The 72,089-nt window shown below is 34.2% G+C and overlaps 3 pseudogenes across 2 annotated transcripts; 1 reads left to right on the top strand and 2 right to left on the bottom strand.

Annotated features, from left to right (window-relative positions):
- Positions 1–27,127: 27,127 nt before the first annotated feature.
- LOC143565551 (phosphatidylcholine:diacylglycerol cholinephosphotransferase 1-like) lies at positions 27,128–32,224 on the bottom strand (annotated as a pseudogene). Its single transcript, XR_013141091.1, has 4 exons — positions 31,792–32,224; positions 30,922–31,058; positions 29,843–29,927; positions 27,128–27,480 (listed from the first exon to the last, which is right to left on the bottom strand). The product of XR_013141091.1 is annotated as a phosphatidylcholine:diacylglycerol cholinephosphotransferase 1-like (transcript).
- Positions 32,225–55,700: 23,476 nt separating this feature from the next.
- LOC143565550 (SNF1-related protein kinase regulatory subunit gamma-like PV42a) lies at positions 55,701–57,937 on the bottom strand (annotated as a pseudogene). The gene is made up of 3 exons (XR_013141090.1): positions 57,502–57,937; positions 56,648–56,998; positions 55,701–56,172 (listed from the first exon to the last, which is right to left on the bottom strand). The product of XR_013141090.1 is annotated as an SNF1-related protein kinase regulatory subunit gamma-like PV42a (transcript).
- A 1,298-nt stretch (positions 57,938–59,235) lies between these two features.
- Positions 59,236–61,229, top strand: LOC143565549 (PTI1-like tyrosine-protein kinase At3g15890; annotated as a pseudogene).
- Positions 61,230–72,089: the final 10,860 nt, after the last annotated feature.

The raw sequence follows: 72,089 nt of genomic DNA, 5'->3' as shown, positions 1-72,089 counted from the left end.
TACCTTACAGCGCGGAATTCAAAAGATAGCAAAGCAAACCCAGTTAATTTAATAGACTAAGCTGGCAATCAAATCTAGACGGACTCCTTACGAAGAACTAAATCTAGCAATCCCGACAAGCAAAGATCTATTAATAGTCTATCACTTTACAGCTTTTTAGACTAGCAGCTCACTTTTATTTGTTTAATTGATTTTATTTTTTCTATGATCTTAATCGATATCAATCATAAAGTAGTCAAGAACACACAGTAAATGACCTAACAAAACCATATCCTATGAAACAATCAACAAGGGCAATGTGAAACAATAAATTCAAGTAAACAAAACCAAGCAATCATACGCATTAACTAAATAAAACTCAACCGTTTACTTAGAACATAATATCCATAACGAAACGAAAATCTAAATAAAATCAAACCGAACTAAGGTTCATCACGACCTAGGCAGCCTATGAAATTTAGCCTAGCATATTAAAATCTAAATCAAACAAAACAAATAATAACGAAAACATGGTGAAAGTATAAGAAACGGGGAATCGAAGATGATAAAACCCGTAAACTCGAACGTGAACGTGTAGCTCTTCACCGGATGTTCTCTCGCCTTCAAAATAACCAACAAACGCGTAAAATAGCTCCAAGAACTCTCCAAAATCGGCCAAGGGTTTTCAGGTTATGTCAGGTTTAAGTTAAAGGTGTTTAAATAGCGAAAACAAGGCCCGACAATAACCAAAAACGAGAATAATCTAGCCCAGCTGTGCCTAGGCGCCGCGCCAAGGGCTTTTAGCCTTCTGCCTTCGCGCGGCGCGGCGTGCTCCTCCATGGGGGCCGGTCAGACCGGCCCGGTCTGACCGGTTCCTTCCTTTTGCGTTCCGGATCTCCGTTTCGGCTCGTTTTAGCTCGTTTTTCGCCCTTTTTCATCACGATCAAACCCCGAAACCTATGAAACATAAAAACGTTAGTAGTATACAAATCTCGACTAAAAACGAACAAAAACTATTAAAATATTAATTAAAATATACACGGGAAACATAAATATTTAGCATTATATCAACTCTTCGCTCATTGGTCTCAAGTTTAATGAGAATTCTATAATTTTGCTCGTGAAAAAATTTAACCTTTAAAATCCAATTATGAGCCAAATAAGAATATATTCAATAAAAACTGGCTCAAAATACTTGAAACTGTGGGAAAGATTTATATAATAACATGTATATTTTAAACCATATCAGCATGTAAGCATAAAACACCAAATCGAGCAATTATTCAAGTAAAGTATACAATCACGTTTATGGGTTTAAGATTCAAGTAAATAAAACATTTAGTTTGATAAGTATGAAATGTCACCCCAAAACGGAAGATGGAAAAAGGGGTATGAAAGTACTCACCTCGATTGATGAACCGAGAAATAAATAGATAAATAAATGAAGCTCGAACGGTAAACGAACATATCCGACTTGAAATGATAAACACCTTAGCTAAAATAAATAATGTAATATATATTAATGGACTTGAAACCAAAATGAAACTATATTGGAAACAATGAACGATGAGGTTCGGTTGTAAATCGGATTATAGGTTAATTTGTTAATGATTTGGTACTCGTAATTAATTGATAATTTAAAATAAAATATTATTATTTTATTGGGCTTTTAAATAACTAAACCAATATCAAAATAGAAACAAGAGGGGCTTAATTTAAGAGTTTGGTTTTATAAAAATAATAGATAATAAAGCTTATAATAATATTATTAAAGGTAAGATAGTAATGATAATAATGATTCTAAAAATATGTTATATATATATATATAAATGGATATATAAGACCATGTTGAGGGGTTTGGGTCAGTGGTGGTGTGTCGGGGAAAGGGAAGGCGTGCTCGTCGGAGGTCGGCGGGGGCTTGCAGGAAAATCGGGGTCGCCGGAAGTAACGATGGAAGGGAAAATGGGGGCTGTGGGTGGTGTTCGGAGAACAAGGGAAAGAGGGTAGTGATGTATGATTTACGGGGAGGGGAGATGGTGGCCAGAGGTGGTGGCTGGTGCTCGCCGGAGGTCCGATATCACCGGAAAATGGCAAGAAAGGAAGGGGGCGGCTATGTGTAATGATATTAGGATTAGGGTTTGTTTCTTTTATAGGTAGGTTATAAACGTTACATTTTTGGCCCATCAAGTTCTACATATTTTATAAAAGGGGTATTAAACTTAATAAATGTTAATATAGATTCAAAAATGGCAAGTATTACCCTTTACAATTTATAACTAATTTTTGTTAAATGAACAATGATTAATACACGCCTACATGACGGGTTCGAAGTATAACTTATTAAAATAAAGTGTGAAAAAAAAATCAAAATCCGAATTTGACGAATGTCACAGTATCCCCAACATTTTGGAAATTTCGTCCCGAAATTAAAATAAACTCAAAGAAAGGTAATTATGAATGAATATCGTCTTTCATAAGATAATTGCATGAACAATTTTTTTTTTTTTTTGCAAAAGAATAACGTCAATTCCTTGGATGACTCGAAAAATGCTACAAATGACCAACATAATAAAGGCACTTATATATAGGATGTACCGGCAGCGTATCAACCATGTCTTTATCACAATTTGCATTTCCATCGTTTTTCTGCCACCATCCTCGGGTCTGAGTCACCGCACACAACCATACTTACCATGACTTCCATACGGGGATTTCGATAATTAAGTGTGCACCCATAATTATTTCGATCGTCGTATAGTCCACATGATTCATTCCATTGCGTGGTTTAAGAGACATATTTATTTTGAAATCTTTAATTAATAAGTGTGTAAATAATTTGTTGAATTTTACCAACATTGGTAAAACAGTACTAGCGGTTGAAAATTTTCGAGATTGACTTTTTTAATAAGTAGGAAGATGGGATACATAAATGAAACAACAAAAATCTTAAAGTATAACCAAGGTGAAAATAACTATTTTGGTTTAAATAAGGAAAGACGATTAAATAAATAAAATTCAGGGTAAACCATTATGAAAACGGGATTTAAAGATAAATGTCATCAAAGTGAAAAGAATAAACAAATCCTTAAGCTCCATGGTTGTACGTAGGGTCACTAAAATTTAATATAAAATTCGATGAGTGAAAAATAAGAAAAATCCAATAAGTGAAACGAGGATCCAAATAGTGAAAATGAGAAACCCGAAAGATGAGTACATGAGGTAGGGGTAAACAACGTTACAATTAACAATAATGCCGTACAATGAGTTTCATACGTGTACAAACTTGGGGTTATAAATAATTTAGAATACGATTGCGTGAAATCACGAGAATGAGGTGAGTTTCTTTGGGGTGACGCATACGTGTATTAATATAATTAAAATAGTATTGAGTTAACAACCAAAACTATCGATGAAATGTGATAAAACATGAATACGGCCACTATTGTGAAACCATTTATATAATCGTCATTATAATAACGGCTTCTAATAGCGCCAAAACTTGTAGACAGCACACATAGGCCGTTAATAGATTAGATGAAATGATATAGAATAATGCATAGAATCGTGTTTAAAAAAATGCTCAAATATAAATAACATAGTCATGATAATATCGTTTAAAAGATAAACGAGATTTTGCGAAGTTAAGGCTTTGAAAGTATTACACAAATTGTTATTGAATAGTTTGCATTCGGTCATGAAAATCAAAACACAAAAAATGAAATCTCATGCGCATAATATTATCATCGAAACATCTCATCAAATGAAAATAAAATTGCAATAATTGTGATACTCGAATTTAATGTCGAAATATGTAAATCGCGTAACGTATAATAGACTAAACTGAAAATGAGGTCTTAAGTAAAGCCGTTTTATTGTTTCTAAGAAATGTGCATAATAACAAAGCATCGCGGTAACGCATTGCTAGGGAAAAATATTTAAATCATTATTGAATGTAATCTTGTAACCCAAATTGTTAAAGGAGTTTGTATACATAAAGTTATTGTAATGAAAATAAATTATATAAGGTGATGATGCTTGCGATAATAAGAGGTAATAGTTTGCGTAAATCGTTATTGAGCAAAAATTTGTGTAACAATATAAAATATTTATAAATGCGTCCCAAAAGATTTGCAAAGCCATGGTCATTGTGTTTATGCAATAGTTGTAATTTGTTATTGAATAAAACTTACATTCAACATTCAGAATGAAACCTCGTATTTATAAAGTTATTAAGAGGTTTATCACCTTAGGTGACAATATTTAAAGTCTTGAAATCATACATATATTCGTTTAATAATCTTTGAATACCAATCCTCATAATAAAATTTTGTTGTCACGACAATATTACATTTTACAAAGATAATTTATAAAATACGGAGATAACATGTAAACCGTTAATCTTGAAAGAGTTTATAATCTATAAGTGATTATTTGAACACATGAGGTTGTTATAAATACACTAGTTGTATGTAGGTATACATATATATATATATATATATATATATATATATATATATATATATATATATATATATATATATAATTTAAGGGTAAAGCGAAGCTTGCGTGTGTATGGAGAGGTTTTAGGCTTCGGATGGTGAATGGTTTGGAAATTTTGGTGAAGAGTGAGTATGTTTCGGTTGGCTTGCGTAGTTGGGTTTTCTTGAGTTGGATTTATGAGGTTTGTTGAGTTTAAGTCATTTGAGGGGTTTAGGCTTGGATGCTTGTGTGAGTAGTGGTTGGGCTAATAGGTGAGGTTTGGCTTATTTGAGCTTGGGCTAAGTTGATGGGTTGGATAATTTGATCTTAGCTAGTTTGGGTTAAGATTTGGTTTATACATGTATTTTGTAAGGAGTGTTTGGGTTACTATTTTAACATTGACTCTATGGTTGGATGGAAACGGTGTGGCGATATGGTTTGGTGAATTGACATAGCATGGGTCGAAGGATTTGAGCCATAGTTGGGTAAACTTTGGTTTGTATATGTTCAAGGCATTTGTGGGTGTGTTTGTCAGTGTCTTCGAAGTATCGGGAAAATGAGTTTGATGGGTTTTCATGGTGTAAAAGTGTAAGTATTTAAGGCTTTTTGTTGGGTTAATGTTGTACATCTTGGATCCTGCATGGGGTTTGAGTTGGTGAGACTTATGGATGTTTAGGTTTCGTTCATATTGAGGAAAGATTTGAGTGCTCGGGAAACTTTTCAAATGGAAGTGTGATTTGATTTAAGGTGGTAGTTTGAGATGGGATACGGGTGTTTGGGAACTTGTGGTTGCGTATAGGGAGATTTTTTTTTTGACGAGTAATAAGTATTAATTTTGAAAATATCATAATTTATAATTAATGTTTGAAACGTCCACGAAAATCTTGATAATTAAAAATTACATGTTAACATATATATTATATAAACAGAATTTTTGAGGTCCGAGCGTGTGAATCACACAAATTTTTTTTATAAAGATTACAATAATTTTTTTTTTACTTATGAAGAATTTAAAATACGTAAATTGAATGTTAAAATTTGCTATGAGGTTTCAATATTAAATGATGAATGTCGTTTTTGGGAAAACAAAGTTCCGTAATGAAAATCTTTTACCAAGTTCGTTACCTAATGTCTTGTGACGAAAATATTATAGTAAGTTAGAATGACCGGCATTGTAAATCGAGAAATCACAAGTAAACGATTTTCGTCTTTTAAGTAAAATTTCTATGAAGTTTTGTATGAGAACTTCAAGAAGATTACAAGCTATAAGTCTGTGACTTTCTTGAAAGATCATGGCAAAACTATCATAAGAATTTTAAAACGCGGAAAATCGTATGATGTAAATTTTTATTTGCGAAAATTTATAACGAACCAAATATTGCATGATGAAAGTTGTTATGAAAATAAATTTGGGTAGTGAAGATTTTACCACGTGTATTATATAATATAGTATAATTAAAAATGTAGTGAGAAGTTTAAATAATTAAAATTTTGAAGTGATCATCCAAAATAAACGGAATAATTATAAAAATATATTTTTTATAAACTTTTTGTACAAGGACTTTAAAGACAATTTAAAGTTTACACAAAAGAAAATTTACTTGAAAAGTTGATGTGAGATTTATTATACAACCTTCTTAATATGATGAAATTTATATAATAAGATTTGTGTTTGTAAATAGTCTTAATGAAAATAAATGGCATAAAAATTCATTATGAATAGATCAAACTATAAATATACATATATTTATTTATTTATTTTCCTTTTTATAACGAAGAGATTTTAATGAACGAAATTGCAATATAAATTCTTGTGAAATCAAAATGAGAAAAATTGGTGTAAAACTTTACCATATAAAATTGAGATATAAGAGAATTATTAACAATAAGAAAAATTATAACATTTATAAATGAAGACTCGTGATAATAATTTATAACAAAATGAAGAAAAAATGGTTTAATTTCTTGAAACGTAATAATAATGTTTTAAGATTTAAGGGCGGATAAATCGTGCATGAACCACCATGACTTGATATTCCGACACTAAAACCTTTAATACAAAAATACCATGTTGAAGTCTAAACATGTGCACGTATCACCGCGTCTTTTTCATGTCTTCGACTCAAATAACGATTGTAACAAAAACAATAAATCAGAATACAACGTCATGTCAAAACGCTAGTCCACGAAATCACCGTAGTTCTATTGTTTTAACACCGAAAATTTGGATGGCGGGCGGAACGCTCGCATTCGACTACTTAAAGTGGTTATCTCATATGAGACAATCTTTAAGGAGATTTGAAACAACGGGATCCAATTTAAGCTCGTGATCCATAAAACACAATAATAACTAATGTTTTTGCGTTTTAAGGTAAGGATACCTTGGAATACTATGAAAGTGTGTGTATGTGTATATTTATGATTTGATAAAATAAATAAGTATATAAATAAACAAGTGCGTCGAACAATCAAGTAGGGTAAACACGTATAGGCAACACGTATAAGGACCCTAAAGTACAGACTATACTAGGTCGTTACGTCTAACCACCTATCCTATAGTCTTGTGGCTCTGATACCAATCTGTCACACCCCGACCAAAGGCGGCGGAACATGCCGGGGTGCAACGTGATTGGACAAATACACAAGACACTATTTAAAGTGACAATATTTAATCAACTCGTTTACTTCATAAATCAATAAACAAACACATCTCGTTCATAATAAACACATTTGGAAACAAGTAGTAATCATATTGTTCGTTTTACTAATACCCTAATTGTCTTGGTAACGTTTTTCATCAAGTCCTCGAGTCAACAAAAGTCAAACCTGTAACATTTCATAAAATAAAGTTTGTCAACACAAAGGTTGGTGAGCAATTCATAAGTTTGAGCATATAAGTATATAGTAATAAAAAGCCACAAAACTTGTATACAAATGTCACACCCGGCCCTGAGCGGCGGAAACAGCCGGGCGCGCGCGAGTGGGGATTGATAATTAAGCACGGGCCATTGCAAACATTCAAAGATTTTCATTGCGCATGTAATGTTTAATACAAATACATTACATTGTTTAAAAATTTCATAAAAACATCCAAGTATAAAAACTGTTGAAGATTTCCTCGCCATATCCCCTTGCGCGGCGGGAACAACCACGCGCATCGAAGGGATAGAACTAAAATCTTCCAAAAAGCTAGTTTTAGATGTTCAGCGTGAGGTGCTCTAAGTGTGACTCCATGCGCTACCTAGTTATCTCCTGAAAGACACGTAAAAACATTTGAATCAGTATAAACTGAGTGAGTTCACAAGTTTTAGTAACTTGATAAATCGTATTGCATCATAATCTTGATACAAATCATTCTGAAACATAATTCTGATAGCGTCATTAAAACACATGCATGGTAAAACATAGTTCTATCAACATATTCTGATAAAATCGTTCCGCGGGTTACGCGCGAACATTTCTGGGAACTGTGCTCGTCTATGCAAAGTGGCGCTGCCACTACGAGCTAAAATAAGTAATACCGTCCCGCGGGTTACGCGCGAACGTTTCAGGAAAATGTGCTCGTCCATGCAAAGTGGCGCTGCCACTACGAGCTAATCAATAATTCCGTCCCGCGGGTTACGCGCGGACGTTGTGCCGGAAAACAAGGCGCTCGTCCATGCAAAGAGGCGCGACCCCTACGAGCGGGCTCAAACCCATAGTACTGCCCCATGACCATACTAGGCACTCGTCCATGCAAAGAGGTGCGACCCCTACGAGTGGGTGGATCAAACCAGCGTCCCTACCCTTAGAGTTCCAATGGTAAAGTGATCACTTACTCGAATCTGGTGCACTAACATCGAAAAACCATAGATAACCGTTCGCATTGCTCATCATGAAACATAACTTAAACACATAATCGCTTGCATAGCTTGTAAGTATACCATGATAAAACATTATTTAAGTACGTGTCCCTCGCCCCGAAAACAGTTTAAAAATAGTGAAAACAGTGAAAATAGGGGCTGTGAGACTCACCTGTGGTTCTTGTTAAGGGATTAATCGAGATTCGGGTTTTCTTGGTGTTGGCCTTTGAATTGAAGGTCTAGAATACGATTAAATAACAAGAAGTATATATATTAAGATCAAGAATTAGGAGAATATAAGGGTTGGAAAGCAGATCTCAAGGCTATATTCTTGGCTTACCTGGTAACAGGATCGGAAACGAAAACAACGGATGCTTGGGAGATGATTAGTGCAAGTTGCAGTTCTTAAGAGAGAAGTTTGAAGTGTGTTTTGGGTGATAATTTAGGTTACATATTTATAGGCAAACTCAAGGGAACACAATCCCTTGCTTTAGGGGATTGTAATCTTTTCATATCTAGGTGTAATGATGATAAGGTATGGAAATTATTATTATTTATTTAAAAGTGGAGTAGTGGATAAAAGATTTGATTTGATTTGGTCAGGACATGCAGGTCTGGGGTTGGTGAGAATAGGGTGGCTGACAGTTGACTTTTCATGTTACAGTGTGCTTTTTCAGGTACTTTTGTCAGTGTGCAGTAAAAAAAATGGAAAATCTCTGAAACACGCTACTGTTTCCTTTTGGGCGGGAGTAATCTCCTTACGTCTGGAGAATAGACTAAGTGTTCCGTGCGTATCACTTTGTGCGCATAGCTTTCTGCGTGAAGGACATTTCTTTGCTGCGGGTAGGTGCGTAACCTTCTCGCAGTTAGGGACATTGAGTTTCATTTGTAGATTCTCCAGGTGGTCTTGGTATTTCAACATAGTGATCAGTCATGTTGAAGTCAATTCCATCTTGGAGCTTCAGACAAACTAGCTCTCAATGTTCCCGCCATGCGGGGAGGTTAGTTCCCTTCCGCACGCGCATAAACGATTTAGGGTGCATCCGCCTTAGCATCATGCGTGACGGTCAACCCATTAAACAACATAACGTTAAGGTACATGAAAACATAAAGCCAAAACATTCGCGCATGGCGCATATAACATATGCCCACGCTGGTTCTTAACATGGCGCGCTCGCGCAGGGCGCACATAATATGCCCGCGCTGACTAACATGGCGCGCTCGCGCAGGGCGCACATAACAAATGCACGCGCTGACTAACATGGCGCGCTCGCGCAGGGCGCACATAACATAATTACCTAATATTTAGGTTGATTACTTGGTTTAAGGGATTGGGAATTTACCGGGTGTCACATTCTCCCCCTGTTAAGCGAATTTCGTCCCGAAATTTAGGAGACGTTGCTGGCAGAAGCCATGCTCTGAAAGAGGTGTGGGTATTTCATGCGCATCTGGTCTTCTCTTTCCCAAGTGAATTCAGGCCCACGCCTCGAGTTCCATTGAACCTTTACTAACTTGATTCTGCTTCTGCGTAACTTTTGTTCTTTCCAATCGGTTACGGCTATAGGCTCTTCTACGAAGTGCAGTTGTTTGTCGATGTGAACCTCTTCCAACGGTAAAATCAACGTTTCATCAGATAAACACTTTTTGAGGTTGGACACATGAAACGTATCATGAACTCCACTGAGTTCGGCGGGTAAACGGAGTTTATAAGCAACCGGACCGATCCTTTCCAGGATCTCAAATGGTCCGATGAAGCGCGGATTCAACTTTCCTCGCTTGCCGAAACGGGGGACTCCTTTCCATGGAGAGACTTTCAAAAGTACTTTATCCCCTACTTGAAATTCCAATGGTTTCCTTCGCACATCTGCGTAGCTCTTCTGTCTATTGCGCGCTGTCTTAAGGCGATCCCTTATCTGAAAAATCTTGTCTGTTGTTTCTTGGATCAATTCTGGACCAGTCATTTGCTTGTCACCCACTTCAGCCCAGCACAGTGGGGATCTACACTTGCGCCCATACAAAGCTTCGAACGGCGCAGCCTTGATGCTTGTGTGATAACTGTTATTGTAAGAAAATTCAACCAATGGGAGATGAGTATCCCAGCTACCACCGAAATCGATTGCGCACGCGCGCAGCATATCTTCCAATGTCTGGATTGTTCGCTCGCTTTGTCCATCTGTTTGGGGATGATATGCCGTACTCATGTCAAGACGAGTACCTAAAGCCCCTTGTAACGATCTCCAAAATCTTGAGGTGAACCGACTATCTCTATCAGAAATGATGGACACTGGGACTCCATGTTTTGAAACTACTTCTCGAATATACAATCGGGCTAACTTTTCCATCTTATCGGTTTCCTTGATCGGCAGGAAGTGCGCTGACTTAGTTAGCCGATCCACAATAACCCAGATCGTGTCGTAACCCCCAGGTGTCCTTGGCAGTTTGGTGATGAAGTCCATAGAGATTTGTTCCCACTTCCACATGGGAATTTCTGGCTGTTGAAGCAACCCTGATGGTTTCTGGTATTCAGCCTTCACCTTCGAACACGTCAGGCATTTACTGACATACGTCGCGATGGCGCCTTTAAGATTGGGCCACCAATACAGCGTTTTAACATCTTGGTACATCTTGTCTGCGCCAGGATGTACGGAATACCGCGTCTTGTGAGCTTCGTTTAGTACTTGCTCGCGCAATCCTCCCCTGAGAGGGACCCATATGCGGTTAGCGAAATATAGATTGCCGTTCTCTTTAAGTTCCAAACTCTTAATCATACCCCCAAGGGATTCGTTTTTAACAAACTCTGGTTTCAAGGCTTCTTGCTGAGCGTCTCGGATGCGGGTAGAGAGATCTGCGTGAATGGTCAACCTTAGAGCCTTGACTCGTAGCGTTTTTATTCGCTCCTTCCTACTTAGCGCGTCTGCTACCACATTCGCCTTTCCAGGGTGGTACTTAATTTCACAATCATAATCATTCAACAACTCCACCCATCTTCGTTGCCTCATGTTTAAATCCTTTTGATCAAATATATGTTGAAGGCTCTTGTGATCCGTAAAGATTACACACTTTGTACCATAGAGGTAATGGCGCCAAATCTTTAGCGCGAAGACAACCGCTCCAAGTTCCAGATCATGCGTTGTGTAGTTCTTTTCATTGGTCTTGAGTTGGCGCGAGGCATACGCTATGACTTTGTCTCGCTGCATAAGGACACATCCAAGTCCCTGATGTGAAGCGTCGCAGTAAACAACGATGTCATCCGTCCCCTCGGGCAAAGACAAAATTGGCGCACTACATAACTTCTGTTTCAACATTTGAAACGCTGCTTCCTGACTTTCGCCCCAAACAAACTTCTTGTCTTTCTGAGTTAGCGCGGTCAGAGGTAGAGCTATCTTGGAGAAGTTCTCAATGAAGCGTCGATAGTAGCCAGCTAGTCCTAGGAATTGCCTCACCTCAGTTGGGGTTTTTGGCGCTTCCCAGTTTTCGATGGCTTTGACTTTAGAAGGATCAACGTGTATTCCTTTCTCGTTTACAACGTGACCGAGAAAGTGAACTTCTCTAAGCCAAAACTCGCACTTGGAAAACTTCGCATACAACTTTTCTTTCCTCAACAATTCCAAAATCAAACTCAGGTGTTGCTCATGTTCGGCCTTGGTCCGAGAGTAAATCAGAATATCATCTATAAACACAATCACAAACTTGTCCAAGTATGGTTTGCACACGCGGTTCATCAGATCCATGAATACAGCCGGCGTATTAGTTAGCCCGAAAGGCATCACTAAGAACTCATAATGGCCGTATCTAGTTCGGAAGGCTGTTTTCGGCACATCTTCCTCATGGACCCCAAGTTGGTGGTATCCGGACCGTAGATCTATCTTCGAATAATAACTGGATCCTTGCAACTGGTCAAATAAGTCGTCAATCCTCGGTAAGGGGTACCGATTCTTGACTGTCAGCTTGTTCAGCTCCCTATAGTCAATACACATCCGGAACGAACCATCCTTCTTCTTAACAAACAGTACTGGAGCTCCCCAAGGTGAAAAGCTTGGGCGTATGAAACCCTTATCCAATAGTTCCTGTAACTGATTGGATAGCTCTTGCATCTCAGATGGAGCTAGTCGATAAGGCGCTCGAGCTACTGGCGCAGCTCCTGGGACCAAATCAATACGAAACTCGACTTGTCGCGGCGGCGGTAATCCGGGCAAATCTTCAGGAAAAACTTCTAGAAATTCGCGCACTACTGGTAAGTCTTCAATTCTTCGCTCATCTCCTTTCTTCTCTACGACATGCGCCAGGAAGGCGTAGCACCCTTTCCTTAGGCACTTACGCGCCTTTAGGCACGAAATCAGTTTCGTCGCAACTCCCCTTCTTTCCCCTTGAATTACCAAGGCTTCTCCGTTCAACAGTGGGATCCGAACCTGCTTCTCATGGCAAATAACTTCCGCGCGGTTCTCGACTAACCAATCCATACCTACCACAATGTCAAAACTTCCCAAGTCTATTGGCAACAAATTAATATTGAACCCGTGACCTCCCATGACTATTACACATTGTTCAGTTCTTTCGTTCGCGCATAACTGCCTACCATTGGCTAGTTCTATAGTATAAGGCGTGTCTAGCCTACTGGTTGCTAGGCCTAGGGAGTCTTTAAACTCAGCGGATATAAAACTTAGGTCAGCGCCAGTATCAAATAAGACAGATGCAAAATGTCCGTTAAGCAAAAACGTACCGGTTACCACATTCGGTTCTTCTTTAGCTTCGCCTGCGCCGATCACAAAAGCTCTCCCGCGAGCTTGGTTTCCCTTTTGCGGGCAATCCCGACTAAAATGCCCTGGCTTTCCGCATGCGTAGCAGTTGTCGCTTGCTCCAGCTTCTCTGACACGGCAATTCATCGTCTTGTGCCCTGGTCTGCCACATTTGGCGCATTCGATTCTTGCGCATTCACCCTCGTGGTGATACTTGCATTTGTTGCACCATGGGCGAGGCCCGTTGTATCCTTTCCTTGATGGCTCTGCGGCTTGGATCGCGTAAGCCCTTACGCTCTCCTGCTTCTTGAACGGTGGCTGTTTGGAGTCGGACCCTCGGTGGTGAGAGTTCCATTTCCTCTTGGAGTCAGAGGTTCGCTGCTCATTTCCGCGCGTAGTCAACATACCCGCACGGACCGTATCCCTTGTAAGGGTGATGGCCCGCGCTACCCGCCTCATCAAAGGTTGGAGGCGCTGCGGCGTTGAGCGGAACCCTAACAACATGAGGTAACCCAAAAATATACCTCTCGATCTTCTTTTCCTCCGTGTTTGCCATGTCTGGCACCAACTGGCAAAGCTCGTTGAACCGGTTGTTGTAGGCGTCGATATCCGTTCCTACCATGGTGTGGTTCCAGAATTCCTGTTGTAGACTCTGGATTTCTGCGCGAGAGCAGAACTTTCTCATCATCATTTCCTTCAGTTCCTCCCAGGTCTTGTGGAGAGCAACTTCTCGCCCCAATGTTTTCGTTTGAAGCTTCCACCAAGACGAAGCTGCCTCTTGGAACATGCAGGTCGCGTAAAGGACCTTCTGGTTCTCACTACATCCGCTAATGGAGAGAACTGTCTCCATCTTGTCAATCCAGTTGTAGAGCCCAATGGCCCCTTCGGTACCCTTGAATGGCCAAGGCTTACAGGCCATGAATGTCTTGTAGGAGCATCCTTTGTCCAAGGCTCCTGATTCGGGTTCTGGGGTCTCATTCTGACGACCCTGACTTGATTCGGCCTTGCTGGCCTCATGTGTTGCGATTGCTTGCGCGATTATTTCCGCGAGTTCCTCGGGTGTCATGGTAATTCCTTTGGCTTTAGTTGGAGGCATTCTCGCTTTAAAAGAGAATGAAAATATATCAAACTTAGCGCATGTACTCTGAGCACATAATGTTTTTCTTTATTTACTACACTGTGTGACCCGTGTTCCTAAGTGTGTGTATAGTTTCTTTTGAAAATATTTTCTTTGAAAAATATTTCATGCGATTCCCCAACGGTTATAGTCTAGGTTAAAACTTCTTTTCCTAGTTCGCTATAACCAGTGCTCTGATACCAATCTGTCACACCCGGCCCTGAGCGGCGGAAACAGCCGGGCGCGCGCGAGTGGGGATTGATAATTAAGCACGGGCCATTGCAAACATTCAAAGATTTTCATTGCGCATGTAATGTTTAATACAAATACATTACATTGTTTAAAAATTTCATAAAAACATCCAAGTATAAAAACTGTTGAAGATTTCCACGCCATATCCCCTTGCGCGGCGGGAACAACCACGCGCATCGAAGGGATAGAACTAAAATCTTCCAAAAAGCTAGTTTTAGATGTTCAGCGTGAGGTGCTCTAAGTGTGACTCCATGCGCTACCTAGTTATCTCCTGAAAGACACGTAAAAACATTTGAATCAGTATAAACTGAGTGAGTTCACAAGTTTTAGTAACTTGATAAATCGTATTGCATCATAATCTTGATACAAATCATTCTGAAACATAATTCTGATAGCGTCATTAAAACACATGCTTGGTAAAACATAGTTCTATCAACATATTCTGATAAAATCGTTCCGCGGGTTACGCGCGAACATTTCTGGGAACTGTGCTCGTCTATGCAAAGTGGCGCTGCCACTACGAGCTAAAATAAGTAATACCGTCCCGCGGGTTACGCGCGAACGTTTCAGGAAAATGTGCTCGTCCATGCAAAGTGGCGCTGCCACTACGAGCTAATCAATAATTCCGTCCCGCGGGTTACGCGCGGACGTTGTGCCGGAAAACAAGGCGCTCGTCCATGCAAAGAGGCGCGACCCCTACGAGCGGGCTCAAACCCATAGTACTGCCCCATGACCATACTAGGCACTCGTCCATGCAAAGAGGTGCGACCCCTACGAGTGGGTGGATCAAACCAGCAGTCCCTACCCTTAGAGTTCCAATGGTAAAGTGATCACTTACTCGAATCTGGTGCACTAACATCGAAAAACCATAGATAACCGTTCGCATTGCTCATCATGAAACATAACTTAAACACATAATCGCTTGCATAGCTTGTAAGTATACCATGATAAAACATTATTTAAGTACGTGTCCCTCGCCCCGAAAACAGTTTAAAAATAGTGAAAACAGTGAAAATAGGGGCTGTGAGACTCACCTGTGGTTCTTGTTAAGGGATTAATCGAGATTCGGGTTTTCTTGGTGTTGGCCTTTGAATTGAAGGTCTAGAATACGATTAAATAACAAGAAGTATATATATTAAGATCAAGAATTAGGAGAATATAAGGGTTGGAAAGCAGATCTCAAGGCTATATTCTTGGCTTACCTGGTAACAGGATCGGAAACGAAAACAACGGATGCTTGGGAGATGATTAGTGCAAGTTGCAGTTCTTAAGAGAGAAGTTTGAAGTGTGTTTTGGGTGATAATTTAGGTTACATATTTATAGGCAAACTCAAGGGAACACAATCCCTTGCTTTAGGGGATTGTAATCTTTTCATATCTAGGTGTAATGATGATAAGGTATGGAAATTATTATTATTTATTTAAAAGTGGAGTAGTGGATAAAAGATTTGATTTGATTTGGTCAGGACATGCAGGTCTGGGGTTGGTGAGAATAGGGTGGCTGACAGTTGACTTTTCATGTTACAGTGTGCTTTTTCAGGTACTTTTGTCAGTGTGCAGTAAAAAAAATGGAAAATCTCTGAAACACGCTACTGTTTCCTTTTGGGCGGGAGTAATCTCCTTACGTCTGGAGAATAGACTAAGTGTTCCGTGCGTATCACTTTGTGCGCATAGCTTTCTGCGTGAAGGACATTTCTTTGCTGCGGGTAGGTGCGTAACCTTCTCGCAGTTAGGGACATTGAGTTTCATTTGTAGATTCTCCAGGTGGTCTTGGTATTTCAACATAGTGATCAGTTATGTTGAAGTCAATTCCATCTTGGAGCTTCAGACAAACTAGCTCTCAATGTTCCCGCCATGCGGGGAGGTTAGTTCCCTTCCGCACGCGCATAAACGATTTAGGGTGCATCCGCCTTAGCATCATGCGTGACGGTCAACCCATTAAACAACATAACGTTAAGGTACATGAAAACATAAAGCCAAAACATTCGCGCATGGCGCATATAACATATGCCCACGCTGGTTCTTAACATGGCGCGCTCGCGCAGGGCGCACATAACAAATGCACGCGCCGACTAACATGGCGCGCTCGCGCAGGGCGCACATAACAAATGCACGCGCTGACTAACATGGCGCGCTCGCGCAGGGCGCACATAACATAATTACCTAATATTTAGGTTGATTACTTGGTTTAAGGGATTGGGAATTTACCGGGTGTCACAACAAAACAATAAATAAAAGCAACAACTTGGATAAACAAGTTATCGCTAAACAAGTTAGCGACACCTAGCTATAAGGGGATGCCAAATAGTCTAAGATTTTATTGACAATTGCTAAAAACATTAGCACCACCTAGCTACAAGGGGTTGCCAAGTAGTCTAGGATTTTATAGTTATCGTTAATTGCATTACGTTAACGACACCTTGCCATAAGGGGTTGCCAAATGGTCTAGGATTTATAGTTCCACTATCCAAAAGCGATAAACACATAAGCATATAAGCATAGAACACCAAATCGAGCAATTATTCAAGTAAAGTATACAATCACGTTTGTGGGTTTAAGATTCAAGTAAATAAAGCATTTAGTTTGATAAGTATGAAATGTCACCCCAAAACGGAAGATGGAAAAAGGGGGTATGAAAGTACTCACCTCGATTGATGAACCGAAAAATAAATAGATAAATAAATGAAGCTCGAACGGTAAACAAACATATCCGACTTGAAACGATAAACACCTTAGCTAAAATAAATAATGTAATATATATTAATGGACTTGAAACCAAAATGAAACTATATTGGAAACAATGAACGATGAGGTTCGGTTGTAAATCGGATTACCGGTTAATTTGTTAATGATTTGGGACTCGTACTTAATTGATAATTTAAAATAAAATATTATTATTTTATTGAGCTTTTAAATAACTAAACCAATATCAAAATAGAAACAAGACGGGCTTAATTTAAAAGTTCGGTTTTATAAAAATTAATAGATAATAAAGCTTATAATAATATTATTAAAGGTAAGATAGTAATGATAATAATGATTCTAAAAATATGTTATATATATATATATATATGGATATATAAGATCATGATGATAATAACATATATAAATATACTACCACTTGAGAATTGTAGTCAAAACAATAATGGTAGTAGTAATAATAAATATAATAATTATTACTTTGTTGTTGAAAACGTTATTAATAAATTTATAAGTTTTAATAATAATTATTATTACCATTATAATAATTATATGTGCCCTATTAATAATAACTAATACTTATAACATTTTAATAATAGTAGTATTATTGATAAAAGATATAACTCGAATGATGATGATGTTAAATGGTAACTAGGCCTGACATGGGTTTCGGTTTAACAAAACAAGTGGATAATATTCACAATAATATAATTTAATAATATTACTTAATAATCATAATAATAATATATTGTTATGAAAATAATAATAATAATAATTGTTTTGTTAAACAATAATAATAACAATAATAATAATGATATTAATAATAATAATAATAATAATAATAAATATTATCTTGTTAATAATCATAATAATTATCTTTATGTATTTATGTTAATATTAATAGTTTATTAAGTATATAAAAAAAAGAACAATGTCAAAACCGATATAGGATGAAACCCGAACCCGTGACCTCTAGTTTAATAACTAACGTTCCAACCAACCGAACCAAGATAACAATTTGTTAAACAAACTCAACATTAAACCCACAATTGTTAATTTACCTATTAGTCGTCCACGGGGTCGTCGGAGAAAGGTTGTCGGAGACGTGCCGGAAAGACGACCCGGAGAGAAAGAGAGTGACAGAGAGGGAGAGAGAGAGATACGAAGAGAGAGCGAGAGGAAGGAGTTCCGGGACAGGGTAACCACGACGGCCGGAATTCCGGTCGCCGGAAAAACGTAAACCGAGGGAATGAAAGGAGAGGGTTCGGTGGTAGTGTCGGGTTGAGGAGTTTGGGTCAGTGGTGGTGCGTCGAGGAAAGGGAAGGCGTGCTCGTCGGAGGTCGGCGGAGGTCGGCGGGGGCTTGCAGGAAAATTCGGGTCGCCGGAAGTAACGAGGGAAGGGAAAACGGGGGTTGTGGGTGGTGTTCGGAGAACAAGGGAAATAGGGTAGTGATGTATGAGTTACGGGGGGGAGATGGTGGCCGGAGGTGGTGGCCGGTGCTCGCTGGAGGTCCGATGTCGCCGGAAAACGGCAAGAATGGAAGGGGCGGCTATGTGTAATGATTAAGGGTGGCAAACCCAACCCAAATGGATTGTTTTGGGTCAAGATGGATAAACTTTAAAAGTAAAATGGGTTAGGATGGATCATAAAAATTCTTCAAGTGGGTCAGGATGGGTTGGAAATATACAAGTGAGTTTCATTTATAGGTTAAAATGGGTCAAAACAAAATATCCAAGTTATCCAAAATTTATCTATTTCAAAATACTCAATCTATCACGTGCGAAACAAAACTCATCCGTAACCCAAAAAACGATAAAAAAAGAAACAAAAACCCCGAACCGACTAAAACGAAACAAAAACGAAACTGAACCAAAATAGAAAACGACCAAAACGAAACAAAAAAACGGGATTGAAACCGAAAAACTGACCAAAACGAAACAAAAAAAAAAGCGAAATGCAACCGAAAAGCTAACCAAAACTAAACAAAAACACCGCATCGACCAAACCGAAACAAAACTGAATCGAAATAGAAAAACGACCAAAACGAAACAAAAAAACCGATATGAAACCGAAAAGTTGACCAAAACGAAACAAAAAAAAGTGAAATGCAACTGAAAAGCAGACCAAAACAAAACAAAAACACCGAACCGACCAAAACGAAACAAAAAAACCGAAACGAAACTGAATTGAAATAGAGAAACGGCCAAAACGAAACAAAAAAACCGATATGAAACCGAAAAGCTGACCAAAACGAAACAAAAAAAGCGAAATGCAACTGAAAAGCTTAAATCAATACAAAACAAAAACACCGAATCGACCGAAACAAAACAAAAAAAAAACGAAACTTAACCGAAATAGAAAAACGACCAAAACGAAACAAAAAAAGCGAAATGCAACTGAAAAGCTGACCAAAACAAAACAAAAACAATGAACCGACCAAAGCGAAACAAAAAAACAGAAACGAAACTGAACCAAAATAGAAAAATGACAGAAACGAAACACAAAAACCGAATTGAAACTGAAAAACTGACCAAAAGGAAACTTAAAAAAACTAAATGCAGTTTAAAAACCGGACCAAAACAAATCAAAAACACCGAACCGACCAAACGAAACAAAAAAACTGAAACGAAACTGAACCGAAATAGAAAAACTGACCAAAACGAAATAAAAAAAGCGAAATGCAATCAAAAAGCTTACCAAAACGAAACAACAAAACTGAAACGTAGCCGACCAAAATAAAACAAATGAATAGAAACGAAACAAGAAAAACGAAATGAAACCAAAAAAACTGACTAAAAGAAAACAACACTGAAACCAAAAAAAACCGAAAAATCGAAACCGCAATCATTGAAAACGAACAGATAACGAAACCGACCGAAATGAAAAAAACAAAACCGAACCGAAAAAAACCCCCGAAAAACTTGAACCTGAACCGGTACGAAACAGTTTTTTTTTTTTAATGAACGAGGATGATGGGGGAAACATTTTAGTTATTTTACATTTTGCGTTTTTTTATTTATATTTTGAGTTATTATTTTTTTAATAGTTTTTTTGAATATTTTTTTGAGGGTTTTTAAAATCCTTTGTATGTCAACCTTCATTTGGGTCAAGATGGGTTAGTTTTACCCATCTTGACTCATATCCATCCTAACCCTCTATTTTAAATATTCATCCTGACCCCATATCCATCCTGACCCATACCCATCCTGACCCATCACCCAAATCCAACCCAACCCACTCTCATTGTCACCTCTAGTAATGATATTAGGATTAGGGTTTGTTTCTTTTATAGGTAGGTTATAAATGTTACATTTTTGGCCCCTCAAGTTCTACATATTTTATAAAAGGGGTATTAAACTTAATAAATGTTAATATAGATTCAAAAATGGTAAGTATTACCCTTTACAATTTATAACTAATTTTTGTTAAATGAACAATGATTAGTACACGCCTACATGACGGGTTCGAAGTATAACTTATTAAAATAAAGTGTGAAAGAAAATCAAAATCCGAATTTGACGAATGTCACAATTATTTTCGTTTGTAGCGTTATTTGGGTCACTTAAAGATCTGTGTTATTTATTTTTTATAAAAAAAAATCTCTTGACACTTATTTTCTTTCTCTATGTTATGGTTTTCTATAATTTCGGGACGAAATTTTTAAAAAGTTGTAAATACTGTAACATTCGTTAATTTTCGGACCCGAAAACATGACCCGTTTTATTTTTTTTTATTATTATTAACAAGACGTTTGTAACATTCCATAGAACAAGTACTTAATTGCAAAAATTATTCATTTTTTTCCCTCATCTCTCTCCCTCACTGTCGGCAGCCAAAGAACCCCCCCCCTTTTTCTTGAACCATAATTCACGGACTAATTGACGAAACTGATGTTACCATATCATTCCTAACCATAAACCGCGTCCATCGACACCCTAAACTTGGTAAATTACTACCAATTGACAACTATTTCGTTAATTACGAACCGCGGCTAAAATGGTTCCTAAAACACTATATAAACATGTTCATAATTCAATTCAACTCATCCACACCACCCTCATAATAGGCCGAACCTAAACCCGAACTTAATTGCACCCTGCAAGGCCGTCAATACTCGTTTCGAGATCAAGTTATAGTCGGAATTAGTTGTTATTCGTTCCCCATCAATTCGTTAGTTTTTCTGGTAATTTTAATATGCATTTTATTCGTTTTTAACCATGTATCAATAACCTTAACATAATTTGAATCAACAACAATCAATTAAACTAATTCGATTCTTAGGGTTTATTTTTGAATTTGGGGAAGATGATAAACTGGACATACTGTATTTATATTAACAGTATCGTCCATGTATCTAATATAGGCGATGTCCTGATGGCCAACTCACTTTCTCTCAAGTATTGAACTGGCTTGGGGCACGGGTTCGAGTCCCCCAGGCCCGGTTTTTGTGTTTTATTTTTTAAATTTCATTTTTAAAAGGTTTTACTATTATTATACATACATAACATCTAAATAAATATTGTTTTGATAAACCGAACCTCGAAACAACTCTTTCCTTTACGTATTCATGTTATATATAAATATATAACTTTATTGTAACATCCTAAAATTTATAATGTTGAATAAAGAAAGTTACGTTTAGTGATTTCCGCGTTATTGATTAATTAATATCGAGTAAAGAACGGATCATGGATTTAGATTAATTGAAATGGGTTAAATGAGAATGGGCTTTAGGTCCATGGGCTTTAAGGGATATAAATATCCCCTAAACCAACCTAAAACCCTAAACCCTCATTTCATTTCCATCATAATCTCTACACACTCCAAAACACACACACACCACACACCGCCATATACGGCCGGCGGCCGAGGGAGAGAAACGAGCAAGATCCGAGAGAGAGTAAACGATTAGTTGTGATTAAACAAGTTAAACGAGATCCAAACGAGCACAAAAGGTATGTTCTTGACCTTTAAAGTTTATGTTTAATAGAATGTCCTTAAGCTTAAAGATCCAAGCTTTATAGTATATACGGGATATATATACGAACGAAATGGTTAGGGAACGTTAGTGGGTGATGTCGAACCATAACAAGGGTATTAAAATCGCCAAAATGCTTAATAAAAACCAAACCCGTAGCTGAACTGGGCAACTTCGCCTGCGAACTGGGCAACTTCGCCTGCAAACTGATAACTTCGCCTTCAAAGCTTAACTTCGCCTACGGCCAAGTTCGCCTAGCTGGTAACTTCGCCTAAAGCTAAGTTCGCCTAAGGTTTAACTTCGCCTAAAGCTAAGTTCGCCTAAGGATTAACTTCGCCTAAAGCTAAGTTCGCCTAAGGTTTAACTTCGCCTAAAGCTAAGTTCGCCTAAGGTTTAACTTCGCCTAAAGCTAAGTTCGCCTAAGGTTTAACTTCGCCTAAAGCTAAGTTCGCCTAAGGTTTCAACTTCGCCTAAAGTCAAGTTAGATTAGAAAATAAATTAAAAACCTAATGGAAAATGTGTTAAGACAGCTCGACCCCAGCCAAGGGCTCTGCCCCTTGGACCCTGCTAGGGGCTACCGCCCCTAGACCCCGCTGCCAGGGGCGCTGCCCCCGAACCGCCGTTCGTTGTGGGTTGTATAAAGATAGAAATACAACATGAGTAGTAGTAGTTAATTGATACATGTAAATATTATACAGTTAGCCGTGCACAGCTCAAGAAGGGAATAACGATTAACGGAGAGCGTAACAGGATTCAGATGAGTTTCTAGCCCCATTTATGTGTTATGTTTTCGGGGCTGTGTGCATACTCGATGTGTTGTTAATACATTTATCCTAAGTGATAAGTGTATGCCATATGTGATATATGTGATGGATATGAATGATTGCTTGTCGGTAAGCGAACGATCTTCGGATATTGCGCGTACTGTCAGGTCAAAAATAAAGGTACGAATATTATATATCGAAGATGTATGAACATTACAAATGAATACTTGTCGGGGCGTGAACGATCTTCGGATATTGCACGTATCGACAAGAGGTATGGTTGTTAAATGAATGATGTAAAGAACGCCTAGAGTGTTCTTATGCTATAATGTAATTATTGTATATGTGAAGTATGTGTATACAGGTACACGAATGGTATGTGAGTTCTACGTTCGACATAGTAAGTTAGGATGGCAAATCCCTCTAGCTTTTGTCGGACATAGACTCGGCTGGTGATGGCGTAGTTAAGGACTGCGAGCCTTATACGTAATGTAGATGATAGATGTAAACGTAGATAGGGACGGTGGGCCTTATACGTGTTACAGATAATAGACGACAATGTAGTTAAGGACTGCGGGCCTTATACGTAAAGTAGATGATAGATGTAAACGTAGATAGGGACGGTGGGCCTTATACGTGTTACAGATAATAGACGACAACGTAGTTAAGGACTGCGGACCTTATACGTATTATAGATAGGCATCAGCATAGGAAAGGACTGTGGACCTTATACGTGCTGTATTTGTATTGTGGTAGCATAGGGGAGGACTGCGGACCTCGTACGTGCTATGGTTTAGGTTGCAACATAGGGAAGGACCGTGGACCTTGTACGTGTTGTGGATGTAGGATGGTATAGGGAAGGACTGTGGACCTTGCACGTACCATAAATGGTGAACATAGGTAAGGACTGCGGACCTTTTACGTGTTCACGACCTTGAGTACAGGTATAGACGGCGGACTATGAACGTACTCTCGGTAGACTGAGGTTAGTGATTGTAGATATGTACGTATGTATGGTAGTAAGTATGTATGTAGAACAGAAGGGTAACTAGTTAGGTATGGATATGTATCTTCGGATATGTATGTATGTGTATGTATTGTATGGCGTCCGATTAACTAGAACTCACTCAGCGTAGCTGACTTTTAGTATGCACGCAGGTGAGTAGAATGAGACAACTAGCTTGAGCGGGCACATGGTGGGCGAATAGGAGACTGGCATTTGAAGACTCACGATGTTTTAATGTAATTGACGTTTATTTTGAAAGACAAGAATGTTTAATTAAGGCAAGTTTTGGATTGTTGTAACGTTTCATGAAAGTTTTTATATTCCGCGAAAGTTTTTTAATGAACTCTGATTTGTAAGAACTGTGTTTATGAGTAAATCCGACGCTAAAGTAAGGCTACCGGGTTCGGGGCCTTACATTTATGTATTATACGCATACACTTAATAACGAAGACTAAAAAAAGATGTATAATTGTCCTTTTACGACTCTCGCTAACGAACCAAATTATGTTAGATATTCAAAATTTTTCATTTAACTTTTTCGATAATATATGCCAATTTTATTAATGTCTACATTATTTATATAAAAAAAATTAAACATAATTATAATCATAATAATAATAATAACAACATTAATAGTAATAATAACAACATTAATAGTAATAGTTTAAATCTTAAAGGACTCCAAAATCCTTTTAAACCGATTTGTAACCGTTATGTCATGTCATTTTATTTTATTGGTTATACCCTCTAATTTATATTATTTACAAATTTAATAACAACTTTTGTGTTTATCAAATAATGTACTTAAACCATATCAATTCCCAAATCCGTCATACGCCTTGTTATTACTTCACTAATCTTATTTAATTAATATTACTATCAACTAGGAACTTCTGTTGACGTAACCCGAGGAGCTCGCCGCTTTTATCTTAAGTTTTCTTTTATCGCCATCTCGTTCCCGTTAATCACTCGTTAAGGTGAATTTACGTATCCCCCTTTTTCATCTTTTAAATTTTGGGGGTGGCATGTATACCCTAATTAAATTACTCATTTTTATTTCCACATCTATTCAAAACACAATTTAATATATGTTTATGTGTGACTATTACATGCTCTATGATAATGCTCTATGTGTTTAATTGTTTATTTTATGTTTGGTGGTTGGTATCTCATCCTCATCTATCCTCATCTAGTATGATCATACATTTACCCAAGTACATTGATTTCGTATCAATAAGAACGGGTCTACATCTATTTAGTTGTAAACATTTTCATAGAAATAGTAATACTCATCATTAACATATGAATTGTGGTTTCTATTTATATATGTATCTCAACTAAAACTTATGTATTCTCACCAACATTCGTGTTGACAAACTCCATTTTTATACATGCTATAGGTACAAGTAAGTTACATTGTTCAGGATCGAAGAATTTAGTTTTACCTTAGGATATTATTCAAAATACAAAACATGATGTAATTGTTGTTCTGTTTATTGAATTCGTGTACTTGTTTTGATATAAATGAATTAAATAATTATTGTCATTTTAATTAGTGTTTTTCGAGCTACTGTCCAATCAATACGTTACGCCCCGGCATGTTCCGCCTTTGGTCGGGGTGTGACAAATACTTTGATATAAATATAAATTATCATAATATAGCTGTTTCAACAAAATTTAACTCGTTGTGTGTTGGTAACATATAAATAGGAAATGGCTAGACTTAGTTTACAAACTCGTTGTGTGTTGGTAAATTTCAACAAATTTTTGAACTTAAATGTATCAAATGTTTGTTTATGGTGGTGTTATGACCTGTTATTGTGTGACAAGCATGGTGGTGTTATGACCTGTTATTGTGTGACAAGCATAAACACACACACACACACACACTATATATATATATATATATATATATATATATTTGTTTTTTATTATTTTCTCAAATTTTTTTAGTAGTTTTAGATTTTTATATTAGTTTCACTTTTTTAAATTATTTTTACTTGTTTTATATATATTTAATATATTTTTTAGTTTTTTATTATATTTTTATTTGTTTTTTAAATAAATTTTTGATTTTTTAATTGATTTTCTGATATTTATATTTTTAGATTTTTTATAAAAAAAATTTTGTTATTTTATTATTTATATGTTAGTAGATTGAAGGGGGATAAATAGAATAGAGAATATTTTAATTCTAATAACATATTAACCAAACAAACACATGATATGGATTTTCAAACATTCCATTCCAATTCCAATTCCAATTCAAATTCAAATTCCAAATTCTTTCAAAAAATTCCGTGAAACGAACACGCACTAAGAGTTTTTTCAGGAAATCTAATCCCAAGTATTTGGAGTGGTCGAAATTGATTTTAAGAAAAATTCAGTCAAAATGGCCCAAAATTGAGTTGCGAACAACTTGTTAATCAAAATAGTTAATAAAGGTTTTAGATAGATATATTATAACCATTCAAACGACTAAACTAATACCAAATGTGTTTGTAAAAAAAATATTCCAGCGTGTAAAGCGGCAAACTCATATGAATCCCTTTCTGTCGTTATAAGGACCTTGTTAACCTCGTTTGCATCCATCATTGTTGAGGTGACAAATTCCCGTACACAAATGTGCCAATTTTAACGAAAAAACAACACAATATAAACTTTTGAAACATATCTGGCAAAACTAAAAGCTAAAACATGTCGCAAAGGGGACATGATGTAGGCGTAAGGTATATGTGGAAATAGATTAGCTTGCCGTTAAAAAAGAAGGCCAAAACCCAAACATTTATGTTAATGAGGTTATGAGGATCACAAAGGTCCCTTTAGAAAAATAATTGTTACTAACATACGTTAAAAGAAATTAAGATCGTATAGAACTTTAACCTAGGTGATAACTTTTGGTTGGAATCGACCGTCATAAGTTCATAACTCCAATATAAGTTCACTTACCTAAAAACATATAAATAGCTCCTTTTAATTATTTAAAAGGAGTTAAAACTAAATTATAGTAGTGAAAACCAATAAAAATATTGTATTCATCTTGCTTAATTCCGAGCTTTGGGGCTCGGGAAAATAAGCTAGCAACCGGAATTCCGCTAGGTTAAAATTGATTCGATGGTTTAGGAAAGACCATTAGGTTAAAACTTTTAATCGAAGGTAAATAGAGCCAATAAAAGTCTTTGGTCTAAAATCTAAACAATAAATATTACCTTAGGCTTGAAGCGGTATTGTCGGTAATACTAGCCGGCTAAACCCAAAAGAACAAAGAAAACAGAATAACTCAACACAAGTTGTACATTAAAAACCTATTGTTAAATTATACAGATGTTCCTTCAAAACACTCAACTTGAAATATCAACATTTAAAACTTGATTTGACTTTATAGAGGTCAAGATAAAAGAGCCTGACTTTTATATGGGCCATCAATGTCTTTGGCGACCCCGGCATTGCTCATGTATTTTCCGGCAAAGGAATCGAACAAGATGCCCGCACCTACACCGATGGCTAGATCAATGGTGTAGTGTCTCCTTGTGCTCAGTAACCGCACCACTTGTAAAAGATTTAGGGTGTCGAATAGAAATGCCAACTCCCACCTACGCATTCTCCTCATATCAAGTGATGCAATAACTGATCCTGTTGGTGCATGTTTTGTAACAGATGATCTTTCGTGTTTGTTAGAATTGAGAGCAACGGTCAAAGGGGAGACTGTTGGTGCATTTTGTGACCGTCGCTATGCAATTCTGACCAGCGGAACAATACAGGCGAAGTTAGAACAACTTCGCCATAGGCGAAGTAGTAACAACTTCTGCCTTAGGCGAAGTTAGCACAACTTCGCCTTAGGCGAAGTTGTGCTAACTTCGCCTACTGAAGCCCAGGCCCGTGAATGTTTGTCTATATATAGTTGTGTCTTGTTTAGTTTTAGGTAATTAAGAAATCAGTGTGTGTTTGAGCAGCTTGTTTATTCAGAGAGAGTAAGAGACTAGGAGAGTCGTGTGAGACGACCCGAGGTAGAGCTCACCTCGGGTCAGTCGTGTTTCTGTTTTGTTACGGTTTGTAACGTGTTTTATTATTATATATGAATCTGCAGATTTGTTTATCCCGTTCTTGTATTTGTTCGTGTATTTGATCGTGTACGTGTTTGTGTTATTCATCTTTACACCAATAAACGAGTCTAGGAGGATTCCGCACTCCTAGACCTCGTGCGGATCTCGTATCGATCGGCGACGTCCCCGGGGGGACCTACAAGTGGTATCAGAGCCTTAGGCTCTTACGCTATGGTTCGAGATCTGCGTTTTGGTGTTTCTGGCACGTTTCTGTGCGTTTCTGGCCGAACAGTTCTTCAGGCGAAGTTATTGTTCATCAGGCGAAGTTGCCGTCACTGTTCGTAGGGTTTCAGCGAAGATATAAGGTCCGGCGAAGTTATGAACAGGCGAAGTTGACTTTAGGCGAAGTTGACTTCTCGGCGAAGTTATAGCCAGGCGAAGTTATAGCCCGGCGAAGTTATAGCCCGGCGAAGTTATAGCCAGGCGATGTTAACTTTCGGCGAAGTTAACGAGATTAAAAAAAAAAAAAAAAGTATTTTGGAATTTTCCGTTTGTATGGCCAGGTGTACACGATTATTGTGAGGCCGAAGATGTTGTTCCGTCAACGAGTGATCTTGTTATCTTTTGGTTTTACGTGTGAACAAATACGTGTCAACTCTGAATTGGAGTTGAGGTTGTTAATGGGTTATTGTTTGAAACTGGATAGTGACACATATTCGGGTGTTTGTGGGAAAGGAAATTGTTGTTGTTCTGGTGACCAACCGAAGAAAGTCAAATTGAACTGAAGGTTTTTCGTCATTACTGGATTGCGATCATAGCATATTATTTATGTTATTTTCAAGGCGTTCGAGAATTGGATCCTGAAACGTGATGCTTATTTATTAGAGTGAAGATTCTGGAACAAGTTGGATTTAACCGGGAATTAAAGTGTTTATGTTCCTGATCGTTATCCCTGGTGATTGAAGATGCTTCAGATTTTTTAATGGTCATGTGTTAGATTCTGTCAGGGTGGTTTTGTGATGAAATTGATCACTTGATGTTGAGTAGTTGAAGATTAAACCTTATCGTATGCCGACGAGTTGGTGAAGTTGTGGAGGAAGCCCAACTTCATGTGTTGGTGAAGTCAGATGGACTCACGTGATTGGTTGAGATGATCTATTGGCACGGGGATGCATGCATTACAAAGACCTCAATCGTTATAGTCGGAGAAGCTTACACTGAAGGGGAGATCTGATATGGAAGACGCTGGGTGATTGGTAGATTTGTGAAGCTACAGGACAGTTTCTGACACGGCTGGTTGACTGCAAACAGAAGATCATCAGTTAAGAGGGAGTCTGTTGGTGCATGTTTTGTAACAGATGATCTTTCGTGTTTGTTAGAATTGAGAGCAACGGTCAAAGGGGAGACTGTTGGTGCATTTTGTGACCGTCGCTATGCAATTCTGACCAGCGGAACAATACAGGCGAAGTTAGAACAACTTCGCCATAGGCGAAGTTGTAACAACTTCTGCCTTAGGCGAAGTTATCACAACTTCGCCTTAGGCGAAGTTGTGCTAACTTCGCCTACTGAAGCCCAGGCCCGTGAATGTTTGTCTATATATAGTTGTGTCTTGTTTAGTTTTAGGTAATTAAGAAATCAGTGTGTGTTTGAGCAGCTTGTTTATTCAGAGAGAGTAAGAGACTAGGAGAGTCGTGTGAGACGACCAGAGGTAGAGCTCACCTCGGGTCAGTCGTGTTTCTGTTTTGTTACGGTTTGTAACGTGTTTTATTATTATATATGAATCTGCAGATTTGTTTATCCCGTTCTTGTATTTGTTCGTGTATTTGATCGTGTACGTGTTTGTGTTTGTGTTATTCATCTTTACACCAATAAACGAGTCTAGGAGGATTCCGCACTCCTAGACCTCGTGCGGATCTCGTATCGATCGGCGACGTCCCCGGGGGGACCTACAGATCCGGCTACATGACCCGAATAGAACAAGAAGAAAGAGACGTTCCCTACTGGAAAGTCCGCACCTGAACCCAAAAATTCCTAAAATAATACAAAAAAAACTAATTATTAATGCGTTAATAACTTAATATAGCCTACATTCTGATTAATTCTGGTTTACTCATTTAGATTCAAGAATAAACATTTATCTTTATAATGGTTATATTTTTATTTAGCATTTATATACCAGTTTATGCACTTTTGGAGTTTTGGTCACACCAAACTAACGTGTTTTTCAAAAGATGGTCGGTAAGTCACCATTATTTTCTTAGGGGACAATCTTCAAACTCACACCCTTTGAAAAATAAAACAAGTCTAATATGTGATTAACATAAAGTATTTCTTGCCACGTTATGTTTAAAAATTATATTACGTTAAATACAACTTATGTTTAAAAATTATATTACGTTAAATACAACTCAGTTTTCAGTTAGATTTATATCAAATATAGACCAAAAGAATTGGACAAGACTATATATTTATATTAAAAGTTACATATATTATTAAAAAAATTGTGTCTTAAATTTCAAGAAAAAACTAACACTTTATTTACCTACAAGGATGGGCTTGGTACTGGTATCGAATATAAGTACCAAAGGCAAAAGAATCATCAAAATACCAGTATTAATCACGGAATCTCAAAAAATAGTTATCGAATTGGTACTGAAAGTACCCGGTTTGGTACCAATATAGAACCTGTTCGGTACCCCCTTGCTCTTCCCTAGCACCCGGACTTATAAACTCGGCTACACATTTTTCAAAAATATATTTTTAATAAGTTAATCTTATTTTATTTATTTTTTTAACTTCAAACTATTTATTTCTGACCGACCGTCACATGGGGCATCACAAAACAATCCTTTTTTCTTTGCCTTTTCTGTGTTATATACATCTTTTTTAAGTAAATAAATATAATGATACTCACCTATACTATTAAAATATGTCAATTTTAGAATTGAGAATTAACTACTGTGAATAGAAAACAATTTCTTATTAAGAATGGACGGTGATGGAGGATGACCGAAAGACGACTTACCTCCGGCAAAGGAAGCTGCGTAGAATAACCCAAAATCCCTCTACAAGTAAACATGAATAGTGTCGCCACGGCGGCTCTCGGCCGTCCTTCAATTACCCACGCCCTAATATGTACACGGTTTGCATCCCCACAAACACCTTCAAACACATAACAAGTATTAAAAATGAGTGTAAAAAATCTTAAAATTTTAATTAAAATATATAACAAGATAAATTTGACACGGTTTGCATCCCCACAAACACCAAACTTGACATGTATTTTAGCCGAGCAACATAAATGTCCATATATCATATATGATTATGCATCAGATTACATACATATACTAGTTATATTGTAATCACATGTCCTATTTACTGTAATCTTGAATCACCCATGTATAATTTCATACCACAATTAACAAGCTTAAAATATCTATATGTAATTTTATTTTCTATTTTCTTTTTTAAAATACTACCTTTTTCCTGCCTGTTTTAGCCCATGTCTTAAGTAAAAATAAAACCAACGATCATGTTATATTATATAGCATTATGTTACATAATAAAATATAAACACAATATCACACCATTTAAAATTATACCAATATTATTTTTGAATTAAAGATGATTAAACTTTGTCTAGTTTATACTGTAGTATATTATTTTAAAAATAATATATTTAATTTTCAAAAAAAATGTAAATAAAAATATATATCTATATTCAATCCTTCCAAGAATATTTAATATAATATTTTTAAGGTTATTGTGAAAATCGTAACAACTATATATTATTATCGTATTACTAACATCTTATATATCACTACTTAATTTTAATCATTTAATTAGAACACAATATTAAATAATATTTATGAAAATTGTAACAAACAGTTGTTACCGTATTAAGACCGGCAAGTACGGTATTAAGAGTAGGACTAGCAACAAGAACACGGTGCAAATACACGGTGGCGTTAAAGCCAATATCAAACGGCGGAGATGACGACGGTATCATCCGGAGCGTGTACTCCACACCCATAAAAAACAACAAACAAGCCGCAAAGAAACACGGGACCGGGTGGTACTTGAACAAACCCACTGCATCCTTCACCGTCCATTGCATAAACGACGCATCGGTTAACGACCAACGGTGAGTGTTGGTCTTCTTGAGGTTAATATTATTAATAATGGAAATGTTGTTGGTGGTGGTGGGTGTGGTGAGGAGGGTGGTGGTTTGTGGTAGGGAGCGGTGGTGGAGTTTGTTATTATTATTATTAGTAATATTATTATTGTTTTCGTTCATTATTATTCAAAGGTGTGTAAATGCCGGGTGGTGAAATAAGAAGGAAGTAAAGGATAACGTGAGTGGTATTTATAGGTAGTGAGTGAGATCTGAATGGCGCGTGGGAAAGCGTGCGGTGGAGATGTGATTAGTGGCAATAGTTTCAGACATGACCTGGACTAGAGGAATGCATATTGTAGTTTGTAGCTCTGACTATTGATTGTACTTCATTTACTATGTTTTAATGGTTTTCTCAAGAAAAATAGAATCTTCAATTGTAAGGTTGGGAGGTAATCTTAAGTTTCATCAATCTATTGTCATATCGTTAAAACATCTGGGAAAAATTCCGAAAATAAGGGTTTATTAATATAAATTTCAAGTTTTAGGTGTCGTTTGCTACAAATTCTAAAAATAGGTATTACAAACTAATCGTGATGAGTGATTTTTAGAACCAATTAAAACTTGTCACGTGTCCTTAAACTAACTGTAAAGAGCACGTTCACTAATCATTTACTCGTGACGACTAAATAAGTTTCATGTCTCGTAATCAATGCCCACGAGTAATTCACAAGTCCTTTAGTTGCGACAAGTAGATTGTAAGGTTAAACTAGTCTCGACAAGTTAACTACTAATAAACTACTCGTGTATGGAATGTTATCAGAGTAAACTAGTCGTCGCGACTAAAGCACTTGTGAATTATTCGTGGGCGTTGATTACGAGACATGAAACATATTTAGTTGTGATGAGTAAATGATTAGTGAACGTGCTCGTTACGGTTTGTTAAAGGGCACGTGACAAGTTTTAATCGGTTCTACAAACTACTCGTGTGCTATCATAATATACTCGTCACGACTAGTTTATAAATCTGAAATTTTTTGCAAATGACACACCTAAAACTTAAAATTTGTTTCCATAAACGTTTATTTTCAGAATTTTCCCCAATCATAGACTACAATCTTCACAAGCTTTTTATATGTTTTTATTTTTTATTTTTACTTTTTATTTGTCGATGTAGCATCTTACATTCTAATTAGAAATTTAAAATAAATTAGTCTAACAATACTATTAAAGCAATACATATTGTCCACATGTCATTCAACTAGTCTCTCCACATCAATGTCACATAATTGTCAAGTCATCTATTTCCTTTTCTATCTTGCATATTATTAAACCAAAAATGATGTTAATGATGGGAATCGTACCCTGGCACAATCCCAAAATGGAAACTTAACAAATGCAACAATGGCCAACCAACCAAGAATTACTGATGTTCAATTATTTGAAATACAAATCCTATATATTGAAAGAATCATGAAATGGAAGGTTTTTGTAATTATGGCAATGACTGAATTTCTCAATACTTGATCAATAATTATTTGAAATTTGAACTGTTAACCGACATTAGTTTATTTATATATATATATATATATATATATATATATATATTATGACGTCATCCGGTTTAATGTTCGGTCCAACCTCTTGGGTCGGGTTCGGGTCGATGTCCGGTCCGGGCCTGAAAACATTAATTTAAACCTTAAGATTTTCCACCCTAATCATTTTAATCTCTCTCTCTCTCTGCTTACTAACTCCACCATCCACCATCTTCTATATTCCGGTAATATAGATCGGGATTAATCGTTTTTCGATAAGGTTATATATTATACTCTAATGGCCAACAATGTTATATGATTTTCCGGAAACGTTATATCTTTTTCCGGTAAGGTTTTCCGATATGGTTTTTTATTTATTTTAATTGTTATATGATTTTGTAATAATATATCTTTAGGTTGTATATCAAAATCCAAGACTGAATTGATATTTTGAAGTTATTACGGTTTTCCGGTAAAGTTTACGGTAAGATTTTTGTTTTCCGTTTTTGTTTGTATTTATATTAATTATTATATGATTTTCTTATAATCTCTTTAGGTTCTATATCAAAATCGAAGACACAATGGAGATTTTTCCTATTTCGTTTTTCCGGTAACACGATTCAAATATTCTGGTTATCAATTAGAATATCAATTTTACATTTGTTTACATAATTCAAATCTTCCATAATTGGTAATTTGTTTATTATGTGATATTAATATTTGTATTTAATTTTCTCATTTCAGGTTTTGTTCCCAACTTGATATAGCTAATTTCGTGGGTTGAAGATTTGTTGATAAGATATCTTATTTTTTGTTTAATATTGATGTATATTTTTGTTATTATTCATGTATATATGTATTTTTCGCATTTCATGTAATTTATTTGATTTTTATATAATCAATCATATATTGTTGTTGGTTAAAGTCCATTTAATATATTTTAATCATAACCGATGATTAAAGAAAAATTTATTTGTATCTTATATTTATCTATTTATTAATGATAATCTCTATAATTTATAACAATTATTATAAGTTTAGTAATTTTGTTATCATTAATTTATTACCTTTTCTAATTAGTTGTTACATCTTATTTTGACTGAAATAATAACATTTACACATTACCATTTTTATATTTCAATATCTTTGACTTAAACATTATTATGTAATTATATTGTAAGATATATTATATTTTCTATATATAACTAATTACGTTATATATGGAAAAACCCAAAAAATAAATTATAAAGTTTCCATGATTTTAATTACAAGATTTGTAATTTTTTTTATTACAAGATTTGCAATATAATAATTTATTGCAAATAAGAATTTACATTATATTTTATATATTCAATGTATTTCCATGATTTTAATTACATAAATACAATAATTAAGTTTCCATGATTTTCACTTGTGGAAGTAAAATTAAATTAAATTATTTAAACTATTTAAACTCAAATTTATTTTAATTACACTAATAATATTGTTACACAGATTTATGTATTTTAAGAATGATTTCAAATATTATGATAACTAACTATCATTTGACCAAAATAAAATAACTATAATTAATGATATTATATTTTGTCAACTTCAAAACAATTTATACTTTTTATATATGTAAATCGTTTGAATATAAGTTTTTGCAATATATTTTGACCACTAATTAATTTATTAGTTATGACGTCTTTGACCATAAAACTTTCTTTCTACAAATACAATTATTTGACAAATATATTTGAACACTAGCTCCATGTGATAGCTAAAAATTAATCAAATAGAAAGAGTTTAATACCAAGTTTATAACCAATAATGTCTATATAAACGTAGGAATGAATGAATATATACCAATTACGTTGTTCTGTTAGATAAATTTATAAATGTTACTTTTAGAGTTAAATACATATTTTTTTAATGGGTCAGCTCGGGTTTGATTTTCCTTTTAACACACACACGCACGCACACACACACACACACACATATATATATATATAGGGTGAGGTTATACTAAAAAGTGAAGTGTGTCTAAAAAGTGTAGGAAGAGATTTGGTGCGTTGGATTGGGTGATCTAATGGTTAATATTGAAAGTTGGTTTATTTATGGATGTGTTATATTTTTATACTTGTTTTATAACACACCAAGGGCATAATCGTCTAACGTGCTCTATTATATATGGGAACTATTAATACGTAATTAATAATTATGATTTTTTAGGACACATAATATGAAATTTCAAAAATACATTTTTTTTTGTAGATTCATTGTATTATTTTATTGCATACATTCCAAAATATCAACATTTTTGTTGATTCGTTCATATCGGTCGATATTTTATATTGCAGTTTTTGTCGCGTTGTTCTTGACATAACACCAATAGCAAAAACACACCAATAATTAAAACACAATAACTATTAATTCAAACTATAAAGTATATTAATTGAACATAGTATAAAAAACACACCAACCATATTAATTCAAACACTTCGAAAATATATGTGAGGTCTTTTTTTTATATTTAAACAACACACAACACATGAAATTGTCAACAACAAAAACAATATATAATCAATTCCACATATTACATAACCCATAATGTTGAACAGATGCATAATACTCAAGATCTAACATATAACGTCCCTAAAAATGGAAACACAAAGAATTACAAGGAACACAATCTCATATCTACAACGTGATATGCATAATTCGATTTAATGAGATTCACTTAAGTTTAAACAAAAACCTTGTTGAAATTAGTCTTCCATGAACTTGAAGAATAGTAGTATGGCTTCTCTTAATTGTTGAACAGAGAATGTAAAGAAATTATGAACTACTGATTGCTAATATGATGTTTGATTTTGAAGATTTATGGGTTAATATTCATAATGATCTTCATTTACTATTTAGAAGGTAAAAAAACGTGTAATTGATTTAAATGATCAACAAAAATAATGGAAAGTTGGTTAATATATATATATTTATTCCATATTTAAAACATTTTATTGTTGACGATCATACCCCTATGTGTTTTATTAATTCCAACGGTCCATATCTTTTCCTACACTTTTTAGGTAAAATGATCTTTATTTTAACCTTGCTCTCTCTCTCTCTCTCTATATATATATATGTATACTTATTTAGCAATCGATTTTATGATAAAAAAAACAAAATACTATTATTACCCCCTATATTTACTAACTAGAATAGTACCCGTATTACACACGGGTTGACATTAGATAAGTAAGAAAGTGTATATAAATAACCATAAGATATCATAAAATTTACAACCAAAAAGATATCATATATCTCTATATTGGAGATATAGAGAATAACATTGTTTACATAAACAGTTACTAATTTCACAAACCTAATTTTATAACAAAAGTCATGAAAATATTAGATATTAGCAGTCTTATACCAACATGATCTTCAAAATTCCCGTCCTCAAACAAAATCATCCGGCCTTAAAGTCTGAAAAAAACAAACAAACAATGGAACTCAATTAACAATTAAACAAAAATGTTAACGTATACCATAATGACTTTATGTGAACACGGGTTGAAAATAGATAAATAACAAAATCATATAGACAAATTTACCAACCATCAACTTCTTAAAAATTTTACCAAAAAAAGCAAATTACCTTCACAACATAACAAACAAAATAAACAATTATAGAAGTTTATTGTATGTTTTTGGAAGTTTTTAGTTATGAACTAAACTAATAACTTAAATAGAAAACACAAAGTAAACAATGAAAGTAAAAAATTTAGAGTAATCAACTACATAACTAAGTTATTGGTGTTACCTTAAATTTTATCTTCAAATACCAAAGAGTTTGGAAGATCATCAAAATTTGACTCATAGTTCTCACACTCTAACAACCATTTTACCTTCTCACTAACATCATTTTCCAAATCTAAATGTGTCATTTCTTTTATAACATTAGCAAGCTTCAAGTGATCTAAATCTCTTAAAAGAAACAGATTTTTGGATTCCAATATTGATTTAGGATAGTACCCGTGTTACACACGGGGGAACATATTTAAAACATAATATATATGCAACATAATATAAACTTAATGAAATGCAAATTTTGTACTTATAAATAAATGATATTTTTACATGAATTATAAGACATTATAACTTATTTGAATCAAATACAAAAACATACAACTAACAAAGACTATCTAATACATTTATTACACATCAATAACTGTAATATTTATTATTCTAAGATAGTACACGTGTTTTATTTGCACATCAATTTAAAACATTTATTACAAACCATGTTTGAATTAAATATTACCATCTTGAAAAACTGATAGTAACCTACCATCTTGAAAAAAAATTAACAAACCATGTTTGAATTAAAAGGTCTAACTTTTAATTTTAAAATGTCATATTTTGACTTCAAAATGTCAACTAATATATATGCATTTTTTTAAAAATCCAAAATATGTCCACTGTCTTTTCTTTTCCTTGAAGCAAAGTTAATACAATTAATACAAATTAATTATTTGATTTCGGTCAAAACATAATTAAATTTCAATTTATTATTATTGATAAATACACAATTATATGTATAAACATGCATAAATTATGATTCACTTAAAGACCATTAAAAATTTGCGGTTACTATTTTCAACATTATTAGTAACTCTTAATAACATAATAATGGATTGTAAGAGAATATTAACTTGTACCAAAAATATACAAGATTAACTTATTTAATTGATGGTCAAAAAATATTAATCAACTTTAATATTAACTTAAATATTTTCGAATACCAAATTAACTTAAATATTTTTGAATTGCTTATCATAATATAAGTCGAAACATTTAGAACTATATTTGAATTTGTTACGTTTGTTGTATCTAAAAAATTATACTTGCCTGATATTACTTTTATAACAAAAAGAATATGGTCAAAATAGTAAATGAGGAAAGTTTTGGGACCCGGTTAAAAATTTAGAAACAAAATTGAAATTGTAAAGTATATTTTTAATAATTTCTAAATTTAACTTAATCTGTGAAAATAAATTAAATATTGATAAATAAAAGGGAAAGTCAAAATAAGCATAAACATTATTTATAAATTCAAATTTAAATTAGTCAAACAATTAGTATGGACATTAATTAGGAAGCCAAATTCATTGATATGGTCAAAATAGTTCTATATATGTGTAAATGTTATTGTATAATTAACATTAATATGGTCAAAATAGTAAATGAGGAAACAAATGAACTTAATTTGTAAAATCGGTCTATTAATTTAATAATTAAGGAAACAAATTGTGTATGAAATTTAAATGGAATAAGTTGTATTAAGCAACAAAATTAAGAAATAGTTACTTGAGAAAGTCAATGTATATAAAATGGGAATTCCGTTATGACAGTAAAGTGTATTTTAATTTGTTACATTTGTTGTATTTAAAAAATTATATTTTCCTTAACTATTGATATTATTTTTTTAACAAAAATAATATGGTCAAACAATTGATAAATAAAAGGGAAAGTCAAAATAAGCTTAAATATTAATTATAAATTCAAATTTAAATTAGTCAAACAGATAGTATGGACATTAATTAGGAAGACAAATTGAAATTTAAATTATAAAGTAGGAAAGTCAACGTATATAATCATGGGAATTCCGTTATGACCATAAAGTATGAAAGTCAAAGAAATAATTGGAATTAATGGAATAGTTAATTATGTAATTTATTAAGGAGCAGGAAAACAAAATATACATCCAGGTTATGAAGTCTTGATCAATCGGGAAAGAATAATCTATACATGATTATTGACATAGGACATATAATGTACATATTATATTGAAATATTGAAATACACGATTATTAAAAAAATCATCTATACATGATAAAATAATAAAAAAAATGTTATGAAGTCTTGATCAATCGTGAAAGCCTGCATCTATGAGTCGGACAATAACCTGAAATAATAAAATCGAAAATTAATATTTGATATTATTTTTATTTTTTTTGAATTATAGTTAATAACCGGAAAAACGATATTGTGACAATGACAATCGGATGTAGGATTTTTGTACATAATTGAAGAAATGAAGATTTATTACTCTTGTCATTGACCTGAAATCAGAATGTATAATACTAATTTTTATATTATTGAATATTTGATTTTTAATTTGTAACCGGAAAAATTGTTTGTCTTACCGAAAAAAAACACAAATATGGTTTTTAACCATGTAATCTCAGATTTTGATACCGTCGATGGATGAATGTAATTTTGATATAGAACATAACAACATGTCAAACAAAAAAACAGGAAAAATTAAAAAATACAAACAAATATAAAACAATCATTGTTATACTCTAACCGGAAAAACCTACCGTCAATACTCACCGGAAAAAACGTAAACACGTCGAAAAATTGTAGAAATTGCCTTTCTTTAGTTAAAACCTAAACTATATTATTAGAAGAAACATAAAAAGATATGAAGAAACAATAACCGGAAGAAAATATATTATTGTCGGAAATACATAGATCAACAATCGGAATTTAATATATAATAAAAAATTAACAAAAAATCTTACCGGAAAAACGTAAAACGTCCACATATCATCTTCATGCCCGTTTATGATTTACAACCTAAACTGATTTTTTTAAAATCAGTTAACAATGAAAATAAAACATAAAAAGCTTAGAAGAAAGAATAACAGGAAAAAATAATAAGGTTGTCGGAAATTAATTTATATAACTTTACCTTGCATCGGAAAGATTAACCGGAAATAAGAGGCTTAGAGCGGCAATTAGGGTTTCTGAATAGTGGCAGCAGACGAAATTATACTTAAATATAGTAGTTGAATTAACGGGTTAATGGGTTAAATGGATATCCAAGACCCGCGATAAAATAAGCTTAGATGGGTTAATGGGTTAAATATAGTTTAATTGCTGAGTTGGCATGCTTAAGAAAGGAAATGGATGACATGGAGTTGAGGTGGCATCCTATGTGGACACCCTAAAATGGTGACATGTGGAAATTGCTCATTGCTTTAATAGTATATATAGATATGTTTTGTAATTTTTCAGGTCTCGGACTTCTTGTATGCTGAAGTATTCCTTATATATTGCAATTTTTGGATATTGATTTAATTAGATGCTTAATTTTTAATTAATATGTGTTTTTTTCTCATGTTATAAGTTATAAAAATGTTTTAACTTTTTATTTATCTCTGTTAGTGTTTGTGTGTTTTTGTATTCGAATTTACATAACAATTTAATGTCTCATAATTTATGTTAAATTATTCTTTTTTATATAAATATAACATTTGCATTTTACTAAATTTATAATATATACATTAACCTAAAATATTTTACAGTTTAAGATTAAACATCCATTATAATACAAATTAATGGTTACATAATGTTATTTGAAGTTAAAATCCTTCATTAAAAATATTTTAATATCAAAATACTATCAAGATTTTTTTAAAATTCCATTAAAATACCAATTAATGATTACACGATTCTAATTGAATTTGAATTCAATATTATATTATAATAATATGTTAATTTTTTCAAAATGGATGCCTAAAATAAAACGCGCATTAAAAGTTTTTAAATCTCAAAATACTTTATAGGTTAATGTTTTTTGAATAATTCAAAACTATATTAAAATATTTAATTATGTCAAAAATGTTGCTTAAAATAAAACTCTCGGATCCTTAATTTATGCATAGTTATGAGCATAATATTAGTAAAATGATAATATAATGACTATCTTTATATAATTATTATCATAAAATTCATTTTTTCATTCCAAGGATGTACATAGAGATTTATGATTTGTTTATAAGTTTGTGAATTGTATTTGTACCTTTATTTCTCTTACTAACAATTCATTGAATTGATTTTGTAGTGATTTTAGTTTTCTTCTTTGTAAGTAAAAAAAATTACAACACATTTCTTTCTATTTCGATGATTGTTTAATAAACAAAACTTTATGACTTCATATATCATGATGTAGTTTTATTGATATATCTTTTTGGCTTCATGGATTAAGTTAAAAAGATGTTTTAAGTTGGCATTTTACGTTATTTGTTGTTGTATGTTATTTTATTTCAATTTATTATTATTATTATTGTTATTATTATTATCATTGCCGCTATATATATATATTTATATACAATTTTCACGAGTATGATACAGATTACTAACCATTGAAAGATATTGAAATTTTACATCGTTGTTTGGGTCTTCGTCTCAAATTCTTCCAACGTTATAAAAATACATTTTTAAATATGTGACAACATTTTGTCCTAAAAGTTATTTTTATAAACATAAAATGTCTAATGATATCGGTATGAATGTTTTGTATTAAAATAAATCAGCAAATTATAGTTTATAATTAATAGTGTATAAATATATCAAAATCTTATTATAAAAGTCAAAAATAAAAATCATTATATAATATAACTCAATTTACGTATTACATGATATATATTTTTTATTTTTATTATAACTTTCATCAGTGTGTAACACGTGTTTTCATTATTAAACATGTTATTATTTTAATGATATATTTAATTTGGATAATATTGTTTTTTTAAATTTTCAGGTGGTGAAACAAAATGAGTTTTTTTTGTTAGAATATTTGAAGAAGTTGATGGTGGTTTAATATGAAAGAACATGTTTAGATCTTTTTGTTGATGTATTTTTGTGGTTTGGTGTACACTAACTTATTGTAATTTTAAACTTTTAATATCTAGGTATCGTTAATGATTAACGTTTTGATTTGAAAGTTGAAGAAGTTTTGTGTGCTTGAATTTGTTATATAAATTTATTATGTTTAGTGACATGTTATTCCACTCACGTATTACGCGGGTATATACCCTAGTTTGTCTTATATATGAATACGTGCATATGAAACATGATAGATACAACAATGAAAGGAGTATTGATGATAGTGTAATACCAATATTAAACATATCTATGAGTAACTGCAGTAGCTAAGAAAAAGAAATGTTACTAGAAGTTTTAGCGCACATTTACATAACAAACTAGCGGTAGTAGTTTGTTATGAAAGATAAGTTAATACAGATCAACACTTAAAAACTCATTTGAGTTTCTCATACATACATATATATATATATACATACATATATATATATATATATATATATATATATATATATATATATATATATATACAAGTCCCTTGTTAGTTTTCTAGAGGTTTTGTTTTGGTGTTTAGACACTCTTGTTTGTTTCGTTGGTTCTGTCTTGGGGTATTTTTGCTAGTTTCCCCGCTAGCCTTTTTATAAAATTTTCAATTAAAAAAAAAATATATGTCTTAGTTGTCTTTGTAAATGAAGAAAATGAAACTTAAACTAATTCTGTATTAAAATAAAATCGATGAAAAACCAATCGTTTGTTAGGTTTTAATGAGAGAACGGCGTACTTAACTTTTCTAAGTTAAAAAGAAATAAGTAACAACAAACTATTTTAAAATGCTTTGGTAATCAAAGGTTATTATCTAATTAATTCTCTGTTCCATTTGCAAAACATCTTTCTAATTCCTAACAAGAATTATATGCTAATAAGAATTATAAATATTACAAAAATTATGTCTTGAAAAAAAGGAGTGTTCAACACTATTTTTACTTATTAACACACAATAAAGTCGTATAATAATAATAATAATAAACTATTTCTACTCTATTTGCTCATATAAGTTTTATCTACTACTTACAACTCACACTAATTAAAACTTTATAATTCATTCGAAGTTACAAAAGATATTTGTTATTCTAAACGAAAATGATCCGCGTGATACTTGTTAATAAATTAAACTCAAATTAGATCAATTTAGAAACTTACAAAAGAAGTCAGTGTAAGATAAGAGGAAATATAAAAAGAAAGACAGAGTTACAGAAATTGTCCTTTATGTTTGTACTAAATTTCAGTAGTTGTCATTTACCTTTAAAAGTAAAATAATTTTCCCTTTACGTTTCGAAATGTCACACCGTTTGTCCTTTTAGCCTAACCCAGTTAATTTTTCTTGTTAGGTTAGGTAATGTGTTGCGCATGAGAGCAAATTCGTCAATTTACCTACTTAATTATAAATATTCTAATAAAAAAACAAATTAATAACTTAACCCAACCCACCCCACCCCACCCCCGTCTCCCCCTTCTTCCTCCCTGCCACCGTCTTCTCCGCCGCCACCGTTTCTCCGACGACGAACACCATCTCCACTCCCACAAGAAACCACAACCAACTCCATTTTTTTCAATCCTCTGCTACCGTTCTCCGCCCGGAAGCTTGCGTCGCCCTGCCAGAAGGTATTAGTGGTCAGGAACTCGTCTGCGGTTGTTGACGGAGATGCCGTGGCCGGACTCGAACGCTATGTTCCCGGATGGAGTGTTCGGCGGCGGTGGCTCATGGACCGGTGATGAAATGACAGTACTGCGCCTTTGGTACGGTGACTTTGGAGAATTCGAAACTGGATATCACGCAGAAGCAAACCAAATCCAGTCCTGAGGTTTCTATTATTATTATTATTATTAATTAGGATATTTTGTTATTTGAGCCCTAATTATCATTATCAATATACAGGATTAGGTTATTGAGGTAATTTGCATAGTTTTCATTAATTTAATTGTTCCAGTGGATATTAATATTGTTTCTACTACTGAATATGGAATTCAGTAAGAAACCATCATACGAACAAAATCTCCATGGTTGTGGTTTCTTGTGGGAGTGGAGATGGTGTTCGTTGTCGGAGAAGACGGTGGCGGGGAGGAAGAAGGGGGAGACGGGGGTGGGGTGGGTTGGGTTAAGTTATTAATTTGTTTTTTTTATTAGAATATTTATAATTAAGTAGGTAAATTGACGAATTTGCCCTCATGTGCAATACACATGGCTAAACTTAACAAGAAAAGCTAACTGGGTTAGGCCAAAAGGACAAACGGTGTGACATTTCGAAACGTAAAGGACAAATTGTGTTATTTTTAAAGGTAAATGACAACTACTGAAATTTAGTAGAAACATAAAGGACAATTTCTGTAATTCTGTCTAAAAAGAAATCCTACCAACCATCAATTTGAGCAAGAAAGGCTGGCACGGCTAGGTATCCCCGTACAACAGCAACCACACATCCTTCCTTCCCCTATAGCCACATCCTCTCGATTCTCAAAGACAAAATAACGATTGGAGATTTCGGATAACTGTATTAGAAATGTTCGAAAATCCGTATATGAACTATCTGAAATTTCGAATTTTTGAATTGTTCAACTAGTAATTCTGGAAATTTTTGAATATTCGAATTATCCAATGTTAAATTTAATTATGTAGAAATTTATATGTGAAACTTTGAAAACTAAAAATAAAAGTTAATTTTTAATGAAGCAACAATTGTTAAAACTAAACCCAGTTTTTAGTGAACTAGCCAAGGGCTCCCCTTGGATCCCAATTGCTTAGGGGCTTTGACCAGCCCCTAAGAAATACTAAGGTTCTAATACATAAGATTATAATAAACTCAAATAAACATGCACTTTGTGCATTTTAACTTCTTAGATGAATATTATTATTCAAATTAGTAAATAAAAAACCAATACAATTATACTAAAATACGTAACCATATCTTATAGCATTATTTGAATAAATCATATCTTATTGGCGTTACCCATAGGGTTGGTTGGTGGTTAATTGGCAATGTTAAAACCTTTAAACACCTGGGTTTGAGAAGGAAGTCTTGGGTTCAAGTCTCATGGACAACATTTAAAAGAATTTCAGCATTCAAAAAAATATATTTCAAAGTTACATAAATGATAATGAGGTAAAATGATAATGTACGTTTTTATCTTACGACTGATAATAACATATTTTGAAAATTGCTATAAATATTAGGGCTACAAACAAATCGAACAAACGCGAACAAGGTGTCGTTCATGTTCGTTTAATAAGAAAATAATGTGTTCGCGGACGTTTCACAACACACTTATCGAACATAATTTTAATTTCGTGTCCGTTCATTAAGGAAATGAACATGTTCGCGAACGTTTAGCGAACATAAATAAAATATGCAGAGCCTAAAGATTGAGGTTGATGTATTCATCAATGTGAATAATGAGAAAGGAATACAAAAATACTTTCATGAACAACATATACAAACTAATGTTCGTGAACACATTACTGCTCGTTCACGAACACAATTGAACAAACTAGGACTCTGTTCATGTTCTTTTTTTAATTAATCAAACAAAATTTTTTATATATGTTTGATCATTATTAAATGAACAAACATAAACGAAATTTTCATCGAACGATTCTTTTTATCTATTTAATACCAACCATTGATGATGTTAATACTTCACTTACTTTTTTACGAGGAAAATCATGTTAATGACGTATATTATCAAAATGGTCAATGGTTGACATTTTTTTTAAGTCTTATCAAATTGACAGTTACAATAGCTTATAAAACAAATGAACTATATCAATACTAAAATGTGGACGGTATCTCAAGGTTGCAAAAGTCGCTATGCAGATCCGAGGCGGTCGACTGGTGAGCTGGGTGTACTCGGAGTACTCGGACATGATAAATATAAAGAAAATTAGTTTTAGGATATTATATATATGTCGAATATCACAAATTTACTAATATTTATAACAAAATAGGTAAAGATCAATATAAATAAAAGAAATACACTTTTAGATAATAAATTATTCTAAAAACTGTTAGTTATTAAGTAAAAAATGATAATTATTCTTTAATTTTAAAGAAATACGAGTTATGGTTTGTTTTTTAAGCCAAAATCGGCTCAAGTTCACCGACTAGTTGAGATTCTGACTAAGGTTGACCACCTTTAGTCAATCTTAGTAACTAGGCGGAATCAAATAAACTCGCATCGGCAACATACCATGTAGCGAGTACTCAGGGAGTAATCGGCCTTGGAAACCTACTTTTACAACATTGCTGTATCTAGAATGAAGCATTTACGGACGTCCTCAACAAAGATAGAAAGGTACGTCGAGACGCCAATAACGTTACGTGGTTTCAAGACAAGAGTACGTCGGAACGACGATATACCATAGAATGGGGAAATGTGAGAGACGGACCCTCATTGAGTTTCCTAGTGACATGCCAACATAGAGATGGAGATGTCCTTGAGCACTTTGGCTTGTAGATGCTCTTTGCCATTTTTATGTTAGCTGGCAAACATCGATAGGAACTTTTGTGCCGCGTAGACATAGGAGCAAAAGTACCATAACTTTTGCGTCACTCGACACAATAATAATTTCACTACATGTCACCTCCCGAAATAATTTTGTTTAAAATGCCAAATTTTAAAATAGGACAAATGATAACTTGTAAGTTACAAGACCCAACAAAGAAGCATTTCTAACAAGAAGAAACAAGTGAAGTATATGTTTTGTTTTGTTTTTTTTTTATGAAAAACAAGATGTATATTTAGTGTTTAAACTTAATTACATAATAACTAGTTTGGTTTAATGACAAAGAGGTATTACTTTGAACAAAAAGGTTGTGGGTTCTAGTCCAATTTGGAACATGTTTAAATCTATTTTTATATAAAACTTTTTTACACAACCAAAATCATAACCAAGTATGCCCATTTAAAAATTAAATTGTTTAAAGCCAACAAAATACTCATTTTACTTGAGTCCCAAACTATTTTTCACCTTCGTCCCAAAATTTTTTTGGCTTCTCGGAGCCGGGCTGTATACAACCATACGCTCAAAATCAATCTATTCGTTTCACACAAAATAATCAAAGATCTCGCAAAGACACATGACACGATGCTAAGCCAACACCTACTATGACATTCATCATTTTGGGTTTAACTTGCATTTGTTTGACCCGTTTTGGTCTTTCGGATCTTTCGTTATTAATAAAATATTGGGTTTTATGTTCATTTATGTTACACAATTGTCGGATCAATAAATCATCTCTTTCGGTATGTTAAAACACCCTTTTTGGCTAAAAACGAGTTAAAACAAACTTAAGGGACTAAAATTGTCAAATAACAAAAGTATGTACCTCTTAAAATAAACATTATGGCCAACCTTTCACTCTTTCCCTATATAAAATTATAAACAAACCAATGCATCCCATTTGGGTTTGCTCATTCACCTCAAACTCTCCCCAATCTAGATCTAAGTATTCTTTATTCAGACTCTTGATAGTTTGACTTCTCAAGGTCAGACTACTTCTAATATTTGTTTGTAACTAATTCTTGTTAGTTAAAGCTTGTTTAATCCTTGGCTTTCCCTTCTCCGGCCATGGTCGGTTTAGGTGTATTGCTAGACAAGGCTTCATAGAGGACTGTTATAGTCCTTGTTAACACTTTAAATTTTGTTTAAGCTTATTATTAATGTTAATGTTTAGTTCTATTTATTTTAGTTTCCAAATCATTTTAACGAGTTCTATGGTAATGGGTATTTGGCAACAATCCTCGGTTTCATCTCGAGTCAAGAGCCGAAACCAAAACCGAACTTTTGTTTAAATACTTTATCGTTAACATATTGCATGTAAGACTTGAGTATTATCATTTCTCAGTTTGTTCTAATGAGTTATATGGTATTGGGTATGTGGTAACCATCCTTGGTCTTATTCCGAGTCAAGGACTGAACCAAGACCGAATTCTCGTTTAAATGCTTTATATTTAAAATGATTTATTAATATGTTACATGTAAGATTTGTGTATTATAATTTCTAAGTTCCATTTAAGAAGTTCTATGGTATTGGGTATGTGGTAACCATCCTCGGTCTTATTCCGAGTCAAGGATCGAACCAAGACCTAACTAAACCGAGTTCACTCGCTTAAGACACGCTAGTTGTGTTTTGGGCCACCGAACCTCGTATTTTTCTCTAAAACTATATTATAAACTAATTTTAATTATTTTCTCAAAACACTTGGTATGTTGGATCCAACTTGATCTCATAAAAAGTTTGGACCGACGAAACCAAACACCCGCTTAACGAGCGTTAAGGTTCTTCTTAATAGAACTACACACTTGGTTAATCTTCTTTTGATTTCATTGAGTTATCTCATAACATTTATCACTTTGGAATCTTGACTTTGGGCTTGACCAATTATCAAGACTCGAACCGACAAATCCGAACACTCGTAAAATCTCGTCTTAGTATCTATTTAACAAAGGGTCTTGTAATAGCATAATTATACCCAAATATTTACTTAACAAAGGTTAAGTAAAACTAATGAATAGAATACCGAGACCCGATTTCGAGTAAACTTACCTTTCTAAAACCATTACTTTAATCCTTATGTATTTACACTTTAACTCTCAAACTTTAATTATTTATTTTACTTGTCATATCATTTTACTTTAAAACTTTTAAGTCCATCTACTACCTCAAGACCCTCTTTAATCTAGGTCTTGTTCGATGAACTTACCTTTTCGTTTTATCACAAACTAATCCTCCAAGTTACGTATTTTATGTGTATACATTACATCCCTCGTTTTCATTTTTATACTTTGTGGGTAACATGCATACTTATTCAAAACAAGAATGATTTATAGTACTCGATCCTCAAACCATAAACTTTAGGGTGTATGATACAAGAATACTTGCTCTATTGAGTGTTATATGTTTCATATGCTTTACGTGCACGAGTGTTTATTTTTATGTTGTTGAGCCTCAATAAGTATGATCATACATACCCCTAACTACTTTAGCTTTGTGCTAGTAAAATAGGGTCTCATTATCCGAGTATGTCGGTTGTTACCGATTAGAAATGATCCTCATTTATTTATGATTTATATATCGTAATTGTTGCTTTTATTTATAGTTTCATATACGAGCTGTGGATTTTGCCTCATATTATATATACTCAAAACTATGAAATTGCTCACCAACATTCGTGTTGACAAATATTATTTTATGCATTGTTACAGGTTTTATTATTGGTTGATTGGAGTTCGAAGATGCTATCTTATTTGAGACCGTTTAGGTTATTAGAAGAATGAACAATTAAATTCTTATATTTCGTGTTATTTTGTATGACCGATGTTGTGTTACTTTTGTTGATTAAATGGAATGAATAAGTTGTTTAAATATTATCACTTTAATAATGTTTTGTGTTCTTGAGCAATTCGTTGCACCCCGACATGTTCTGCCGCCTTTGATCGAGGTGTGACATCTACCGTATGGATACATGGCTATATCTTACGAACATCGTTGGATCATGTTACGTGATTTCAAAAGGTCATTCATTACACATTATTTTATATATATATATATATATATATATATATATATATATATGAGATAATTAATGAAATGTCGATGCCACGTATTAATTATGTGAAAATTACATTGACTTTAAATGTAGCTATTTCCATCTACTAACCAAAGTTATTGATTGGTGTGATGACAAAATGTTAATAGGCGTGTTAGCGTGGGTTTCTTACTTCACATGACTGAATCACATTTGCAGGATGCTTGCTTGTTACTTCTTTATCATTTTTATTTTTGTTTCAGTTTCTTTTCTAAATTTCGGTAACGTAATTAATGTAACCGAAACCGACAAATTCACAACGATTCACTGCCGCAACGTTCAGACCAACAACACTCGGGCTTAATTTTACTGAACGAATGTTTTTTTGTTTTATTATATATATATATATACACACACATATGTATACATGCATGCATGTATAAGATAATTAATGAAATGTCGGTGCCACATATTAAGTATGTTAAAATCACCTTGGCTTTAAATGCATCTATTTCCATCCACTAACCAAAGTTATTGATTGACGTGATGGCAAAATGTTAATAGGTGTGTTAAACCATCCTCTATGTTGAGGGGCATCGAAACCCCTCCACAGTGTCACGTCAGCGCCACGTAAGTACAGGGGGGCATCGAAGCCCCAACCAATAATGTCCCGCTATGGTTAACGACCCAAAGGCGCCCACTTATATATATATGTGTGTGTGTGTGAGAGAGAGAGAGAGAGAGAGAGATGGAGAGAGTTGTTGGAGATGGGGGCACCCATTTTATTCTTCCGCGCAGATCATTGGAACGATGGGCGTACACCGTGCCCCACCACCAATGGCATCCCTTGGTGGTGTTCAGCGCCCATCGGCACCCGCCATCAACCACCAATGCGCTCCATAGAGGGTGGTCCTAGAGTGGGTTTCTTACTTCGCATGATCGAATAACAGTTGCAAGATGCTTGCTTGTCACCTGTATATCATTTTTATTTTTGTTTTGTATAATTTTTTTTCTAAATTTTGGTAACGTAATTAACGTAACTGAAACCGATTAAAGTCACGTCGATTCACTGCCGCAACGCCCAGACCGACAACACACGGGTTTTATTTTACCGAACAAATGTTTTTTTTTTGTTTTATATTTTATTTGAATTCTGCTCAGAACCCGCCTAAATTCGCATCGACACTCGGGACTGACAACACTCAAGTTTTCCAATGCTCGAGTTTTACCGATCGAATAAACAGCGTTAACAATTGTATTTTTTTATGTGAATAGGCCACTTGGCGGCACCTTAGTGGTCCACCCTTTTTTGTTCTTTTTTATTATTTATATATTTTCTTTTGTTTTTTAGTTATTTGTTTATTACTGTTATCAGTAACTAGCTGAATTCAGATCTTTTTTTTTGTTTTTTAGTTCTTCAAAGTTTTTTTTTTGTTTTTTGTTTTTTCAATGCCATCACCTTCGATACTGACCTCTATCATAGATTTTTTTTCTTCGCAACGGGTTTTGATGCTTAATTTATTTTTTTGTTTAGTTTCACTGTCGTAAACAAAGACCGGCCAAATTCGTGTATGTGAACCACCATAACGCACGGTTTTTTATCTGCCCGGCGCAACGCGCCGATGTAGTACCTAGTTACTTATTATAAGATTATCCTAAAGTCATCACTACGTGAGCTTCAGTTCAATAAGCAATCTATTCTATAACATGCAAATGAGTACAAAATATATATTTGTCAACAACACATGTTGAGTGAGTATATCACCAGTTTTGATAAAACAAAAATGGTAATATATAATGATATAAATTAATGAATAAAAATAGACAAAACTGTTATTTGTGAGTATAAATAATAAAATCGTTAAGCAAGTAATGAGATGTCGGTGAAACCATTGCCAATGCGATCGGGTCATTCACACCCCAACCGACGACGGAAATGTCGGGGCGTAACTGATTGCTCACAGCTTTTCAAAGGTTACTATCAAGCAATAATATAAGTTTCGATATCTATTAAATAAATTTCCAAATAACAAACATCCATACAAAATCCAAATACACAAGTATATATATCAATCAATAACAATATATCTTATTACTAAATAATAAAATATCAAAAATTTATCGTATTAAAAGATAAATTTAGAAATTCATTATATACTATTACAATAATAAATAAATTAGTATACTTTCATATTAACTATTCCCGAACTATATTTTTTATCATAAAATAGTAACATCAGACATCATTAATTAAATTGAGAAGCAAGTCTCTCATTCGTGTGTATTAACTTCGTAAATAATTTAATACAAGGGTATGGCTAATAAACAAAAATTCTTATATTTAATTAAATAAAATTCTTATGGATATTATATTTTTGTATTAAAATTTAAAACTTTATATTTTACTTACGATAGTCAACAAAATGAAAATTAGTTTTTGACACAAATGAAGTTAGGTGAAGTAGAAGGGTGCTTTGATATTAACTTGTAGAAAATGATCGGCTTAAAAGGTGTAAAATACAAGGCTCTTTACCATTTAACACTTAATAATTAACAAATATTATAAATAATTGATATATAACTAATAAGTGTATTGATATGGATGATTTCTAAACATGGTTAGTCTTTTCTAATAAGTGTATTGATATGGATGATTTCTAAACAGGTTGCTTCGGCCGGTTTTGAGGTTTTAACGGTTTAGTAGGCGTGTTCATGATTCGGTTTAGAAAAACTGAAACCACCCAACCAATCCTTGGTTTGGTTTTGTGGTCGTCTTTTAAGTTTGCTCGATTGGCATAAAAATTTCAAACTATACTTAATGGTTTGGTTTGTGATTTCGACCAAAAACCTGCCATAAAAGCCAAGCTAGACTATGTGAATTGGACAACAGTTCAAAAATCATAACATGAAGAAAATAAGGACACTAGTTTAAAAAGCATAACATGAATGTGTTTGACCCGTGTAACCCTGCATCTACTTTTAGGTCAAACAATTAATAAAAGTTTGATTTGATTCTCATAACTTTTAACATTTTAACAATTTGATTTTGGTTTACAATGATAAAGGTTATTATTAACGGTTTTATCTAAAACCGGCAAAATCCAACCGTAGGCGGTTGGCGTTGAAACAAATTTCCTATAATATTACTCAGCATAATGCCTGAATTTTATAAATGATAAGCATGGTTTTATCAATATTATACATATGCATAAGTGAATTAACTTTTACATGAAAACTATAAATAATAGATGTTAAATGGCCGCGTCTATTTACACGGTATGCTTTAAGTTTCAAACGGTAAACAAAAATGTCTGTTAAACTCGGCTTGTATAAACTTCCAACTAGTCAAACCAACTTGCTTTGATTTGGATTGTTAAGTCTATTTCAACGCTCTACAAACACCTTGTATCAATCATGTTCCTCGTATTTAAAGAACCCATGAACCGCACACTTTTTTACATGGGGTAACGAAAATCCTTTAATTAGTTACAACATAATTTTTTTATAAACTTGAATCAACTATTATTTTCTACCCATAATTTTCCTATCTTTTACTGTTTGAGGTTTATAAATATACCATGTTTTTAAAAAGCAATGAGTGTTAAGATGCAACATCTACAAACAGAGTTGCAAAAGTATAACTGGTTGCATTAATGAATAGCTGAAATTGTTAGGTTAGAAAGATGTGACATGAAAGAGTCGTGATCATGATAGCATAGGTTAGGTGTCCCATGTTAAAACGTGTTTAATGCTACTACCATATACCATCATCCCCTTGACTCCAACTCAACACTCCTTTCCGACCATCTTATTTAATGATTAGTCCTATCTTCTTCTTAATAACACACTAGTCTATCTTATTTTTTCTTTCAAATTAAACACATGTTAAGGGTGGCCGGCGTCATCCTTAACATCCCTAACTTTACGAATGATCTCTTTCTTCCGCATCAACGTCATATTATTTTTTCATATACCATAGAATTAATCGTTATCTTTTATATTCTTAACAGCACTTAATTTTATAGGTTGTACAATGATATGAAATACTTGTATATAAATAATATGTATATTGGTTTCATCGACAATCATACGGCGCCCATCACCCTTATCGTCTCGTTTCCACATGCACATTCACCTCTCTAGGCATGTTAAATGCTCAAATATTATTTTTGTAACTTGATGGTGACAAATTTACAATGCATTTTCTTGATTTATTGGCATTATTTTTGTTTAATAATTACATGGACCACAATTTTTATTGAGCAAGATTTTAGGGGGGGGGGGAGGGTTTAAATGGGATTTAATTCCATTATAATATTATTAGCATAAATAAATACCACTTTAATCTTTGATATTCTCCAACATTTAATGACACATTAATCGGGGGCGTGGAACACATGAGGGTGTGGTACTAGAGGCACGGGCACTGTAAAAACGAGGGCGTCACCCCTTGACATGGGGCTGCAACACATTTAATCTTACTAACACCGTAAAAACCATAAAATCTTTTTAAATGCGTGATACTATAGGCGTAAATAATCTTTGCAACTTTTTGTTATTTCAGTTTAACTTACTAACACCATAAAAAGATGTGTAACCTCAAATGGTATATAAAACATGTGAAGAAAAAAATATAATACATGTAATATTATAATGTCTTTAATTAGTTTACAATTACAATATTGTGTATTTTTTATATAAAAAAAATTAATGATAATATGTAAAAGAAGTAAAACATTACAAAAATTAATAAAAAATTAAGATAACAGCTCGAGCTTTTTACGAGTCGAGCTCAAGCCCGACTTTTTAAATCGCCAAATTAAACAACTTAAGCCGGTCTGGTTTGTAAACTCAACTTGGTTCACTCCTTAACTGACTTGTTAGCTCACTCATTTATCTTAATGAGCTGGAAAGTTAAACTCCAACTAGCTCGTAAATGTTTTAATTCAATTTTTGTGATGTCTTATTTCTACGCACAATGCATCTTTCATAAACTACATATTATAATGCTATTTTCTCTTTCTTCACAATTCTTTTAAAGATCGGAGACAATTCATAATGTTTAAAATTTAGGATTAGATTAAATGAGTCGAACGATGAACTACAAATAGTAACGGACCAAGTAAATTTTCTCACAATGGCTTGAAAAGTTTTTGGTCGTTCTCATTTGTATACAATAAAAATTTCGATTCGGGTTGAATCAAATCGTTATATAATTTTTTATTGGTTCGGTTTGACCATCCTGATCGGGTCGAATCTGTCATATAAAAAGATAACCAAACAATATAACAAATAATCAATATATTTAAAGCTGTTAACAAAATAACAAATAATCAATATATTTAAAGTTGTTATCTAATGAGTTTTCAATTTTTAAAATCTAACCATTATACTATCTACTTTAACATTAATAAACAAGTCATTCTCAATATAACAAATACAACCATCGCTTAATTTTCATCACTCATTTGATTTTGCAAATCGGACTTCACGTACTTCATAGCTGAAAAACATCTTCCAACGCTTGTGGCTGTAATGGTAATACGAGAGCTAACTTTAATAAATGATATATCAATGCAAATGAAAACATCTTCCAACACTTGTGGCTATAATGGTAATACGAGAGCTAACTTTAATAAATGATATATCAATGCAAATGAATGGTGTTTCTTTATTTGATCGATTAATTAAACAAGTCTTGCTAAACCATTCAAGTGTTTAAATCATTCATCTCCTTTCAAATTTATCAATGTACCTTACGAATTCAACCGGTACATCTTGACTATTCTTAATTTTTTTGGAATAGACGTGAAAGATTGAACGGTCGATGGTGAGTTGTTAGGTTTACCGCGTCAAAAAATCAAACAAAAAAATCAACACAGAAAAGAATTGGACTAGGTTTTGGGCTAAAATTTGGACAAGATTTTGGGCTTGGGCTTAAAAAGGCTGGTTTTGGACTGTTATTTAATAATAACCAGGGAACAAACACATACACAAACTCCACTTCACACGTTCAGGAAATACATAACCAAAAAACACCCAAAACCTGCATAGTGATCCCGTAACCTACTCTTAACAAAGAACTTCTAATCACTCTAATTATATCCGTAAGGGAAACAAGCCCTTCGAGCAGCCCGTTACGGTCCACAACCCAAACTCGATGAACATGGTTCGCCACCAACTTATTCACCACCTCACCTAGTCGTGATTCACAGTGGAAAGTCACAAGCTCCCTAGGGCTCGATCCCGCCATATTAGCCGACACGGACAGCAAGCCCTTTGTGAAGTCCATGACACTTCCCGGCAAAAATGACTGCAGTTGAGAAACCGGGCACCCTCTCAAATCTGTAGCCGAAAATGTACCAATTACCTTTCTTCCTTTTCCCTACAAAAATGCAAAACCCGAGGAACCGTTACTTACTACAGGGGTGTGCATCAAACTGAAAAAACTTATCAGTATCACAATAAACCCAACCGAAAATACCAAACCCTAACAAAAACCAACGGTTTGGTTTTAATGTTTTCGACAAAACTAAGTTTTCAGTTCGGTTTCGGTTTAGCATGTAATCATACCCGAAAACTGAACATATCCAAATTCATAGAATTTCATTGTTATTTGAAATTTTAAGTAACTTCGTAGTAACCCAATATTTTAGCGCAATGAGATAATCAATTAGTTACTAACCGAAAATGTAACAATGAAGAACTGAATCAAAATAGAAAAAGTTGAAACCAATAAAAACCAAACTGAATGGTTTTAAAACGCAAAAACCGAATTTTAATTTTTGGTCCGGTTTGTGCCCAAAGTCGACCCAACGCGTTAAGGAATAACAAGCGGGTATTTAGAGTGTCCGGCTTACGTTTACGAGTTGTGTTTGATCTTCTGTAGCGGGATTTGTAGATTCAACTATAGGGACAGCGTAAGGGCACCGGCTCTCATTGACTTGATGGCATCTATGACTTTGGTGTGATTGGTGACTCCAAATACGGGTTCTACTAATACAGACAGATCATGCACGCTTCGGTTGAATACATGTTTGAGTTCGGGCTCATGTCCTTTAAGGAACTTGATGAGGTCCATTTGTGTGAGCATTCGGTACGTTGAGGCGGACTCCACGAGCTCCACTCCAGCTAGGTTCTCCATGTTGCTATCCAGTGGCACTAGTGCACGATGGATTCCTTTGCTAAACACTTCCATACAGTCGAGAAGGCTGCACCATTACAGCAAAATAGCCAATTTCTACAATTCTACTCATTTAACTTGAAAAAAATGCTGAGTAATCGTCAGTGGCGAATCTTGGACTAAGACACCGGGGGCGGACTCAAAATGTATACAAAATTTCACAAACAAAGGGGGCAGACTTAAATTTTTGGCCGAAAACGGCTAAATTTACATTGCGTATAGAAAATTTTGGGAGAAAACGGCTAAATTTTACATCACGTATAAAAAAATTCGGGCGGAAGCGGCTAAATTTTACACTACGTATATAAAATTTCGGTCGAAAACGGCTAAATTTACACTCAGTATAAAAAATTTTGGACGAAAACTGGTAAATTTACACTACCACGTAAAAAAACAGGGGCGGGCCACCCCTGGCCCTAAGAATGCTTCGCCATTGGGAATCGTTAACTTAGGCCGTCCGTAGTGGGAATACAAATAATATATGTATATTATTTTAAAAACATTTTTTAAATAATTAAAGGAGCAACATGCCTGGTGCTAGGATTAAGTGTCCAAAGGCTAAGGCTTTCAAGACAATGACCGATAACCGACGAAACCGGAACCGACATCCTGTGCTCCATATTATCCAACTCTTCAACACCACCACCACCACCATTCCCCAGCAATATGTGACAATATATCCAACATGGTCACCATCCCTATATAATGTTTCCTAACAACACCCGTGTGTTTATCCGACTCCAATATCATTGACCCACCGGCCCCAATCCAATGTCCCGGTGGTGCAGCCACAGGCACAGCCACCACCTGGTTAGCCACCAGTGCGTTCAAGGTGTGGGCCAGGGTGGCCGTGTACGGAACCTCCACTAGCCTCCTGTTTTCGGCTACTAGTTCTTTAACCTTTTTGTCCTTTAACCGTTGTGGCTTGTGTGTGGTCGCTCTTCGGACCCATTATTGATGTTTGCATATTTTGTGTAGGGACTATAATTAGTATGGTGTAATGTGTATGAGTAAGTGAGTAACGTTGTTTTGTGTTAAATGAGAAGGTGGTGGAAGAGGATGACTATGTTAACGTGTATTGGTTGTGTGACACGTGGTTTGATAGTTATCTAAAGTGAGCCATTGTTGGGCCGACTTATATTCTTTTAATATTTTATAATTTTGGGCCATCATGGTCCATGGTTTTGGTTCGACACGCGTCGAAAACTCGAAATGTTTAACATTGTTGATAAAAATATATAAAAACTAAATGTTTTAGCTTTTACTTTTACACACCGTTAAAGAAAATCCCTTCATCATTTTGTTATTCTTTGTTTTAAGAGAACAATATGTGTATTCTAATTTATTTAAATAAATTGACATAAGACTGAAACGGTAGTTGTTGATGATTTGATGGCCAGCCAATCCCATTTTTATGGAAAAAAAGAAGAAGCTCTCTCTGTTGAATGAACCGTTTATAAATGCAAGTCAAGTAGAAAACAAATTATATAGTATATAAAATTTCATGTTTATTTTCAGTTTTTTTAGGATGCATTCCCTAATCATACTTCTATGTACATACTCTTTGTCTATCATAAGACTGAAACCCTTATGACATGAATATAAACTCATTTATTCGACACATGCATATCGTGTTTATATTAATGACACTCTACAAATACATATACCTTGTAAACACATGAATGTGATACACTTAACGCAAATAATTATTAAAATTGGTAAGTAACAAATAAATAGTTTACAAAAATACATACTTGATGGACGGATCATAGTTGAAACTTGAAACATAGTGTAAGTATCAATTAGTGTATTTAAACAAAACCTCGATCAAACTTTCTTCCTTCTAGAGAAGAGACAAAATAATATTATTATTAGTGTATTTAATAAAAGCATAGACTGATAGAAGAGACAAAATAGTTATACTTATAATTTTTAAATAATTACCATCACCAGTCAACACCAACCCAAAGACAAAAAAAAAAAACCATAAATAAAACCGAATGTTTGACTCCGTTGTTAGCCAAAGATTATTAACAACTTATTAACTTAACAGTTGACAGGAAAAACAGCACGTAACTTCATTTCATTACAAGGGTATCAGTTTCGTTTTCCAGTGGAGCTCTTGTTAAAGAACAAATTTCGGGTTTTGGACTTATGGATTTACGCTCCTTGTGTTGCAGAAGCGGCTCTTATCGGTATGTAACACGAAAAAGATAACAAGCTATCTCTAAAATGATATAATATTGAATGCATATAAAACATTACGATTTGGCAAGTATGGTTAAATCTTCAAAACTGTAAACACAGTTAAATACTGAAATTAAAGACATGTATAAATGTTAAATGATTTACACGTGTTACACTAAAATATGGGTGGTTTGAGAATAGCTATGGTTCTTGTGATTGATTGTGGCTAGTTTATAGACTTTTATCGTTATAATTCTTATTACTGAACTACACAGGAAAGTGAAGGACACATGGAGGATGTTCTCATTAAAGGAATTACAGTCTGCTACAAACAATTTCAATTACGATAACAAGCTTAGCGAAGGCGGATCTCGCAGTGTTTACTGGGGTCAACTATGGAATGGATCTCAAGTAATTAAAAACATCACTTATTTACTATTTACAATGTCGCACGTTTGCCTTCTGTCTTGATGTAAACACTATATTTTATATCATAGAAGATTTATGTCCTACCATTACTATATATGTGTCGGGCTTGTTGAGTAACGGGTCAAGTCAGGTTCTAATTTGATAAGTGTGTATATTTAGATTGCGGTAAAAAGGTTGCATGTTTGGAGCGAGGAAGCAGAACGGGAGTTTGTTGTCGAGGTTGAAATACTTGCACGCGTTAGTCACAAGAATTTGCTCAACATGCGAGGCTATTGTGCAGAAGGACAGGAACGGTTGATCGTGTATGATTACATGCCTAATTATAGTTTACATTCTCACCTTCATGGTCAACACTCTTCTGAAAACCTTCTTGATTGGCCACGAAGAATGAGTATTGCAATCTAATCTGCAGAAGGAATCGAGTAAGTCTTTCAAGAATATTGACACCCAATTGGATTTCAATGTGCGAGTGTGCATGGGTCGGTTTTGGACTCAATGGGTTCGTTTTGGTTTTTTCGGTTTTACCATTTAGGCTTGAAACTTTTGGGCCGGAAAAAATGGCACAAAATAACGAACTTGAGCAAGAAATTTTGGGCCTAAAGTTTTTTGTTAATTATTAAGTTAAATGGTTATTACATATAACATTTGGGCTACACCATTTTTTATATTTTTTTTATAAATCACTTAACATTCAAAAATATAATTTATAATACATAACTTCAATAACAAGAGTCTGGTTTGTTACGGTTTTTACGGTTTCGATTCGGTTATAAAAGGTCAGTTCGGTTTTAACAGCTTTCGGTACATGCAAAACTGAAACCGAACTGGAAAATTAGTTTTTGGAAAAACATAGAACCAAATCATCGGTTTCGGGTTGGGTTCATTGATATTGGTTCAGTTGTGTCGGTTAATTATTTCTGTTTCATGCACCTTTGCCACCATAGATGAATCTTGACTTAAGTTCATTACATTATCCACAGATATCTTCATCATCATGCAACACCAAACATAATGCATAGAGATATTAAAGCTAGCAATGTTTTACTTGAGGCGGATTTCAAAGCCCGAGTGGCTATTTCTGGGTTTCACAAGCTAATACCAGACGGTGCAACCCATGTAACCACACGGGTCAAAGGGACAATCGGATACTTAGCCCCAGAATACGCCATGTTAGGTAAGGCGTCAAGAAGCGGTGATGTTTACAGCTTTGGTGTTTTGTTACTAGAGCTTGTTAGTGGCAAGAAGCCCATTGAAATGATCACATAATGGGCCCTACCATTAGTTTGTGAAAAGAAGTTTAGTGAAATTGCTGATCCAAAGTTGAAAGGAGAGTATATAGAAGAAGAGCTGAAACGGGTTGTTTTTATCGGGCTCATATGTGCACATAATAAGCCCGATAAAAGACCAACGATGATTGAAGTGGTTGAGTTGCTAAAGGGAGAATTGAAGGAAAGATTTGCTGATATTGAAAACGATGAGATGTTTAAAACGGGTCGGGCTGCAGATGACAGTTCGGGTTTTATTCCGGAAGAGAGAACAAATATGAAAAATCAAGAAAGCAACATAATATTGTAAATTGTTTCAGGCATTTGTTTGCCAATTATTCTGCATGATTTGGTGTTTGTGTATTGGTGAAATGAAAATAAATTTGTATGTTTGGGTGTATACAAGAGTCCTCTAAAGTCCTGCCTATTGCATGCAACTGTCAGTTGTTGACCTTATTATCGTTGGTTCAGTTAAAATGTTTCGAATAATATGATTATGACTGACAAAACGGGTTGTTCGGGTTGGTGTCGGGTTAGATCGACTTTGGGTTTAATAGAGTTCTGGTCAAAATTGACCAATTTGAAAAGCCATCACTTTGGTTCATGTCAACATAAGTCCAGACTAAAAATTAGCTTGTGTTGAAATGTGACTTCTAAAAAGAACATTGCTGTCCGAGAATTGCTAAAATCTTTTAGGGTGAAGGCGAAATTTTTTTTATGCCTTAAATGAAAGGGGTATTTTGTTGGGTTTAAACAATTTATTTTTTAAATGAGTTTACCTGATTATAATTTGGGTTGTGTAAAAAACTTTGTATAAAAATAGGGTTAAAAACTTAAAACGTCTCAAGTGAGAATAAAACCCACAAAATTTTGTTTGAAAGTCATAACCATTTGCCACTAAACCATGTCAGTGGTTGTATAATTAAGCTTAAACATTAAATATGAACATTGTTTATCATAAAAAATATATAATTTTTTTTTTTGAAAAAAAACCCGGGCCTAGCGAGGTGTAGGGTCGGGGTCTTTTGACCACTCGGGCCTCCCTGAAAAATGAAAAAAAGAAACAAATAGGTTGACCGACTACGTTTATTTTTATATAGGGTATTAGCAGCCGAGAACCTTGCATAAGAGGATAGGTCATGACGATGGCATGTGGTACCGACGTGTGGCGGTGACATGGCAGTGCCTTTATCATCACCTTGAACCAGTAGGCCTATCAAATAGGTCGAGCAGATTCAGATTTAGGGCCATACAGGTTCAATCAAATGGGTTTGGGTCGTACCAGGTTTTAAGCAAAATTTTTTCGAGTCCAATGAAAAAGTTATAAGCAAAATGAATTCGAGTTAATCCAGTATGGTAAATGTATCAATTTGATTGGGGTCAAAAAAGATTCGCCAAATTGGAATTGGGACAAAATGTGCCGTTTAAAAAAAACTACACATTTACCCACACCAAACACCCCAAGCCTAACCTCGAGTTACAATCATTTGGTTTAGAAAAAAAAATGACACACCACACACCCACCAACGATTCGTTTTAGAAAAAAAAGTAAATCACACACGTACACATACACGCATATACATATATTGATATGCATGCATACACATATTATACGTGTACACATACACGATGGTGAAGCTTGGACTACGTCACAGGGGTGACCGAAGTCATTGAGGGGTGGCCGAGCTCAAGACCTAAAAAAATTCAGACAAAATCGCAAAAAATTTACCCAACGAATTAATAAAAATGGGGGTGACCGATGTCACACCCCAACCAAAGGCGGCAGAACATCCCGGGGTGGAACGGATTGCTCAAGAACACAAGACACTATTAAAGTGACAATATTTTAACAACTCATTCATTTCATTTAAACATCAAAACTAACACAACATCGTTCATACAAATTAGTATCAAATGCAAGAATTTAAATTGTTCATTCTTCTAAGTAACTTAAATGGTCTCAAAATAAAATGGTGTCATCAAACTCTAATCAACCAATAATCAAACATGTAACAATGCATAAAATAATATTTGTCAACATGAATGTTAGTGAGCAATTTCATAGTTTTGAGTATATATAACATGAGGCGAAATCCATAACTCGTATATAAAACTATATATATAAGCAATAATTGCGGTATATAAATCATAAGTAAATGAGGATCTTTTCTAATCGGTAACAACCAACATACTTGGATATTGAGACCCTATTCTACTAGCACAAGGCTAAAGTAGTTAGGGGTGCGTATGATCATACTTATTGAGGCTCAACAACAATAAAATAAAAATAAACACTCGTGTGCGTAAAGCATATGAAACATATAACACACAATAGAGCAAGTATTCTAAGTATTATACACCCTAGAATTTGTGGTTTAAGGATAGAGTATTATAAATCATTCTTGTTTTGAATAAGTATATATGTTACCCTCAAAGTATAAAAATGAAAACGGGGGATGAAATGTACTCACGTGAAATAAGTAACTTGAAGGATTAGTTTGTGATAAGACGGGAAGGTAAGTTCAACGAGCAAGACCTAGATTAAAAAGGGTTTTGAGTTAGTAGATGGTCTTAAAAGTTTTAAAGTAAAATAACATGACAAGTAAGATAATTAATTAAAGTTTGAGGGTTAAAGTGTAAATACATATGAATTAAAGTAATGTTTTTAGAAAAGTAAGTTTACTCGAAATCGGGTCTCGATATTTTATTCATTAGTTTTAATTAACTTTTGTTAAGTAAATATTTGGGTATAATTGCAACATTGAAAATATAAATAGATACCTAAGCGAGAGTTTACGAGTGTTCGGATTTATTGGTTCGAGTCTTGATAATTGGTCAAGCCCGAAGCCGATATTCCAAAGTGATAAATGTTATGAGATAACTCAATAATATCAAAAGAAACTTAACCAAATATGTAGTTCTATTAAAAAGAACCTCAATGTCCGTTAAATGAGTGTTTGGCTTTGTCGGTCCAAACTTGTTATAAGATCAAATTGGATCCGACATACCATGTATTTTGAGAAAATAATTTAGATTAGTTTTTAATATGGTTTTTAAGAAAAATAAGAGATTCGTTGCCCAAACCACAACTAGTGTGTCTTAAGCGAGTGAACTCGGTTTAGTTCGATCTTGGTTCGGTTCTTGACTCGGAATAAGACCGAGGATGGTTATCACATACCCAATACCATAGAACTTATTAATATAACTTAAAAATGATAATGCTCAAGTTTTTCATACAACATGTTAATAATAAAGTATTTAAACAAGAGTTCGGTTTTGGTTCGGTCCTTGACTCGGAATGAAACCGAGGATGGTTGCCGCATAACCAATACCATAGAACTCAATAAAATGATTTGGAAACTAAAGTAATTAGAACTAAACAACATTAGTAAGCTTACATAAATTAAAGCATAAATTGAAGTGTTTAACAAGGACTATAATAGTCCTCCATGTAGCCTTGCCTAGCAATACACCTAAACCGACATGGCCGGAGAAGGGAAAGCCAAGGAAACAAGGGAAATATGTTTTAAACAAGCTATGATAACAAACTTTAATTAACAAGAATTAGTTCGAACAAAGATTAGCATTAGTTTGATCTTGAGAAGTTAAACTATCAAGAGCTTGAAAGATGGATACTTAGATCTTATATTGAGAGAGTTTGGAAAAGAAAGAGCAAACCAAAATTGGTGCATTCAACTTGATTTTATAGTCGAAAAAGCGAGGGTTACCCTTAAGGGTCATGTATGCATTTGATTGGTTAAAATGGTCAAACTAGGTGGATGGTGGTGAAAAAGTATGGGTTATCCTTTTGTTTAAAACACCCATTTAGCTTTGGTTGTGGGCGGTTTGGGTCCCTGAAGTTCGTTTTAAGTCATTTTTTAATAATAAAAGGGTGTTTTAAGGCACCGTAAAGGGTGTTTTCTTGATCCGACATTTGTGTAATATAAATGAACATAAAACCCAACATTTTATTAATAACGAGGTACCCGAAAGACCAAACCGGGTCATGTTTCCAATACAAAAACAAATAAAAGTTAAACAGAAAATGACGAATGTCACAGTCTTCCCTACTTTAGGAAATTTCGTCCAGAAATTAGGAAGAATCCGTAATAAACAAATGCAGGTACTTTTCTTTCATCTCGTCTTCTCGTTCCCAAGTAAATTCAGCGCCACGCCGTGATTCCCAACTAACTTTAACTAAACGGATGCAGCTACGTTTGGTTCGTTTCTCATTGTAGTCCATGATTTTAGCGGGTGTTTAGATCATTTGCAAGGTTTCATCTATACGCACTTCGTCGAGAGGTATATGGAGGTTACCTTCGTCTAAGCACTTTTTGAGGTTCGAGAGATGAAAGGTTGGATGAACACCAGCAAGTTCTTGCGGTAATTCGATTTTATAAGCCACTTTTCCAATCCTTTCGAAGATTTTGTGTAACATTTCGGGTTTTCATTTTTATATTCTTGTAATTATACCCGACCTGTTTAAGAGTTCGGTTCCCTCGTTCAATAAATTCATCACTTTTATTTGACTATTTTATTGTTATAACACTTTTATTTAATAATCCAATTATTTAAAACTTACAAAACTTGGCATTTTTTCTCCCAAACCAAAGCTTTAACCCAAATATGTTTCCAAACCTAAACTACAGGGACCTGCCGTGTAAATCTAGTATTATATAATTATTATTAATATATTTTATTCAAATTAAACCTAATTCTTCTAACATGGTCCGACCAGTCTGCCCATGGATCCTACCCAACCCGGTTCGCGACCCAGTTTGCAAATCACCATCAATTCCCGCCCAATCGATCGAACTATTAGGCATTTGGCATATTCCATCGTATAATCGCTTAACCGACACTCAATTATAGTAAACGCGTGTTAATTAGTCCGTATTGTGATCAATTAACCTTATTAAGCCCGAACGAACCCTAATTTGGGATTCTATATAATCCCTTCGTTTTATACCAATTAAACTCGCAGAAACCCTCTCCCCCTCGTCGCCAATATTTCCCCTAAACTCAATTCCGTTTAAAAACCCAACCCGTCACCTAATTGAAGCCTCCTTTGGCCGCAACTCGTTGGATCAGTTTCACAATCTTACCAGCTGTGTTAATCTAATTAAAAGGTATGGATAGAATCGCGATCTCTCGTAGATCAATAGCCCCTTATTGGATCGAGCAATTATGGATCCAAAATCGTGATTCAATCTTAGGGTTCATATGTTCTTATCGAGTAGTGTTTATATGTTTTCAAAACTGTTTATGAACAAAAGATTGTCTAGTCCAGTTGGTTATGTGTGTGTGTACTCAAAAAAAGTAAGGTCGCGGGTTCAAAACCCGGCAGACCCGTTTTATATGTTTTTTTTTTATTTTTTTATTTTTTTATTTGATATTTATATAATAATACCCCTTTTGAAATCATTAAATAAGAAAAGACAACCCTAAGTCGTGTTCTCGTCATCTAAAAACCCGGTTTTGTAACTTTTATTATTACAACCAATATTTATTATTATTATTATTATTATTTTCATTATTATTATTATTATCACCACCATTATTATTTATTATCATTATCACAATTATGATTATAATTATTAAAATTTTTGATAATAATAAGGACAACAACAATTAACGAAAATGTATCTAGTAATATTTTAATGTTACACACAACCCCATCGAATCTCAAGAACCGTCATAAATATTAGTTTTTTTCGTTATGATTATATTTAATCATTTATCATATTTAATAACTAGGAATCCTTGTTGACGCATCTCAAGGAGTTTAACCGCTTCTATCCGAACTTTTCTTTTATCTCATTCTAACAAGTCCACCCATTAAAAGTAAGTAAATTCACATCTCCCTTTTTACTGCTTTACAATTTTGGGGGCGTTATGCGTTCAAAATCAATTTATTGTTTTCACTACAATTCCGTTATATGCATACTTGTAATTGCTCTATTAGTTGTTATGTGCGAATATGACTATGTGTTTATTTTATGTTGGTTGGTATCTCATCCTCATCCTCATCCTCATTAATATGATCATACGCCTTCGGAGTAAACCCTTATCTATGTGATTCGGTTGAAAAGACAACTTTTATTTATTGTTACACTAAATGTAGTGATTTACGATTATCGCATGGAATTATCATTTTATTATTATATATACTCAAAACCGTGGTTTACTTGCTCAACTTTATGTTGACAAATATATGTATTTTCACGCATGGCGCAGGTAGCTTTATTGAATGACTTCAAGATTGTTGAAGTAGTGATACCTTAGGTTGCTCGATGATGTGAAGAATGCTATTTAATTTAAGTTTATTATTGATATATGTAACTGTTTTGAGAACTATGTATTATTGTGCTTTAATGTATGGTTTATGTGAAATAATAATTTAGATATTGACACGTGTGACCTTTTTATTATTTCCCTTACATATTTTATTATTATTATAATAATGGTATTTCCCTTACCTTTTTATTATTTCCCATACCATAATGGTATTTCCCTTACATATTTTATTATTATTATTAGCTTTTATATTGCGGTTAAACTGTGACCTTTTTATTAATATTATTATAATTAGTAGTACTTTTTTATATAACTGTTAAACTTTGATTTCCTTTTTCTGCTTCATACACATGTTCTTAGAGCCGAGGGTCTCTCTGGAAGCCACCTCTTTATTCCTTTGGATAGAGGTACGGTGTGCCTACATCCCACCCTCCCCAGACCCTACCTATAGCTCTGCTGTCGGTGGGATTTTATTGGGTATGATTGATTGATATTGACACGTGTAATTACATAGCGTCTTCTGAGCTATGATATAATCAATGTCTCGCCCCAGCATGTTCCAACGTAGGTTGGGGTGTGACATTTTGAATGGGCCTACGAAACGGGGTGCTAGTTTTCCTTTATTTCCAAAACGGACTACCCTCTTCCAAGGAGATACTTTGAAAAGGACAAGGTCGCCAACATTGAATTCGAGAGGCTTTCACCGTTTGTCGGCGTAGCTCTTTTGAAGACTTCTAGCATCGAGAAGATTTTTGCAGATTTGATCGATACGATCGGTAGTGTCTTGGGCCATCTCAGGACCGGTGATTTGGGCTTCACCAATCTCGTTCCAAAAAATTGGGGAATGACACTTACGACCATAAAGATCTTGGAAATGAGTCATATCAATGCTAGAATGATAGCTATTGTTTTATGAGAATTCGATGAGCTAGATGGGAATCCTAATTTCCACCACAATCAAGAACACAGGATCGAAGCATATCTTCAAGGGTTTGGATTGTACGCTCGGATTGGCCATCGGTTTGAGGGTGATAAGCGGTACTAAGATCAAGGCGAGTACCCAAAGCTTCTTGAAGCGATTTCCAAGAACGGGAGGTGAAACGAGCATCACGATCGGAAATGATGGTCAATGGAATACCATGGTGGCATACAATTTCACGAACATAGATTTGAGCGAGTTGTTCGACATAGTACTTCTCTCAGATCGGGATGAAGTGAGCTGATTTGGTTAATCGATCAATGATTACCCAAATACTATCATTTTGCTTTTGAGTAGTGGGTAATTTGGTAATAAAGTCCATAGCAATGTCTTCCCATTTTCAAAAGGTAATAGGAGGTTGCTCGAGTAAACTAAAAAGGTTTTTGATGTTCGGCTTTAACCTTTGATCATGTAAGACATTTTGAGACATAAAGTGCCACGTTTTTTTTCATACCCGACCACCAATAAATAAATCGAAGATCGAAATACATTTTATCCGCACCGGGATGCACGGAATATCGTGACTTATTGTAACATTCGTTACTTTTCAAACCAGAAATCCATTTATTATTATTAATTTTCTTTCGTTCTTTTGTCTCATTTTATTATTCAAGTTCATTATTAAATAAAATATCGCATTCGTGTAAGTATCGTATTTATTTTATTTCTTTTATTTATTGATAACAACTATGAGATACATGCAAAATCCACCCCTTAACTAAATTTTACCCACTTTTACACCCACCACCTAAGTGTAAGGACTATTTTGCAAAACCATCAAACAAACCATTTAGCAAGTCCGTTATAAATCCCATTTTTATCGTGTCTAGTTCGTTTATTTCAATTGAATATTGAATTTTGTTTTTATGTTAAAAATAGGACAAATTGTCGGAAGTTACTCGCGTGATCGATCAACTCGCTTAAAACATCAACTCCTTACCACTTCCCTTTATACATGTGAGTTTTTATATCCCCATTTTTCATCTTTTATATTTTTTGGGGGTAACATTTATACATTATTCAATTTTACTCATGTTTTATTTTCACATTTATTCAAGGCGCAATTCAATATATGTTTATGTGTGATTATTGCATGCTCTATGATTATGCTCTATGTGCTTAAATGTTTATTTTATGTTTGGTGTTTGGTATCTCATCCTCATCTATTCTCATCTAGTATGATCATACATTTACCCAAGTATATTGATTTTGTATCAATAGGAACAGGTCCACATCTATTTAGTTATTTACATTTTCATAGGAATTGTAATGCTTAACATTAACATATGAATCGTGGTTTTTGTTTATATATATCTCAACTAAAACTTATGTATTCTCACCGAAATTCGTGTTGACAAACTCTATTTTTATACATGTAACAGGTACAAGTAATTTACATTGTTCAAGATCGAAGAAATTAGTTTTTCCTTAGGATATTTATTCAAATAACAAAATTATGATGTATTTGTTACGATTATTGAAGTTGTGTACTTGTTTAATGTTAATGAAGTTAAATAATTATTATCGCTTTAATTAGTGTCTTCTGATCTACTGTCCAATCAATACGTTATGCCCCGGCATGTTCCGCCTTTGGTCGGGGTGTGACACATAGGAGCTTCGTCGAGAATGAAAGTACGAAGGTCATCACGATCGGGAACCCACAAACGATTGAGAAAATAAAGCAAGCCATCGAGTTTGGTTTCGAGTTGAAGTTCGGCTCCACATGACATTTCATCATACATATTGCCTTCATCAATAGAGGTGCATTGGTCTCAATAGATGTGGTCTTGGAGATTGGTTTGGATAATAATGCTATGAATCAGAACGGATTTGACATTAACTTTACGAATAAGGGCATGGGCCACGACATTCGCTTTACCGGGGTGGTAGCGAATTTTGCAATCGTAATCATTAACTAATTCGGCCCATTAACGTTGTCTCATGTTGAGATCTTTTTGGTCAAAGATGTGTTGAAGACTTTTATGATCAGTGAAAACTACACATTTTGTGTCATAAAGATAATGTCCCCAGATTTTGAGAGCAAAAACGACGACACCAAGTTCGAGATCATGAGTCATTTAATTCTTTTCGTGAACCTTAAGTTGTCTCGAGGCATGTGCGATAACTTGACCTTGTTGCATGAGAACGCAACCGAGACCTTGGTTGGACGCATCGCAAAATACCACAAAGTCGTCGTTTCCATCGGGAAGGTCAAGACGGGAGCATTGCAAAGCATATGCTTTAGAGTTTGTAAAGCTTCTTCTTGTTTCGGTACCCATTCATAAGGTTTTCCCTTATGAGTGAATGCGATTTATTCTAAACTCATAAAGGAAAACCTTATGAATGGGTACCGAAACAAGAAGAAGCTTTACAAACCCCGGCAAAGAATAAATGATGCTCATGCTCGGCTTTGGTCTTGGAGAAGATGAGGATGTCATCGATAAAAACAATTACGAATTTGTCTAAGAATGGTTTCCAAACGCGGTTCATGAGGTCCATGAATACCGCGGGCGCATTGGTTAATCCGAATGGCATAACCATAAACTCTTAATGTCCATACCGAGTACGAAAAGCGATTTTAGGAATGTTGTTTTCATGAACATGCAATTGATGATAACCCAATCGAATATCGATTTTGGAAATACAAGTTGCGCCTTGGAGTTGATCGAAGAGGTCGTCGAATCGAGGCAAAGGGTAACGATTTTTTATGGTGAATTTATTGAGTTCACGGTAGTCTATACACATGTGAAACGATCCTTCTTTCTTTTTTACGAAGAGAACGGGAGCGCCCCAAGGGGAAGAGCTTGGATGGATAAAGCCCTTATCGGAGAGTTCTTGAAGTTGGTTCGATGACTCTTGCAATTCCGAATGAGCTAAACGATAGACCCTTGGCTACGGGTGTCAAGGAGGAGCGTGTGATCATACTTATTGAGGATGATGTCAACCAACACAAGTAATAAACATTTAGCAATTAATCATATGAGGCATATATAACACAATCGGGCAATTATCTACGCAACACATTACTTAGAGTTTGTGGTTTGAGGATCTAAGTCTTAAATCATTTTTGTTTGAGTAAGTATGCAAGCTACTCCCAAAGTATAAAAGAGAAAACGGGGATGAAATTATTCATTTGGAAAAAGTGACATTGAAGAAGAAAAAGTTAAAATAAATTCTCAAGTAAGCGAGCCCGACGGTTCGGTTTAATGTGTGTGTCCTATATTGAAAGATATTAAGTTAATATTGAGTATTGAAAATGGAATACAAATGGTAAAATAGTTCATAAAAACAAGGCTTTAGTTTTCGGGATTTTAAGTTATATTTTACAAAATCCGGTTAAATAAAGTAAGCATGAAAATACATGAGATTTACATGAAATCGGGTCTTTGATGTTTAGTTTTACTCAACCTTTGTTAAGTTTTACATAGTAGAATTGGTTTAGTGCAAGTGTGCACGATTCTGCTAATGTAAGCATCAAGATCCGACTTTTAAAGGTTTGTTTAGTTTAGTCGGTTCAGGACTTGATAAAGCACCAAATCCAAATACAACTTACCATAATATTTAAATATATGAATTACTTCAACCAGTACAAAACACCACGGTGCGTGAAGTTTGCACCTATTGTCGAATTGTTAAACTCAAGAGTGGTGTCGTGTTACTTTAGCCCGAAATGCCCAAGATGGGTTCCTGGGCGTAAGAAATGGGGATATACTGATTAGTGAAATTAGATTTAGTTAGAATAATGAATAACACACAATATCATGTGTCATGGGACTTTTGTTATTTGTCGTTGGATTAAGGGATTTAAATTAAAAGCAGTTTGAAGGTTCAAAAACTCAATTTGACATTTGATCTAAAATCCAGCAGAAATCATCATGATATTAAAGTATTTAGTTACATATTTCCATCGCTATAATAATGTGAAAAAAGATTATATCATGAAGACTTATCTCATGTAACAA

The sequence above is a fragment of the Bidens hawaiensis genome, unplaced genomic scaffold (assembly GCF_021521415.1).
Source record: "Bidens hawaiensis isolate Kalapana, Puna unplaced genomic scaffold, B.hawaiensis_p1.1 tig00022408_1, whole genome shotgun sequence".
Taxonomy (NCBI): Eukaryota; Viridiplantae; Streptophyta; class Magnoliopsida; order Asterales; family Asteraceae; genus Bidens; species Bidens hawaiensis.
Note: the sequence above shows the minus strand (reverse complement) of the source record. Positions and strands in the feature narration are given on the sequence as shown.